The 59,861-nt window shown below is 33.6% G+C and overlaps 3 protein-coding genes and 2 pseudogenes across 4 annotated transcripts; all 5 read right to left on the bottom strand.

The window, feature by feature from the left end:
• Positions 1-4,926: 4,926 nt before the first annotated feature.
• Positions 4,927-24,584, bottom strand: LOC120173211 (agamous-like MADS-box protein AGL14). Its single transcript, XM_039180445.1, has 9 exons — positions 24,574-24,584; positions 10,681-10,717; positions 10,150-10,337; positions 6,018-6,102; positions 5,844-5,905; positions 5,634-5,733; positions 5,489-5,530; positions 5,335-5,376; positions 4,927-5,101 (listed from the first exon to the last, which is right to left on the bottom strand). The coding sequence occupies exons 3-9, from the start codon at positions 10,329-10,331 to the stop codon at positions 4,976-4,978; spliced, it is 639 nt and encodes a 212-aa protein (XP_039036376.1). The 5' UTR covers positions 10,332-10,337; positions 10,681-10,717; positions 24,574-24,584; the 3' UTR covers positions 4,927-4,975.
• Positions 24,585-25,648: 1,064 nt separating this feature from the next.
• LOC120173227 lies at positions 25,649-30,262 on the bottom strand (annotated as a pseudogene).
• Positions 30,263-30,753: 491 nt separating this feature from the next.
• LOC120173226 lies at positions 30,754-41,406 on the bottom strand (annotated as a pseudogene).
• Positions 41,407-46,947: 5,541 nt separating this feature from the next.
• LOC120173256 lies at positions 46,948-48,882 on the bottom strand. 2 transcript variants are annotated; one of them, XM_039180473.1, is made up of 3 exons: positions 47,838-48,882; positions 47,438-47,558; positions 46,948-47,364 (listed from the first exon to the last, which is right to left on the bottom strand). In XM_039180473.1, the coding sequence occupies exons 1-3, from the start codon at positions 47,880-47,882 to the stop codon at positions 46,997-46,999; spliced, it is 534 nt and encodes a 177-aa protein (XP_039036404.1). In that variant the 5' UTR covers positions 47,883-48,882; the 3' UTR covers positions 46,948-46,996. The 2 variants fall into 2 exon arrangements, 1 of the variants encoding a protein (XP_039036404.1); XR_005521042.1 differs by lacking the exon at positions 46,948-47,364 and having other exon boundaries at positions 47,378-47,558.
• Positions 48,883-54,811: 5,929 nt separating this feature from the next.
• LOC120173255 (dehydration-responsive element-binding protein 1B-like) lies at positions 54,812-55,573 on the bottom strand. The gene has a single exon (XM_039180472.1). It carries the CDS (start codon positions 55,556-55,558, stop codon positions 54,827-54,829), a length of 732 nt encoding a protein of 243 aa, XP_039036403.1. The 5' UTR covers positions 55,559-55,573; the 3' UTR covers positions 54,812-54,826.
• Positions 55,574-59,861: the final 4,288 nt, after the last annotated feature.

Here is a 59,861-nt window from a genome sequence, read left to right as displayed (position 1 = left end):
TATACCCCTGTAATCATATTACCCAACCCCACGTAGATGACTTTAATCAGCCAAAGATCCTTGAAAGTTGGGTTTTCTTAATTAAGAAATACTACAATTCAATAGAGAAACTGGCAATTATTACTTTCCCCGTGAATCAATAATCAGAAGGTGGCAGTAGGAGTGGGATATGCGGTTGACAGCTGTCCAATGTGGGGGGGGGGGGGGGAGACCTTATAAATTCAAGGCTGTCATATTTAACTCAACCTTCAACCATTCATTATAATTATTGCATCTTTTATAACTTCAATCAACCTTTTTCCTCTCCTCAATTAAATCTTCCATCATCTTTAGGGACAGAAATGGGATCCAAACAAAGATTTTAATCTAATAGGTCAAATTTTTTTAAAAAAAATTAGAGCCTAGTTATATCATATTCGGATTTAAGGTAAAAAATTAATCGATTCAAAAAAAATTATAATTTTACTTTATATATTTAGAGATATTATAATAATACCCATCTATATATTATTTTATTTTAATTAAATCTATATTTTTATTGAATAAAAATAATATTTTTTACTAAATATATTATTTCTAGTCGGGATGAACCCGTGTTCGGATTTTATCTGAAAAAATCATATCGGGTTCAGATCGGGTGGAAGATGTATATTTTTGGGTTTATGTTCAGATCAGGTGGAAGATTTATAATTTTCAAGTCGGGTCAGGTGGACCAAAAATCCGACCCAACCAGACCCATGAGCATCCCTAATTAATAGTCCAACGGGTTATATCAGTATTTCCTCATTAGGAGACGAATATGTCGACTTAATTTATTAATATAATTAATATATTCAACGTTATTTAAAGGTGCAATATTTTTTAATTTTTAACTTTGATTATTAATTATTTTATCTGCATAATTATATATAAATTTTAGTTACAATTTCCACATAAATATGATTAGTTTTGAAATAATTAAACTTTAAATTTGAAGGTTATTGGAAAAATAATAGTAGGAGAAAGAGAATGAGTGAAATGAGTTGGGCCACTTTCCAATCTGCTGGCCCAATTATTAGCAGACAGGTTCGAGTGTAACGGTTCAGATTCTGCTTTCGGCCGCACTTAATCCTTTCCTTCCTTTCAGTACTGATTGTTACCAAGAATTCCCGGGAAAGTAAAACGGATTAACCGAACCATGACACAATTCTCACTTGAGAAGAGGAATACATATTTTTTTTAAAAAAACTTATATTTTAAGTTATTATTATTAAATAAATAATATTTCTTAAACGTTTTATAAATTTAAAAAATAAATATATTTAACATTTTAGATTAAGAACATTTTTAAATATTTATTTTCACTTGATATTTGGAGGGTTTTTTTATCTAATATTGAAATAATTATGTATGTACATGAGTTGAATCAAGTTTTTAATTTGATATGGGTATTTTACTCCTCTTTCTATCACTTTATCTTAGATTTAGATTTAAGGAGGTTTCACTCGACTTGAGATTTTATCTTATTTTTTGAGTAAATATGCACTCGATCTCACCTAATACACACATATATATACTTTTTATTATGTAAAATAGAGATTTAGTTTTAAAAAAATACACAAAATGATATTATTGCAATTATTTCTAACTATATATAAGAGTTCATTTAGGGATGGACATGGGTCGGGTTGGGTCAGATTTTTGGTCCACCCGACCCAACCCGAGAACAAGGAATCCTCCACTCAAGATCTGACCCGACTCGACCAAAACAAGATTCCACCCGACCCAAACCGACCTGATATATAACTTAAAAACCTGACCTGACCCAACCCGAAATAATAAAAAAATATTATTTTTATTCAATAAAAACAGTGACTTAATTGAAAAAATCATTAGGGATGGAGTTGGGTCAGATTTTGGTCCACCCGACCCAACCCGAGAACAAGGAATCCTCCACTCAAGATCTGACCCGACTCGACCAAACAAGATTCCACCGACCCAAACCGACCTGATATATAACTTAAAAACCTGACCTGACCCAACCCGAAATAATAAAAAAATATTATTTTTATTCAATAAAAACAGTGACTTAATTGAAAAAATATATAGAGAGAGGGCATTATTGTAATTATTTTTAAATATATAAGGTAAAATTATATATTTTTTGGGTCGGGTCAGGTATTTTTCACCCTAAACCTAACCCGACCCCAACCCGATATATAACTTAAAAACCCGACCCGGCCCAACCCGAAATAATAAAAACTATTTTTATTCAATAAAAATAGTGCCTTAATTGAAAAAAATAATATATAGAGGGGTATTGTTGTAATTATTCCTAAATATATAATGTAAAATTATATATTTTTCGGGTTGGGTCAGGTATTTTTCACCCTAAACTTGATCCGACCCAAACCCCATTTTTAAAAAAAAAACCAACCCGATCTGGTCGGATCGGATCGAAACTCGTCGGATTCGAATTTCATGCCCATCCCTAAGTTCATTATGTTATTATCTATGATTGATAGTTTTTCGCCATAAATTCAAACCTAATTCAATCATATATTTGAAAAACTCAATCAACCTCAAAATTAAATTTTCAAAAAAAAAGTATTCATCTTATAAGATCGGATGGAAACCCGTTAAATCGAAGTATCATAACCTTCCCTCAAAATAATATTATATTAAAATAGAATGGATTATTATTACTCAAGATTAAATAATTATTTAAAATAGAACGGATTAACCGAACCATGTCACAATTCTCACTTGAGAAGAGGAATAAATTTTTTTAAACTTATATTTTAAGTTATTATTATTAAATATAAATAATTATTTAATATATTATTTATAAAAATAATTAGTAAGGTGATATTAAATGTTTTTTAAATAAATTAAAATATGAAAAATAACGAAATATATGATATAAATATGTTATTTATGCAACGTCAATCAATGATGGTGTATCAATTAATAATTTCTTAAACGTTTTATAAATTTAAAAAATAAATATATTTAACTTATTTTAGATTAAGAATATTTTTAAATATTTATTTTCACTTGATATTTGGAGGTTTTTTATCTAATAGTGAAATAATTAGGTATGTACATGAGTTGAATTAAGTTTTTAGTCGATTCTAATTTGATATGGGTATTTACTCCTCTTTCTATCACTTTATCTTAGATTTAAGGAGGTTTCACTCGACTTGAGATTTTACCTTATTTTTTAGCTTAATTTAAAATGTGCATTTTTGTCTTGTGACTGTTAGTGCCAAGGGATGGCAAGTTGGCTAGATAATGATGGTATGCGTAGACTCAAGACCTTTTAGGTGTGGTGTGTTAGGCTTGGTTGTTTTCTGATGTCCATAAGGGCTGTTAAGCTCTGTTTATTTGTTTGTTGGTGCGACAATTTACTGTCTTCCTTCCAGCTTGGTTGTTGGAACCTTGTGGAAATGGTGGGTAGTGTATTTATTACAATTGACTGTGAGCTAAGGTGATTGGATTCTTGTGTCTTGCGAGGACTTGTTGGTCAAAGAGGAGTCCCCCGAAGAGTTTATCCAATGTTTCATCCTGTAATTTGATAGGCTGTTTGGATGTTCTAAGTAGTGTTTGTTGTTACGTGCCTCGTGATCGTAATGGAATGGCTTTGCTTTGCGGTTGATGGGGGAGAAGTTTTGTGATGTTGCTAGTCGGTCTGCTCAACTACTATAGTGCTGGAATTTTCGTTTGCAGCTCTGATTGTAATATTAGATTTGTTTTGTTCTGCTCGGTTTGTCTGTGCTGGTTCTAGAGATGTTGTTTGTGGTAAGTCTTTATAGTGTTAATTGAAGGTACTGCTGTTGCAAAAAGGCTGTTGGTTGTTGTAATGTTGATATGTTCTTAGCCTTGTCTTTGGTAAAGGAGTTTCAAATTTGTAGGGGTAGAGTTGTGTGTTTTGTTTCGTTTGGAGTTGTATTTTGCTCCTAGTCAAGAGTACTCTTTTCCTTCGATTTAGGGAGGTTTTTAACGAGACTATTGATTCATGATTTATTTAATAAAATCTCTTTTGCCGAGAAAAAAAAAAAAACTATGGCCTTAACAAATTTTCTGGTCTTCTTTCTACTGCCCATTTAATCTGGGTATCGATCAAATTGCACTCTCGTAAGTCGCAACTTTATTTTTTGTTGGTGGGGATTGCGAGTTACTTCATAGGGAGCAAAGGGAATGAAGTAGCTTTGATTTTGTACTGTTGAATGACTGCTTTTAATTGAGAAGTAAATGCCTGAATATTATTCTGTGGCTTGCCTCTAATCACATCAAGTTCTTTCAAGATTTCTTCTTTGTGGCATCGATGCAACCATCTGCCATGCAATGGTCTATAGAAGCAAGCAACACATATGTTTGTGGCATGATCTCTAATGATAGCGAAATAGGAGCATCATCTTTGGGGAGAACCACAATTCGCTAAGTCGGAAGAAACGATGCTGTAAGCTCGGGGTTTATCAGATATTCATACTTGTGAGCGTCCTCATGCTCTGAAGTATCAAAATTCAAAGAATTTGCTGCTCTGGGGAAACAACTATTTTATTGTTAGTTTACTGATTTTGGATCCCAATTTTCATTTTGATTTGATGTAAAGAGGGAGTTGTTGCATCGATTGTTGGTAGCTGCTCCCTCCCTCCCTCTGTAAATTAAAAAGGTCGCGGAGTACAGGGAGAAGAAAATAGAAGAAAAACCTAAACAAATCATTTTCTGTATTTATAAAAACAAAAGATATAGTTATGACATAATTATCTAAACTATAAAAAAAGAGAATTTGAAAATTTTATTCTATTAAACGTTACATTTCACACCATAAAATCATCTTATCACACAAATTTAATGTCACATTTCCACAAGTCTCTTACATTCAAATTTAAATATTTGCAACCTCTTTAATGAAATGTGATCTCTTTAATAAGATGAAGGTAGAAGTCGAAGCTTCATTTAAATTGAATAATCACCCATAGAGCTTTTAATACTAGGGTTTTTGGATATTTCTTCTCTCCGGGAGTCCTATACACAATTCTGTCTCCACCTCCATGTTCTGATTTTGGAGCTCACCTGACAGGCCTGTTGACGATGATTCTCGTTGTCGCATCTCACACTGATTATTAGAATGTAATAATATGTTACATAATGACGTTAAAATATCGACGAATATTAAATAAATGAAGAGGTATAAGAAATTTACTAATATGTCACATTGTAAATTTTTAAAATCTTTTTATTATTATGTTAATCTAGATATTCATTTTCATTCGTTTAATATATATATGAATATGATTAGCGGGTCAAACAAAATCATGTTATCAGGGAGGATGATTAGAGATCAAATACCTTTTCACGCAGATTTGCATTTTCTTCCCCAAGGCGTCTCTCCTGAATCAATGTTTAACTTAATTAATTATTCATCCAAAATAACATACTCGAAATCTATGCTGTTAAGCACCGTATAATATATAACTTTAAGCAAGAATGCAAAATGGCTCACCTCTTCCTTTAACTTGTCAATCTGCTTCAGGAATACCTGATTCTGCAACACATTAAAATAATTTCTTTAAGATTTTATCGGTAATACTATATTCATACACACATGAAAATGAAAATTTGTAACTATATAATGGATTTGGATGTACCTTTCTTGCCCTAATTCTGCATAAGCTTCGTTCCAACTGGTTTTGTAACTGTTGCAGATCATCAACAGAACATGGTTCTAGTCCATGTCCCAACATTTTTCTGTTATGAAACATACAGTGGTTTACGCATGAAGATGAAGAGAAGGGATTCCAAATATGAACATGAACTCAACATTAAGAACAAGTTTGAAGCTCGAGGATTTATTTAACCTTTTAGAATCTTCCAGTAATTCAATCTTCCTTGCCATGCTTTGAGCGTCTTCCTTTACATTCTTCACGGCGCCCACGCAAATTCAATCATTAGATATCGACCGACATGACTCAATGCATGTATTATTGGCCTAGTTCAGTGTATGTGTGTGTATATATTTATATATATATTACCTGCATATTTTCGTCTACTGCTTTGCTGCTGATTCCATAGACAAACTTCTCAGTCTTTTGATATCGTTCTATGGTTTTGTTCACACTGAAAGCACCTCAAAACACACACTATAATCACTGCACTGTCCAATTTGATTCGAGACATCCTAGGTTTACAAAATAAACATGATACTAGTCGAGATGCGGGAGATGAAGCTCTCGCAGTACGAAATTTCTATGCTATATAATAAAGCATTGAAGCTTGTAGGTCAACTAAATCTTACCTAGTTTGAAACCAAATCAGGTATACAAGCCTGTGTTTAATTTAGTTACCTTCGACCACAATTTAATATTTCAAAGTTAAATTATTCGAATTTGGGTGTAAGCGTTAGATTCTGGCGTGTATTTACGGTGAAAGATGCACGCCTATGTTAGCACTCTGAAATCTAAATTGTCTTCTATTAGTGACAAATTTTACTCGCATTCATCTTGTAATTTTATTTATTTTCATACCATATAAAAATTATGTGGTAATATATTCGTCTATTCAAAAAAATATTCCTATATCCATCGTGCCTATCTTAAATAGGCATGGTTAATTTTTTGTTTAGAAGTTTTTCTATTTGGACATCATGTCCCTATATCCATGCGTTGGATATTTCAAGAAAAAAACGAAGATTACAACCAACACAATTCACAATCTCAAGCAGGGTTGGTTTCAATTAAACTATTCTCTTTAATCATTTACGATATACACATTTATTTATTTTTAATCATTTATAATATACACATATTTATTTATTTTTTCACATACGTAAATAAGATTTATGATGTTATTTAATAAATCATCCAAAATTATATAATATATTCACATGCCATTTTTAGAAGGGGTTTTTAATGATAAAATATTGATGGGAGTATAAAAGAATTAAGGCAAAAGGGTAACTTTTGCCCTTGTAGTAGTAGACCAAATTTATCACTCTCACCACTATCGTATTTTCGCATCAATTTAACCCTCAAAGTTGCTCAATTACATCATTCTATACCCTACCCTTAACTTAAAACCCTAAATTATAAATTCTAAACCCTAAACCCCAAGCCATAACCCCATAACCTCTAAAGCATAAACCATAAACTCTAAACCCTAACTTGGGTTTTGAGTTAGAGGTAGTATATAGAATGATATAATTAAACAACTTTGAGGGCTTAATTGGTGCGTAGATACGATAGGAGCGAAAATGATAAATTGAGTCTACTATAGGGACAAAGGTGACCCTTAAGCCAAGAATTAACAAAATGATAGGAAGAAATAATTTCAAAGAGATGCAGTTGAAGGACCAAATTAAACAAGATATATATCTGAGAGATTAAATTAAAAAGAGAGAAAAATTATTATCAAATAGTAGAATTGAAGTTATATAGATATTCTAAAGTGAACAAGGTGAATATGGTTTAAATTCGATCAAAATAAACTTAAAATGAATGAAGAATTAAAAAAATAAAATCAGGAACTAAATCATAAAACAATCAAATTACTTAATTAAAGACCAAAAATAACATAATTTAATACTAAATTTTTTCAATTATTCAAACTTTTAAATTTTGTGGTTGTTATGTAAAGAGATTTTTTTAAAAAGGGATTTAGGTCGATAAAGATTATTTTTTAACATAGTTCTATTGAGGGTTAGATGGTGGTATAAAAGTAAACGACCTGGTTCTTTTAAGTTCGTTAATAACATTTTATTGTGTTCATCATTTCATTCTTGTAACATCTATAATTAAGTTTTTATATTGTATAAAACATGATGACTCATTTTAACAGAATTTCATTTTTAAAGCATATATATCTATATCAAGGTGTGTCAAAACCCACAAGAAAGAACTACCTACCCCCATCGAAAGGCATTTCCTTCTCTACCATTCTTATCGTTTTCGTTTTCTTGTTTGGTTTTCACCATTGATGAGTGCTTGAAACATTAAGAAAGAGAAAGTTCAAATTAGCATTATTTGAGAGGCAAATTCTTAATTTGAAAGCTCATGTTGATTACCCATGGACTTAGCCATCTTTATATATCATTAGATTAGTGATTATTGTCTAGGAATCTTTGGTTCATGAACTCTAACTCCTCATCCTTGGTTCATGCAAGAATCCAAATATGAAATTTTAGATTAATTTTTAGTATATCATGCTTTGAATGTGTATATGATGTGTTGTGAAACTCAAATTGTGTAGGAGACTTTGGAGAGCAAAATAAAGGAGAGATTAATCATTGAAAGCCAAAGTGGAGTAGGTCTAAATTTGGATTTTTTTATCAACATAGTCAAATGTGTGTAAACAATAGTGTATGAATGTGGTAATGAGTTCAAAGTTTTACCGATGTAAAGTAGATATGTCTGAATTGATTTGGATTATGAAAATATGTCATAAGATGTGTTCATATGTGATATTGCAATTGAAATGTGTTATAAGTTATAAATACGCCATGGTTATCTTAGTACTATTACATATATAGTTGACATATTATAAAATTTTAAGTCAACTTCGAGTTATAAAATATGACACGTCAACTCTAATAACTCGAAATCATTTTACTTGACTCGATCGAAAGCTCACTCCTATATGAAATGATTAATAGTATGATATAGTAATTTAAGTGAGCTTGTCCCTTATGCATCAAACTATAAGTTTGATACTTTAGCATATGCGACAAACTGATCCTTTAGCATAAGTTTGATACTTGTTTTCAGGTGCAAGCATGTTTGAATAGTGTGAATGATTGAACGAGACATGTTATTAACTAATTTGAGTGTTATATGATAAATGATGGTTGAGGTTAGTTTAAAGTGTTATAAATTAGTTTTGGTGTGTCTTATAGGTTCAAGTTTTGATATTGTGAGAGGAAGTTTCTAGACTTTTTAAGCAAGTTTTGATACTTTCAGATTAGAGTCAGAGGGGTAATTCTGTCGTGCGATAGCATAATTTAAGGTTGTAACCAAAAAAGTTACACAACGGTGGATTTACAATAAAAAAAATTATACAATTTGTAATAATTTCAGTTACAACCGAAAATATTATTAAGAATGTTATATTTTTTATTTCAACCTAAAATGTTATCTTGTGCAACCTAAAATTTACTCTTTTAATAAGATTTTTTGGTTGCAACCCATTTATATCACTTTTAACCTTAGATTAATGAGTTGTGTTTTAGACTTTCCAATTTAAGAGTTTTGATACTTCATACCTATTTTCTAAACTACCATGTCTGCATTGATAAGTTGACATAATTAACCCCTACAATTATTATCAATTGTATTGGTGGTCTCTTGATTGATCTATTTTACAACTTAGTCCTCCTATTTAGTAAAGTTGTACTAGTTTTGTTGTGATCAAATGAGTGTTTTTGTCTTGATTTAAGACTAGCTGAATTTCGAGGTACCCAAGTACAACTCAGAGCCCCCAACAGTCAATAGGTTCCACTTCCAATTTCTAATTTCATTCTATTTTTTAGTCCATAAATGAGACTTTTTTAACCTTTCCATCACCTGTGAAGTTTATGTATACGAGATTTGAACATAAACCAAGATTTTATAGCTAGAAAGAAACAAGATTTTTTTTCTCATAAAATCATTGCATGTGGTACATATATATATATATATATATATATATATATATATATATATATATTGCAGCTCCATGCTTATTTTTCATTAATGTTTAAAACCCTTGTAATGCTAGTTAAGTAAAAGTAAGCCTTCTAAAAATGACTCAACTCCCAAGCTGTCGCGACTAATAATCTCACTATATCTTAACCCAAGACATTAAACCCTAATTAAGATCTCTCTTTTCTTTTGTCTGGGAATCTGCAACACATAAACAAGGAACCCCAACAGATCACGAAATCAAGTCCTAAGATTTGATTCTAAAGAGATCAGAAATCAGACCCCCCTTATGCTAAAGCCTGCGATCATCAACGACTCCTAGTACTTACCTGCTGCTATATACTGTACATGGTAGGACAGCGGGGGACTCTCTAGTTAAAATTCAAGTTCAATTACCGAAACTTGCTCATATCATCCAAGATTTAGTTAGCAAAAACAAATAAATATTAGAAACTTGCAGGATATATAGCAAGACGGTGAGAAAATTACGCACCCGGAGCTAGAAAACTCGTATAATTTCCCTCTGGGGGAGAAGATGATGAGTGCAACTTCAGCATCGCAGAGAACGGACAACTCAAAGGCCTTTTTAAGCAGTCCATTTCTTCGCTTTGAGAAGGTTACTTGCCTGCTTGCTGCATTTTCTATTCTCTTCATCTGGGTTTTCGTTCTCACCATTTTCTCCTACAAGCACAAACCCAGAAAAATAATTCGTCTCAACTCAAAGTGAATTTTGATGTTGACAACCAAAATACCCAGATTAGGGGAAAAAGATCTCTGAAAATAGTATGACAGAAAAATCTGCAGAAGTTGGATTGATATGAAGGGAAAAAAGAAGATTTTTTTATTTTCCAGGAATTTTCTCTTGAAAATGAAAAATCTAACAGAAACCCTAGATTTTGCAGTTGAGAAATGACTTGGCCAATCACTCACTCAAGCTTTTCTAACCCTATATTTTAGTAGTAAATAAGTAAGAAAAAACAGGAGGATATCATAATAATAGGCAAAGTCTATGGAAGTGAAGAACCTAATCCCTTTCTTCTTTTGGAAAAATTGAAGACGACCTCCCAAAAAAAGAACAACAGAGAATAAAATGACAAAACGTGTGATTCCACGACGGGCGAGACGGATGCACCTAAAATGTGTGCCCACCGCCTGAACGCGTGACACCTGTTGGTTTTTACCTTTCTTCTTTCGGTTGCATGAAAATGTTGAACACTCACCCGGACACCATTAAAAAGTCTCTCTCTCTCTACCTTGGTCCGTACAAGGTTGAAAACACGTCTGCATCCGTCCGTACGATAGAATAGGTAAGAACCAATGGGAGTTAGCCACGTAGTTCATCGGAGATCTGACTGGGTTTCACGTGGCCAATCCTTTTTTGGTGGTGGGTTTTGGGTCATTTTTGCTTTTTTTTTTTTTGTGTATTTGTAATTAAATAATATATAAGAGCAAGAATCGAATGACCAATTGTTGTTATTCTTCGAGGTTTTAAGTGAATGTTAAGGATATAAGTGATATTGTCAAATGATTGAGAGTTGTTTTTCAATAGATTATTTTTCAATAAATATTACCTTATACATATCCAAATTAATTAAAAAATAATATAAAATAATTTTTTGACCATAGAATCATTATATTTATAAAACGATCATTACAATTATTAAATTATCATAAAATGATATCTGCAACCCTATAATGTTATATAATATAATAAATTTTGATAAATTTAATAATAAATTTTAGATAATTTGATAAGGTTAATAACTATTTTTGTGGTATTTTAATAAATTTAATGATATTTTATAATTACTTACATATTTTCAAAGATCATTTTATAACAATTTAATAAGTTTAATGGTCATTTTCTAATGATTCAGAAAATTTAATGATCATTTCATAATAGTTTAATAACATTTTTTGTAATGATTTTTAAAAAATTAATAATTATTTGAGAAGCTTAATATTTTTTTGTAATAATTTGATAAATTTAATAATCATTTTATAACTATTTAGAAAGTTTAATGGTCATTTTTGCAATTGTTCAGTAACTTCAATAATCATTTTGTACTAGTTTAATGATCTTATAAAATTTTGAAAAAAATATAATTAGCTGAAAAAATATCTTTAACATAGTACAATGAGCATGTGAAATGTGTAACTGGGGGCGCACTATTGGATCCTCGATTCTTTAAAAAAATTAAAAGTATGCCTTTTAATGGCATTATTAATGAAAAACCCTCGTTAACTATTTTTTTAAAACAATCCCCATATTAGATTAGTTAAAAAGTAACTCCCAAATCGTTAACGTAGAATTATCTCGTATCTTATAAAACATATTTAATGGATCTTATATTTTATAGAATGCGAAACTCATAAATTTTTTCAGATGAAGTTATCTAATATTAGATAAAAATAATAATAAATACATGAAACTCATTTTTCTTAAAACAAAATATTTGATCTTATTTTTTACATAACGTGATATATCCTATGCGAATAATTTAGAGATTATTTTTCTATCTAATCTGTAAAATTTAAAAAAAAATTAGTGAATGCTTTTCATTTAATAATGTTTTGTTGGGGATGATAAAGGCAGGTCTTAACTCTCACTAACTCAGGGACCACATTTGGGACACGTGCCCTTCAACTTTTGAGGGTATAACGTGGACAACTAATTTATTGATAACAAAGAAGATTGGAGTCTACATTTCGAGATAAGTTGATATTATTTTACAATTATTTATTTATTCGTTAATAAATTAATTGTATTACTTCAAGGGTGGTTTTGCTAATAAGTTGCTATAGACTATACAGTCTATGATTTTGATAGAGCTTGAAGAAGCATGTAGAAAGCAAATCAAATGAAATAATTGGCTGTCAAATTTGAATTTTTAAGTTTATTTAAATTTAATTTAACTCGATCGAATATTCGTCTTTATTTTACACTAAAAATGTTTACATGGTGGTTGAACCGTGAGGGCCTTAATTGAGCTTGTTGAGAGGTGATAAGGCCAAATCCCAAAGGCATAATACGATCAAATAATCTTAACGTTTGATAGTATTGTTAAACTTATCCGTATTATTTTTTTTGGAACATTTGACTCGTAAACGTTTTATTTTGGGTCAAAAACACTTTTGTTGGATGGAAATTATTAGTCAATTGACGGTCAACGCATGGTGCTGACCAAGTAAGAACATGCGAACCCAGATGCTGATGCGACGTATCTAGATTATGATAGATGATAACATGACACTGTGATGTCAGATTTTTTAATAAAAATTAAAATATTATATATTTTTATTTAATATTTTTGGTCAATAAGATGATGACATATGTCAAAACCATATTTTTTAAATTTAAACCAAACTAAACAAACTTTTGTGAGGAGCTGAATATGGGTCAACATGCTTAATATCTTAATACCTAATCACCAAGTCAAATCTTTCATTTGTGTATCTTTTACAACACAAAATATTTAACATATATGTTATTTCTCTCACACATTTTATTAAACACATTCTTCATCCCTTATTGCCATTATATTACTACAACTTTCTCTTTTTATTCTTGGTAATTGTCCCAGCCACATGCTTGCTTTTCATCTTCAAAATCACCTTGTTAATTTGTAATCTTATTTCTAGAAAATGTGTAATCACATTGTGAAAATGAAGTTTTTTTTTCTGACATTTGCGGGTTCTTTTAAGAAGTTCACTGCATTTGGAAAGAAGTTCTTTGGTACAGACAATGAAGAGAGGGTCTCCGTCGGTGAGTTTTCTGCTATAATTGTGGTTCCAGTGGCCGAAATTATTTCTTTTACCATACAATCCACCAGCTAGTCCTATCTCAGATGGAAGTATCGCTGCCATGTTCCATACTTTCTTTATAGTTGTTGCTTCATGTAAAGCTGCATATGAAGGGGGGAAATCTCCAGTCAATTTCGAGTTTGGGTTTATTTTTGTTTAAAATGAGGGTCGGTCATTAGAAAGACATATTCTATTTACATGTAGTTGCGGCGACGGTGAGGGTGATAATGTCATCGTAGGAACGAACATGAACGACGGAGCTGACAACCGAAGCAAGTTAACAACATTCAGCTCTATTGAGATGTAGCAGTTTAGTTGAATACAAACATATTCATTGATCAAGATTATTGTGCAGGCAACACACTTATAGGTTCTTTATACACAGCTTGATAAGCAGTTACTGTCAATGTGTACAAGCTAACAACCACTAACAGCCTAACTAACAGCTAACTGCTAACTGCCTACTAATCGTTGATGACTCAGCTGACTAAAGGCTAACAACATGCATGTTGTAACATCTCGAAATCCGAGTCAGTGACTAAAAATGAGAATTGTTGAAATTTGGTGATAAAAGTAGAATATTTAAATAGTTTAATGACTTATTGTAAATATAGTTGAAGGTTGTCTAGTAATTGTTGAATGAATTAAAGGGTAAAATGGTCAATTGACAAGTAAGATTTTTATTTTCCTTTATAAGATAAGGGAACCATGTGAAAGCGAGAGATTTCTCCAGAGTTCTCTTCTTCTCTTTTTTTTTCTTCTTCACGTGGAAGCCAAGAACAAAGGTGAGTTTCTGGTTAATTGATTTCTTGTTGAATTTTAAGTTTGGTTTTGATTATCAAGTGACTCTTAAGCTTAAGGGAAGCTTAATTTGTCATAAAACAATAAGAGGAAAGATATAGAAAGGATCAAAGGAAGTAAGTGGAAGTAAGTGAATAAATGAAATCTTGGTAAAAAAAACATTTATGGGATTTCCAGACCAAATTTGACTTGCCAATGGTTTAATTAAGAAGTTAGAAACAATAGAATTGAATTTTGAACATGTTGAAAATTTAGTGTAATTCTTGAATTACATATGGAGAATAGGATTTTGATGTTAAAGAGGTGATTAATGAATAGAAATCAGTTTGTATATGTGTATGTGAGTTAAGAATATAAAAGGGGATGAAATATAAAGAGTTGAGCTAAAAAGAAAGTGAATGTCGTGCTCTAACTGGAATTTCTGGGTTGTGTGCATCGATGCACATTCATTGTGTACCGATGCACTCTCAAATAAATTAACATCGAATGCAATGAATGCATTGATGCATAGGGAGTGCATCGATACACCCCTTAAAATGGAAACATCAAATGTAAATTGTGTATCGATGCATGGGGTAGTGCATCGATGCACATATTAAGGGATACATCGATACACTGTAGAATGTACCGATGCACTTCAAGGGAAAATAGAATTAGGCCTTTCTTTTGGCCTAAGAAATGATATATTAGAATATATCAATTGGATACTGATATGTATCAATGTATGATTATATATATATTGAGCACGAACAAGTTCCAGAACGATTATCAAGTTAAGATTCGATTGAAAGAAATGATCATAAAATGGGATTGGAACTTAGTGAGGCCAAGGTGAGTGCATCTTATTTTATAGAATGATATGGAAATTGGACTTGTGATAAGTCTATTTCCGATAGTTAAAGTGCATGAAGTATTGATTATAAGTAGGTGAATGACATGAAATATATGTATGTTTGATTATATGAGTGGATATGTTTTTGTATGTGTTATGTGGCTTATGTGAACATATGGTTATGAGATAAAATAGGTAATCATAGGAGAATATGATGAAAGTAAATACATGAAAAGACATATCCATGTGACATGTGAATATACTTGAATAATACATGTTATGTGATATGAGATTATGTGACAATAAGTTATATGATATGAATAATATAATAAGAAGATAGGTGATAAAAACCGTGAGCCTATATGAATATGTGATATGAATGTGATATACTTGATGTATGAGAATCATATGAGAATAAGAGATGACAATGAGTTACATGCCATATGAACACAAGAGAAGTGTTATAAGCTAAGAGACATATGATTATGAAATCATATGAAAAGTGAAATGTACATGTAAAGTGATATAAATATAATGCCCATGTTATATGATACGAGAGCTATAGGTATAGTTGGTATGCCAAGAGTCGAGGGTATACGCGGTCCTTCGGGACAAACAGTGATCCTTTGGGATATTTCATAGTGGTCCTTCGGGACAAAATTTCATAGCCACTAGTGGGACCCCATACGAGCTGTGGTGAAAACATAGTGCACAACCTCAATAGACTCACATATCTATATTTCTCACAGGTGTACATGGGTTAATAAGAGATAACATTGAATATAATGTATGTGATGTATATATGTGTTTTGTGATATGAATTATATGATATGATAAATGTGTGTTAGTGATTATTGTATATGTTATAAGATATATGATATGAACATAATGGATCATATAAACAATAGAAATATAAATATGATAATATGATAATGATAGGAAAGAAGATAATTATATGCATGTGTGGATTTGATATATATATATATGAATGTATATATGTTTGGGTATGATGTGATAGCAGTAATTGTTCATGCATGATTACAAGTTATAGTTTACATTATATGTTTATTGCCTCACTAAGTCATAGACTTAGTGTGTAAGTGATTTACACGTAGGTTACAGAAACGAGAAGAAGAGTAAAGAGCAATGTGGAGCAAGACAGGTCAGTTCTCCTTACTGAAGGTCAGATCAGAAGAGAGGTGAATAATATGTATTTATATATATAAAGTTCTAGTTGACATGTACTCAAAAGTCGGTAAACATTTTGAATAAGTTATATGTTATAAAAGTTTTAAATTACTCACTATTTTATGCAAGTAAATGTTTTAAAAAGTAAATGTGACACCTCAGACTAGGATCCGGGTCGAATACGGGCTGAGGGTGTTATACATGTATGCATATATGTACATCGTATAAACCCCTAATATTCTCCCTGTATCTCCACCTTCCTTCCTTCATCGCAACACAACACATACTTTGTCTCGAAACTCCTTAAATGCTTCTTTTGATTACCGTTTAGTGAGGCCATCTGCCACTTGGTGTGCAGCAGATACATAGTTAATACAAATATGCCCAACAACAACCTTTTCCTTACAAAATGCACATCCAATTCAACATGCTTGGACTGTGTGTGGTAAATTGGATTGGCACTCATGGCCACTGCGCTCGTGTCCTCACTGTTTAGCTGTACCGAATACTGATCAGGTTGACTTGAATGTGAATAACTGTAGCCATTGTTACTAACATGTTGTTCAAGGATGTTTTGCACATGCATGTCAAGTTCACCATGAATATTGCTATTATCTTCATATGTTTGAGATTCACCACTCAACGATTTATGCAGGCTTTGATTATTGTCACCTTGTATGTTCACCAGTTGTTTGACATTCGACACAATTTCGAGTTCCTGAGGGTAGTATGAGTGTTGACCAGTAGAGTCCGAGTAATTGAGTCTTTCTTTAAAAGGAAAGTGCCATTCATTGAACACCACGTGCCTGGAGATATAAACTCACCCATCCCGAGCTAAGCACTTAAAGCCTTTATATTGTGGGCTAACACCCAAGTACGTACAAGAATGAGATCCAAAGTCTAGTTTATGCCTTTGAAACGGTTGAAGGTGGGGAAAGCAAAGACATCCAAAGACTTTGAGCAACTTGTAGTATGGTTGCTTGCCATAGAGTTTTTCAAAGGGAGAAATTCCCTGCAACACCTTTGTTAGGAGCTTGTTCGTGAGACCAACCGCCGTGATAATTGCATAAGACTATAATGTTACAGGCATCGAGGCTTGGGATAGTAGAACCAGTGCTAATTTGGGACACTCCGCTATGCCAGGGCATATAAGTGAATGAAAGTAGTCACGTGACTTTACCTGACTAGATTGGGGGTAAAAGGTATGCTCCCTTTCACCTAGAGTGTGTGATAGTAGAGTGATAGGCTGACTCCCTTTCACCTTGAGGACAAACAATAGCTTAAGTTTGGGGGTGTGATAACTCCGTAAAAGGCCACATTTTGGGACCTTTTAACTTAAGTTATTAAATGTCTAAAGGCTCATTTAGGACCATGTAGATGCATTTAGAAGCATTTAGTTGCATGTGGTGGATTTCGGTTTGCCGTGGCATTTTACTTTTAAAGCGGTGCTACTTTATTGGAAAGATGCTTGTTTGATGATGCGCAGGAATTGAAAGCAATGAGAAAAGGAAATAAAATGTTGTACATAAGGAGATTACTGAGCAAAATGAAATTGCCAAGTTCGACTGACATTTCGATAGCGCTTAAAGTGCGAGAAGATATTTTTGAAGCCAGCTGTCTCCGACTTTCCGAGAGTTCTGCCCGAGAAATCTGTCTTGAATATCCGCCTGGAGGGGTCGGTGCTGCTACAGTCGATCCTGCTGACCACGCCGTCTGCTTTGCAGATCCTATCTGTCCTTGGGCGTCTGCAACGGGATTATGTCGGGTACTCAGTCGGTAACCCAGACTGGATCACTGCTATACTCTGCCCGATACCCACGTTATTTAAGCATGGTTTGGGTTTCCTACGAATTTCAACACCAAGTCCTAGGGTTAATTTTCCCCTATAAATAGAGGATGAAGCCATATGGAATGAGACTTTGGTTCCACCCGATTTAGAGCTTAAAAAGTTAGAGAGAGAATACCTTATCTTTCTCCGCCAATCCTACTTGCCGTGGTATTTCTCCGTGACAAGCCTGCGGGAGTGGCGTTCTAGGCATCCGATAGGAGCTAGTTTGCTGGGGCAGTTTGTGGTGGTCGAGGGAAGCTCCGGCAGTGCACATCGAAGGCTTTTTCTCCTTCCCTTAGTTCTTTGTTTTTATATTTTGTTATTTGGGTTATAAGGAACGGATAATCTTACTTTGTGCTTGCTTATTTCGAACCCACCATGAACTAATCCTATTTGGTGGGAGTTCATTTGGATGTTTAATTTTTATTTCAATGAATGGTTGATTTTTCTATGCTATAATCTGTTTTGTTTATGGAGTTTAATGCCTTAAGGTTGTAAGAGCTACGAGAGTAGTCATTTCTTAGGAGATTCTTAGGGTTCGAGAGAATACCTAGGTAACATATCCTTAGTGTTCGAGAGAAACTAGGGAGGATCTGCATAAACAAGGGGTTCTAGGTAGTAACTAGGCCTAATCCACCTTAGAGATAATGCTAGGATTTCATTCGACTAAAAGGAGTTGTGCATGAACGATAGGTTATATTTTAATGTTGCTGCAAAAAAGGTATTGCCGAGACATATCCTGTTATCTGGACCAATAGGATCACTACAGGGGTTTACGCCAATCGGTTTTGCCAGGGCATCTTTAATCTGTCGAGTCCCTTACTAGAGATAGCATAGGGCATCTTAGTAGACTCTGTCGGGCAGACTAGGTATAGAAGAAAGACCATTCGGAGAAGTATACTTAGATTTTCCTTAGTGACTCCTATCACTCACTTCCATAGTTGTTTGTCGTGTGAGAAAGCCAAAGTCCTATTAATCAAATCATATATTTACATTTTATTTTGCCTTGACATTTTTATTTGTTTGCATTAAACACAATCTATTTTGCCACGACATATCTATTTGCTACCATATTACCATTGTTCCACTTCCACATCAGTCATTCCATTTTGCCCCTGCATTATTATTTGTATATACCATTACTAACTTTACTTAGGTGACAAAGTAAAGTGCCTTGACAAACTTATTTAATTTCCTCCAATCCCTGTGGAGACAATACTCACTTATCACTGTATTACTTGTTCGATTGTGTATACTTGCACATATATTCACACTCATTTATAGTACTCATATCGAGCGGACAAGTTTTTGGCGCCGTTGCCGGGGATTGACAACTGGAAGTTAATTAGTTTTGTCATAGTATTTTTATTTTACTTGTTCAATTTTTTTTGTATAGTTTTACTTGTTATTTTCCTTGTCTTTTTCAGGCTTGTATTTTACATACTCAACATGCTCAAGCAAAGATGTACCAAATTGGAAATCAAGAAATGACTCAAGTGGAAGATCAGAATACCGAGGCAATTCCAAATACTGGGAATGCATCTAGGCCTCATACTATTCGAGATCATTTAAACCTTATCATGGACGGCCTGCATCATGGAATTGTGGAACCCATGATTCAGGCAGCCCACGTCGAGCTCAAACCGGTTATGTCCGACATGTTGGACTTTATTGGACAGTTTGGTGGTGCTCCTCATGAGGATGCAAGGCAACATGTTCGGGTATTTTTAGAGGTTTATGACTGCTTTCGACAATAAGGAGTGTATGAAGATGTACTGAAATTGAAGTTATTTCCATATTCTTTGAAAAATAACGCCAGGGCATGGCTCAATGGATTACCTTCCGGCTCGATAAGGTCTTGGGCTGACTTGTGCAAAAAATATTTGTTATGACATAATCCACCGAATATGAACAACCATCTTAGGAATGCCATAGCATCTTTTCACCAAGGCGATGAAGAGTCTATGTATGAATGCTGGGATCAATACAAAAGTTTGCTTTACAAGTGCCCCAATCATGGATTCCACGACTGGACTCAAGTTGTGATGTTCTACAATGGAGTCAATGCACCCACGAGGATGATGCTAGATGCCTCGGAAAATGGGACATTACTTGACAAATCACTAACAGAGGCATTTGACATTATGGATAGGATTGCCACCAACAATTACCAATTTTCATCTACAAGGCTTGGCCTTGGGCGAAAATCACATGGAGCTTTCGAGCTAGATTCTAAGGATTCGGTGTACGCCCAACTTGATGCTATCACCAATATGTTGAAGAACTTACAAAGGCCAAGCGAGGTGAGAGAAGTGAAGGCAGCCAATTCAACATGTTTATTATGCAACGACAATCACAATGAGAGTGAGTGCCTGATCAATCAAGAATCCATCAACTATATGGGCAAATACAATCGAGGCAACAACAACCCCTATTCAAACACATATAATCCTGGATGACATCAACATCCAAACTTTTTATGGGGAAATCAATGAACCAACAACTCTAGCCATCCCGCTAGGCAGTAGAACTTCAGTGACTCCCAGGGTTTTCAAACGAATATGCCATGGTATAATTCTAATGAGGGAGTACCATCTTCATCTAACACAAGTTCTTTGGAGGCCACGATGCAAGATTTTATCGCAACAATAAAGACCATGCTGCATGACCATGCGACCTCTATAAAAAGCCAAGAAGCTTTGCTTCAAAGTCACAACTCGTCTTTACGGGCCTTGGAGGGTCAGGTTGGCCGAATTGCCACAACATTACATTTTTGCCCATATGACAGTCTACCTAGTGATACTGAAGTCACTAAGGCTCAAGACAGAGAGCAGTGTGGTATATTCACCTTAAGGAGTGATACCAAAATCTACAAATATGCTAAGTTTGGGGAGAGACACTCGGAGATCCCGATCATGAGATTGTGCACGAAGACCCGAAGGTGCAAGAAGATTTACATTTGCTGGAAAACAATGATGAGGGTTCGAAGAGTGTAACCAATGAAGAAAAGAAAAATTTTACCACGGCAAAAGAAAAACTCCCATCAATAGAAGATGATGACCAAAAAAACGCTACAGAATTTTGCCACAACAAATTTTTATGCATTGATAATCACTTGAAGGAGCTCGAGGATATTCCAAAGGAGATGAGTAAGTCTAGCTCACCCAAAGCTATACCGGGTATGAAATTTGAACCTTTGAATTCTATTGAATTTACTAATCCTAAACCCCAACTAGCTGCTTATTTTTCTAGGCTAGAAATTGTGAAAGAACTAAGGAATGAAATAGAGATTAAGAAAAAATTCCCTAATGAGAAATTATTATTTGCCGCAACAATTTTGTGGCATGCTAACATTGTTAATTTTCTCGTTAGTGTTGTTTTGCTTGCTTACTTGACTAACCTAGGAAAGAACAAGGTCATACACGATGGTGGCTACTGGCATAAGGATGGCCTCGACCTCTCCAACGAATTTGATGCCCAAATGATTTCAAGTTGCCACAACAAAAAGGAGCAAAAAGAGATCTCATTCTACTACCATTCAGCTTCAGGAAAAGAGCACTTTGAAGAAGAGAGGACTACTGCAAAGGTCCTACAAATCATATGTGAAAGACACGAAATGCCAGGGCAAACTATTTTGAAGGCAGAACTATTATATGTGTGGGGCATTTTGGTCTACATTGGTGCTCCAGTCGAGCGCGAAAAATCTACACTTCTCTTGCACGATATCAGAACTGGCTAAGCATCTTGAGGATGCCGTTACATTTGGGATTTACTCCTGTAACAGATCATTTAGTAATAGCGCACGAGAAGTAGAAGGAATAACAACTTTGCCAACCTTATCAATGTCAAGAGCTACTACATTACCTGGTCCAATGAAGTCAGTTTGGGTAACCATGTTGGATGCATCGGGGGTAACATGATGAGTGGCCCCCGAGTCCACTACCCATCGATCGGCAGTAACAATGACAACATTTGACTGTGGTTGCATGCTAGAAGAGGGTGCACCCAAGCATCATTTAGAACAACATTCACAGTTTAAATTAACTTTCCCTGAGGCATAACGTGCATTCCCTGAGCCTTCTTTTGTTGATCCATAACTGTTAGTTGTTACACAGGTAAACTCTTCATCATATCGATGCCAGCATCGATCGACTAAGTGGCCAAGTTTGCCACATAGTTGGCACTGCAACTTGGTTCGCCCACGCCCCCTGCCTTGATTTCTAATACCAGGTCCATTAGCAGGGCAATTTGGCCTGGATTCTTGATGATTAGCAGAATTGAATGACCCACGACTTATATTTCCCTGAGCTACATTCGCACTAATAGGAAGTAACTCAACTTGCTCATCAAACCTTGCCAATTGAGACTCGACATCCATTAACATAGTGTAGATGTTGTCAAGGGACAATGTTTCTTTCATGGTCATTATAATGGCCATGAATGACTGGTATTCACGTGGTAAACCTTTTAAGATCGTAACGATGTGCTCTAAATGAGAAATAGCACTCCCACAAGAATTAAGTGCATCACACACCTATTTGACTCGTGTAAGTGTTAGGATTTTCGGAAGCTCGAAACGACAACCGAAACGATTTGCAAAGAGGGGTCGGAACGGTTTTGTGTTTAGGAGTAAGGAGATTGAAAGATAGAGAATTGCACAGTGATTTATAGTGGTTCGACTTTCTCAATCAAAGTCTACGTCCACTACCTTAGCTCCTCACCAAGGATTTTCCAACAAATTCACTAATTTGTTCTTTCTTTTGAGGATAAAGAGTAACTTTACAAACTCCCTAGTTTTTCCGGGCTAAACTAGAACCTTTCCCTAGCTTTTACATGGGCTAAGCTATAACCTTTCCCCTTTACAAAAGGATAATAAATGTAAACATGAAAACCTCTCTAAGGTAGGTGTTTACAAGATTGAGCTTACAAGAACAAAATATTTACAAGAGAAAGATGAAATAAGATTGAAAAACTCTTCTCTTGTGTTTGATTGCTTGGATAGTTGTTCTCTTACTTCTTCAAGTGTCATTAGCTTGTATTTATAGCTTGGAATGAGTTTGAAGTCGTATCTAGTCGTTGGGGATGTTTTGGAGCCGTTTGGGAATGATTTTTCTACTCAAAAAGGCTACCCAGAATGGGGGGAATCGGTACCCCTTCATAGGGAATCGATACCCCTTCATAATATTCAAATATTATGACTGTTGGGCTGATGAACAATGAGGGAATCGGTACCCCCTTGGGGGGAATCGGTTCCCCTTTTACAAACTGGAATTTTTGAGCCTCGGGTTACTGTTCAAATAGTGATTTACTGTTCAAATAGTAATTTACTGTTCAAATAGTAAATTACTATTCATAAAAACATTTTTGTGCTCAATTTTAAATTAAAAGAACTTTGAATTATTTTTGTAAATTTTGAATAAATTCAATTAAGTCCAAAAACATTTTGTAAATTCAATTCAAGTCCAAAAACCATTTTGTAAATTCAATTCAAGTCCAAAAACCATTTTGCCTTAAATTGTTATATCGAAACATAGTTCAACAGTAAGGTATGTGCACATGTTGTCATCACCTTTCTTTAACGAGTGAAGTTTGTAATGGAGGTTCATTAACGTTGTTGTGGACCTATTTGTAAAAAACTGCAAAACAATCCGCCAAATTGTTGCAACAGTTTTTGCTCCTACGAATTGAGGAAGAAGATGAGGGCTGATGGTCGATAGGAGCCAAGAAGCAACAACACTGTCTTGTGCAACAAACTCTTCATAGCTTTCATTAACACGTTCCTCACCATCCTCACCAAGTACAGTTTTTGGTGGAGGCAGTAATACTCCAGTTAAGAGTCGTTCAAGACGATGGCTTCTGATGGTTAAGAGGATTTGCTGCTTCCATAGAAAGAAATTGGTCTCATCAAGAACGATGTTGACCTTCTTGTTCGAGAAGTTCTTAGCACAACCAAGCTGAAGATCCATATCATGAACGAGACACAAAGATATTCGCGAGTAGCGGAGAGAAAAATATTCCTCAAACTCACCTAGAACCGCCAGCAATTGATACCATATTGAGATGTAACAATTTAGTTGAATACAAGCATATTCATTGATCAATGTTATTGTGCATGTAACACACTTACAGGTTCTTTATACACAGCTTGATAAGCAGTTACTGCCAACGTGTACAAGCTAACAGCCACTAACAGTCTAATTAACAGCTAACAACTAACTGCATACTAACTATTGTTGAATCAGCTGACTAACGGCTAACAACATGCATGCATACATATACGTACATCGTATAAAGCCCTAATAAGCTCCCATAGCTTCAGCCTCCACGCATTGTACGGCTATTAACGTTGTCGCTGATGCGATTGTCATGTCTGTCTTAGCCGTTTGTTCGTTTTTTCCCCAGGTGGGGGATGAAGAATAAGTTGCGGTGGTCGCCGCAATGGCTGCTACGACGGAGGCAACCACAACAACAGAGAGAGGCTTGTAGTTGTGTATTGTGAGCTTTGGTTTCTTCTTTCTTTTTCTCTTTCATGTCCTTTAACCATCTCCACACAGTCTTGGTCCTGTTCGGGGTGTTAATTTCGGTACCGACGCATGCCCGACCTTCATTGAATAAAGGTTGAATGGAGTTGTGGGTGAAGAAATATTGCAATAACAATGAAGATTACTAAGCATGTTTTGTTGTTTGATTTAAATTTAAACCAATATGATGTTGACATGTATCATTATCTTATTCGACAAAAAATATTAAATAAAAATATATAAATATTAAGAATTATATTTTAATTTTTATTTAAAATTATGACGTGACGGTGCCATGTCATCATATATTATGACTTAGATACGTCACATCAATATCTCGATCTACGTGTTCTTACTTAATTAGTATTATACGTTGATCGTCAGTTGACTAACAATTTTCATCTAACAAAAGCATTTTTTGACTTAAAATAAAATGTTTAGGGTCAAATATTCCAAAAAAGAAAATACGAATAAATTTGACAATACTCTAAAACATTAAAATTATTTTATTGGATTATGTCAATCCGAAAAGCAAGGGACAATGACGGTTCTGCATCCGCCTCTTTACTATTTCAGAAGTCCATTCTCGTAAGTTTCTACAAGTAATTAAATCAAACTCTGATGAATGTTCATAGGACCACCCTCCCCATGTGGGAAAAGGGACACGTGGTGTTCAATCGTACCCTCAATGAACAGTGGAAATGACCGGACAACAGGTTCTCTAAGGCCCCGCTACGGATTTAATATTATCAGCTTGTGGTCCTTTCTTCATTGACCCGTTTGGTTAGTTATGTTGCTTTGAAGTTTTGTTTCATGGTAAAAATCTTCCCATGATTAGTATGATAATCTATGATAATCTTGATGATATCACTTTTAAGACAATGCTTGAATCAATAGGTAACATCAGTATGCTCTCCATTAAAATCGAATAGTTGCAAAACAACTCAACATGACGACGTTTACCAACGAGTTTTCAGCTGCCTGGAAAAGGGGGCCTAAAAAGGTTTTGGTAAAAAAAATACAGGGTGACTTATCATGTTCATTATCGCATCATCATCATCATTCCATTATTCCATGACCTGCATTTTTCAACATCAACTTCGCCCATCCCTGTGTCTTCCTCTTCTTCACTATCTTCATCACCACTTACCTCTTCATTATCATTTCGCAACTTAGCCATGTGTTCGGCAAGCAATTTATCATCTCGTTCGCTCACCTAAAAATCAATCCAACATGTGAGACACACCGGAGAAAGACTGAAAATTTCAGAACGCAACAAAGACTAATGGCAATAATGGATCTGTGCTAAGTATCTACGTAGCAAGAAGATTTAACACTGAATTAAAGTCGATAAATATGAGAGAATATGGATACCCACTGCCTTAGGTTGTTCCTTGACAACAAGTTTTCCCTTGTGATACTCTATTGCTTCGGCGCAAGATGTAATTGCTTTAGTAAGAATGGCTATGCCTTGGTCCTGTACAGCACACAATAAAGAATTACATGATTTAGAAAGGAAAGCAAAATGTTAGACAGACACGCATGCAAATGGCAACATGAGCAGATGAATTTGGCATGGAGAGGCGAAAATGGAAACTCCAACAGGGGAAAAAATGTCGGATGGGAATCAACAGGGTTAACAGAAGATAATTCAATGCAAATGCTTTCAGATTTCAGAACTAAAAGCTGCGGATTGGAATTTCAAAGACAAGTAAAATAATTCACTGCAGATGGATGAAAAGAGACATTGCTAACCTTGTCGAGGGTTTGAGTGGTAAGAACATAAAGTGGAGGAGCAACAAGCTTGATTTTAACAGGGCAGTCGTCATTCCCAGCAGCCTCAGCTTTACACATGGCCTCCTGCGATTCAAAAAAATAATATATGTTGTAGACATCAATTTTTTTCATTTAAATTTATTATTATTATTAAAATTATTATTATTAGTATTATAATTATAATTATAGTTATATATTATTTATTAAATATTACAAAGCCCAATTACAATAACCCAGGCCCAACCAGAATCGACCCATATCCCAAATGGAAACCCTAAACTGATTTAGGGTTTCATCTAGGGTTTTCAAACCCTAGCCCCCAGCTGTTTCCAAGATCCCAGAAGGCCAGCCGCCGTCAGTATCATCAGCCGTTGGATCTGGCAAGATCCAACGGCCCAAAAGGGTTCCAGATTGAAAACCCTAAGGTTTTCAAACCCTAGCTGCCGCCTTCAGGTGTTCCAACCCGCTGTAGCCACGACACCACCGCCTCTTCGAAGACTCCAGAAACACCATGCCGGCCGTCCACGTCGCAGCTATGGGGTGAGTCACCACATAGTTTGGTGACTCACCAGAACTCATCTCTGGAACCGGTCCAACGAGAGCCTCGGTGGTGGCTATAAAAGCCACCACTGAACCTACAAAAAAAAAAAAAGAAAAGCAAGGACAGACAGCAGAGAACAAAAAAAACAGAACAGAAAAGAAATAAAGAAAAAAAAACAGAGAGGAAAGAACCGAACAGAGACGAACCCACAACCAACATAAAACCAAAACAGAAAACAAAGAAAGAAGGAAGAAACTTACCCTTGGAGCCTTGACCACCATCGGAAGCACTAAACATTGCCGGAGAACAGAAAATACCGAAGGTATTTTCGTAGATTTACTCCGATTAGGAGTCTTTTAGGGAAAACAAAGACCGGAATCGGTCTTAGGGCGTTTAGATCTACGCTTTGGGGGTGTTTTTGGTGAATTCCGACCACCGTTACGGTGGCCGGCGGCGGTGACCGGCGGCGGAGTACGGTGGCCTATGGCTGCCGGTTTCCCTCCGGCGAGGGAAACTAGAGAGAAACCAGAGAGAACTCTGGTTCTCTCGTTTTGAGAGAGAAAGGAATGATGCAAATGAGAAGCTTGGCCCTTCGGGCCAGGCATTTAGGGTTTTTAAAACCCTCCCCGAACGACGTCGTTCTGGGGAGGGTATCTGTGTAATTTAAGAAAGGGTAAACCCTTTCCGCAACCCTTATAGTTCTGTAACTTTGCAATTTAGTCACTGAAATTAACTTTTAATCATTTTAATTTAGTGTTTAAATTTTATTTTATTATATTTTAACCATTAACTGTATTTATATATATTTAGGAAAATATCAAATTTAGTCCCTCATAGTTTATTAATTATTATTTTAATCACGTATTAATTAATTAGGTTAAATTACACTATTAATCATTATCTTTCATAATATTTCGAATTATTACCTTTATTTTTAATACTTTATATTTAGTTTTATAATTTTTGAATTTCTTTTATTTTGATCATTATTTAATTACAATATTATTTTGTTATTACTTTTATATTTTAATTATTACTTTAATTATTATTATTATCTTAGTCATATAAATATATATATATATTTTTATAATAATGTTTATTTATTTTCGATATCAAAGAAAAGGGCAGTCTTAATACAACTGGATGTCCTATTCTGGTATTTTAAATAATTAAATATTATAAAAATTATAATTTAGTTTTATTTAAAATATTAAAATTTTAATATATTTTTATTTATTAATATCAAAGAAGAGAGCTGTCTTAATATACCTAGAAGTCATTTTCTGATATTTTTGAATAAATAAATATCTTACTATATTAAAATAAATTTTTGTCATAAAAAATGTTTGTCCTTTATTTATTTTTTAATATTGAAGAAAAGAGCTGTCTTAAGGCACCTAGAAGTTCTTTTCTGATATTTTTAAATAAATAAATATTTTTTTTATATAATTTTGAAATAATAAGATTATAAATTAAATATATATTTTTGAATTTTTAAATTTCCAATAATAGAGACAATTTATAATTAAAAAGTACCTGTTGAGTTAATCGAATGACGAAATTGGCCAAGAGGGGGGTGAATTGGCAATAAAAATTTTGTGGAAGCTTTTGCAGAAAATTGAAAGTAATTGCACAGCGATTTACAGTGGTTCGACTTTCTCAAACAAAGTCTACGTCCACTACCTTAGCTATCCACACTAAGGATTTTCCAACAAATTCACTAATTTGTTCTTTCTTTTGAGGCCAAAGAGATAACCTTACAATTCCCTCAAGAGTATACCCCAACTCTTGAGAACACTCTTTTCTCAAAGAGAAGATTACAAATTTGCAAACTTACAAGAAAACCTCACAAGGTAAGATGTTTGCACAATTCTAGAACAAAGAAAAGAACACTCAAAGATGAATACAACTGAGCACAAAAAGTGTTCTTGAAAGCAAAATGAATATTGAATGAAAGTGGGCTTGAAATGCTCAAACTTGAGGTTTGATGCTTTCTCTTTGATTCTCTCTTGATTCTAGTTGCTTGATGTTTCTTATTTTTGATCAATGGCTTCTAAGCTTGCTTAAATACACCTTGGATCACTTCTGAACGTTGGGGATAATTAGAGAAGATATTATAGCCGTTTTAGTGTGAAAACATTTAATAAAACAGCTTGGACAGTGGGGGGAATCGGTTCCCTCTCATAGGGAATCGGTTCCCTAAGTGTAAAATTCAAATATTTCGACCGTTGAACAAGGGGGAATCGGTTCCCTCCGAGCATTCTTGAAATCTCGGAGCCAAACCATTCAGGGGGGAATCGGTTCCTCCTATGGGGGGGAATCGGTTCCCTCTGAGTATTCTGGAATTTTTAGCTTTGAATTGGTTCGAAATACTTTGTAAAATATTTTGAAATTGTTTTATGATTAAAACTTAATTTTACACTTAAGTAAGGATCAAAAATGATTTTTGAAATATTTGGAGTAATGTTTTGATATTCGAATAGTTATATCGAATATACTTAGAAAATCATTTGGAAAATCTTAAAATTCATTTAACTTAATTTGTTATATCGAAATATTAAAATGTTTCAACAGTACCAATTTTGGGCGTTGTAGGGGTGCTAATCCTTCCCTAAACGTAACCGACCACGAATCCCTTTTTATTATTAAAAAGAACGAATTTTTGGTTATAAACGCAGATCAGTTCATTTTTTTAATTGGTGTTTTCTTAAAACTCTTTTAAAAAAAAAATAATTTTTAGGTATTCGACCTACCTGACCCAAAAGGCCGATGGCGACTCCCAAATTATTTTCAAAACCATTTATTCACATCAATTTCCCCGCCAAATTTAATATTTCGTGCCCGGACGAAAACCGGTTACGACATATGTTACCAACAAACAAAGTAGAGAGGGAGCCAGAGATTCTGTGAATGATACCTAAATGTGAAGAACACCATCAAACTGGAAACATTTCATTTCAATGTCAGCCCGAATCTTGAGAGGTTGTGGAGTCATTCTTCTCCTAATATTTTTTATCAAAGCATCTTTGACTTCCTCAGTTACAGCAGGAACCACCTCAGTCACCTAAAGAAAGAAATGGTTAGAGACTCAAATCTGCTGAGGAAATAATGATCCATGAATCTTGCAAACGAAAAGTTTACCTCCTGTCCATCTGGGCCAGGTTTTTTGACTTCGCACGTAAGGGTGTTCAAGACCGAGTCAGGATCAGACAATGATTTTGAATGCCTGAATACATAAATATTAAGACCATGACAACAGTGTGTAAAATATAGAACACTTGAGAAACGGCAGACTCCTACCTCAAGCATGGCCATATTTCCGGTACAGAGGCCAACCAGTTTTAATGTACAACACCTGTCACAAATAATTAGCATCAGTCAGTTGTATGCTGATCAGCTGATGACAGAGATTACTTCCAATGCTGACTATATGTATAGATAATTAGCATGCCATCTTGTCCATATTTTTCAAAGAAAATGGGTAAAATGCAATCTAAAAGTGAGCAAAAATTCCGACATTATGTAGTAAAAGTAAAACTTTTACAAGGAAATAAGCAAATTTGCGTTTTGATTATCATATTTCGGTAACAAAAATCCGCATTCTCCTCATAAGCATTAAATCAGAAAACAATAGGAAAGTAACCTTATTCTCATTTAGCATCAGAAAGCTTTCGTTCTCTCTCAATAATGACCATCCTGCTAATAGCCGTATGGTATGTTGGTAGAATGTTAAGACTCTTAATAACCAGGGATCTCAAGCACCCCAAGAAAAACCAAAAACCCCAATGACCACGCCACCACAATCACTATAGGTACTGTAAGCTCCGATGAGGAGAAAAGAAGATAAAGAGGACAAAGACACAAAAAAGTCGACCCACTAGAAGAACTGTTAATGAGTTCAGATCATAAGCCAACGCATACAGGGTATTTCCCATAAAAAGGACAATACTGCTAAATATGAGAGGTCTGAAGTATGATATGTTAGACCACGCACTAAAGTACACTAAAGAAAACACCTGTGCAACAGCCATTGCCCCAATAACAATACCACAAACTGTTGCAACAGCTCCAAGGCTCATGGAGTAGTTATCTGCTGTAGGGACAATGATATATGTATTGACCATATAAAGGAATGTGTTTGCTAAGTTCTGGAGTGACATAAAATGATATTTCTCTTCATCAATGCGTTGCTCCATGGGAGCAGGTAGCTCTTCTTGCATAATCAGAGCATGTTGTGCCATAAAGTTTAGGGAGTTTGTTGAGTGAGTTAACCTATCGACACCCGCTTTTATTGAATCAACCACAGGATCCTGCAGATGATCCGAGTAAGTAAAATAGCGTAGCCACATATTTATTTGTAACATCCTCAATACCGGGTTAGTGACCAAATTGTAAAGTTTCAGAATTTGGTGACTAAAGTATAAGAATGAAATAGTTCAATGATTATTGAATATATATGATGAAGGTTATTTTGTAATTATTAAAAGAAGCTAAGGGTTAAATGGTCATTTGATCAGAAAGATTTTTATCTTTCTTTTAAAAGGTAATATAAACGTGGGAAATGAGAAACATCCAGAGTTCTCTTCTCCTTTCTTCTTCTTCATACGTGGGAGAGCCAAGCTAAAGGTGAGTTTTCTTGTGGATCAAATTCTTGATGAATTTAAGGTTGCTTATTGATCCTTAGATAATAACTAAGCTTAAGGAAAGCTTAGATTATCTTAAAACTATAAGATGAGGAGTAGATGAAGAATTAAAGAAAGGAAGTAGAAAAGTGAAATCTTGAAGTAGAGTTCATTTCTTAAATTGGAAGTTAAATTTGACTTGTCAATGGTTAAATTAAGAGATTTGGAGTGATAGAATTGGATTTAGAACATATAGAAAATTTGGTATGATTCTTGAATCTCATAAAGAAGATAGGATTTTAAGGTTAAAGATGATTTACATGGATATAAGTTGGTTCAAGTAATGGTAATTGAGTTTAATGTCAAAATAGGGGCTTAGAATAGAAGAATTAAGGGAAGAGTTGATGATTTACGTGCTAAAATGTCAGTTTTGGGCAATGTGCATCGATGCACATTCATTGTGCACCGATGCATCGATGATAAATACCAGAAATTGTTTAAGGTGCATCGATGCACATGCAGTGCATCGATGCATGAATTTAAATAGAAAACATCGAATAGGATTTATGCATCGATGCATAAGGAGTGCATCGATGCATCCCCATTAAATACAAACATCGAATAGGATTTATGCATCGATGCATGGTGTAGTGCATCGATGCATACCTTCATTAAAAGATGAAATTGGCTTTTTTTTAGACTAAGGAGTGATAGTTTCGAATATATCAATCATTATACTGATAAGTATTAATGTATTATTATGTAGATATAGAATGAAAGCTTGTTCCGGAACAAACTAAGGATTAGGATTGATTCAAACAACGAGGCCCAGGTGAGTGCATATTCAATAGTATATGATGTGCGATGGGAATAAGACTTGCGATGAGTCTATTTCCTGAAGTGTTACACATGAATGCATGATTAAAGGCATGAATTGAATATGCATGTATGTATGCTTGATTATATGGATTGATCTGTTCTTTTATGTGTTAGGTGAGAAAGTATAAGTGATTACATAAGAAAGGTTATGAATTATATGAGATATAAACTATGTGATCATAGTAAAATATAATTATATTATTATATGATAAGTGAAATAAGCTAGATAATATTGATCTATAGGATGATGTGAGAATAGTACACTAACTATGAGATTTGAACATAAATGATAATATGAACATATAAGATAAGCTAGATGGGAAAGATTCATATGTTTAAATAAAACTATAACACAGGGGTTGTATGATAGAAATTTATGAAGCTATATGAGAAGATTATAAGAGTTATATGAAATTGAATTAAGTAAACTGATTAGATTATATACATAAAGAAATAATAGAAGTGAGATGTGTTTATAAGTCTGACATAGATGAATATGAATATGAATTATAAGAGTGCTATATGATTTATATTAGGATAAATCTTGAGAATATATATATATAGGTAGATATGAAATGAAATGAGTTATATGAATACATAATTATGTGATGAAATGGTGGATTACCTGAACATGTGAATATATATATATATATATATATGTCTAAGAGAAGGTATAAGATTAAGTTATAAGAAATGTGACTATAAGTATATGTGCTCTAAGTGATATGACTTATAGGTATTTCTATTATAATGTTACATGATATGTTATGTATGTTAAATGAATTATGTGATGGAATAAGAAAAGATATGAAATATATATGTGAAAACAAGTATATGTTATGAGATAAGACCTATGACTATAAACTACGTGAAAGTGTTCTAGGTGTTTCTATATGTTATATGAAGTATATGATCTTATGTGAACAAGATATGATAAGTATGTTTACATGAATAAATGTGATTGGGTGAGAAATGATAGAAATTATACAAGAACATGAGATATGTGACATGTGAATTATATGGAAATGATCTACGTGTAAGTGAACTATGTGACTATGTGATAATATGAAAAGAAGCTATGTGATACGTGATATGTGAAAGTGAATTACATGTTTATGTGAATATTTGAAATGAAATAAATGATAATGCCCATGTTATGTGTCATGGGAGCTAGGGGTATAGTTGGCATGCCAAGAGTCGAGGGTCTACGCGGTCCTTCGGGACATATGTATATTCTTTGGAACATTTATGAGGTCTTTGAGGCACATACTTGGTCCTTAGTATATGTATATGATTCTTAAGGAATAATATGTGGTCCTTAGGGACATTATTATATGGCACTAAGGTGAAATTCTACGAGGTCCTTCGGGATATATATATATTCTGTGGAACATGTGTGAAGTCTTGTAAGACACATACTTGATCCCTAGTATATGTATATGATTCTTAAGGAATAATATGTGGTCCTTATGGACATTATTATATGGCACTACGGTGCAATTCTACGCGGCACTTCGGTGCAATTATACGAGCTGTGGTGACAGCATTAGTGCACAACCTCTATAGACTCACATATCGATAGTTCTCACATATGTACATGGGCTAATCCAGAGATATGAACAAATATATGTTAGTGGTATGATAAATGTTATAGAAATGTTATGATGTTGTGTGTGTATAGTGTTTGATTGAAAAGGTTAACCATAAAAGTATGTGATTACATGATAAACTGTTAATGATGAATTATGTGTATGTATGTATTTACTGTAATTAATTTGATATGATTTTATATGATACAAAGAATGCATGGAATTGGTATAACATGATAGAACAGAACATGCATGTATTGATATATGTTATAAAGTGCATTATAAGTTGTTATGCCTCACTAAGTCTTCGACTTAGCGTGTGATTGTTTCACACGTAGGTTTCGAGAAGAGTAAAGAGGAATGCGGAGCAAGACAGGTCAGTTCTCCTTACCAAATGTCAGATCAGAAAATATATGTACTGGTTATAGAGTGTAGTTGGCATGTAGTCTAAAGATATAAATTGTATGAACTCTGATATATTTTGTAAACGTTTTGAATAAGTTAAATGTTATCAAAGTTTTTAAATTACTCACTATTTTATACGAATAAATGTTTGAAAAGTAAATGTGACACTTCGGACTCGTATCCGGGTTGGATACGGGTTGGGGGTGTTACATTATTACCATATAACAATTTTACACAGAAAATAAGATGAAAAATTTATAAAAAGTATATATAGCAGAAACCCGGAGAGGAAGGGAGGGAGAATCATAAATTGATAAGTATCTTCCCTGACGGTCTTGAAGTTCATGAAGATTACGAAATACTGCCCCAACAACAGCACCTAAACCCTGCATATTATACATTTAGAAAATAATCTTATGGATACTGTTAAAACTACTTCTACATGCCAACCTGTTACACCTTCACAAACTCATCTAGAAAAGAGCTGGATTTTAAAGATAGAAATAGGAATGATTGAAAGGAAGGCAAAGCCGAGTTTGGCGCATTACCACATGCTTGAACACTTGCTGCAGCTGAGAGTAAGGATGATTAGCGCGGATGATTAGCGCGTGTTTTAACATAGTAATCGGTGAATCTATAGCGAAAGCGTTTATCAAACTTTTTCAATATCTTTCGCAGACTGATAGCATTCATTTCAACAAAATAGAGAATCTACAAAAGATTGTGATCCACTCCCTGTAAGCTTCTCTTAGTTCAGTTATTTTGGATATTTGTGGATGTTCCTCAAGAGCATCATTTTGTTCTCTAAGCATTTTAACTTGCTTGCGTATAGTCCTTGTTACTCCAATAGAAAAAGGGCAATCTTCTCAATCTTAAACTTTAGTTACAACAAAACAAGAAATACATCAGATTCAGCCTTGGGAAAGAAATTTTCCATAAAGCACATAAGGTGTATGGAAACCAACATTTTTTTTTTTGGATAAATAACTTATATGCATCCAAAGAAAGCAGCAAAAGCTGCAACAAAACAAGGGTAAACACTATATTAGTCCTCAACTCATATACAAGTGCCTATATACATCATCTCTTCTATGTGTAGAGTGTTTATACAATTTGTACTGAACAGTATCTTTAATCTTTGTAACAATCGCATCAACTGAACGCGAAAACCTCCTAAAAACCCTATGGTTACGCTCCTCCCAGATGTGAAACAAATAAACAGTCCATGCGAGCTTTAAAAACCTCACTCGAAGGGACTTACCCCTCAAGTTCTCAACCAGCCAGTCCATTCGTTCATCCCAGCTGTACAGACCAGAACGAATCCCACACATGACAAGAAAATCATCCAAACCTCCTTAGCAAAGGGACAATTAGAAAATAGGTGGCCACGTGTTTCCAGCCCATTGCCACACATAACACAGCCGTTGTCCATTTCCAGACCAAACCGAATCAACCTGTCCTTAGTGGGCAGTCTATTAAAGATGACCATCCATGAAATGAGAGAACATTTCGGAATATGGGCAGGGAACCAAATGATTTTGTGCCAGTTAACCTTCTCTCTGCTAGTTCTGATTTTTCCCCATATCCATTTGCTGCTAATTAAATGCCAATCAGTACTAGGAAGGAACAAAGATCTAGCCACCTCGCGGAGCTTCAGCAACTTTTTGATAATCCAACTGAAATGGCCTTTACAGATCACTTCCCAAAAACTCACATTTTTAAAACAATACTCTTTAATCCAAGCTATCCAAATAGAGCCTTCATTAGCCAGAATGTTTTTTATCAACAGCAAGCAACACGCTTTACTCCACAGAGATAGGTCTCTAAGTCCCAGACCACCCTCAGACTTCAATGAACAAATCTGATTCCATCCAACACGAGCTCCTCTGGCAGGAGAGTCACTGCCCTTCCAGAAAAACTGCATACATAGTCTCTCAATGTCCCTGACAATCCCCTTGGGGAGGATGAGTTGTCTGCTCTAATAATTGAAAATACTGTGCAGCACAGTCTTGATCAACTAAAGCCTACCCCCAAAGCTAAGCTTCTTACTAAACCATTGAGAGAGCTTGTCCTTGATTCTCACCAAAAAAGCAGCACAATCCTTACTGGAGAGTTTCCGAGTGACCAGAGGCACTCCAAGATATCTAACAGGTAATTGAGCCACTCTAAATCCAGTAATAGATTGTATCTAATCAAGGGAACTCCCACTTAAACCACAAGCAAACAGTTCCATCTTCAGAGCATTGAGCTTAAGTCCTGACAGAGAATAAAACCCCTTAAGGGTACATTGGACCCCAAGAACAGATTCAAGGGAACCATGACAGAACACAAGGAGATCATCAGCAAAACTAAGGTGAGTTAGGGAGATTCTTCTACATTTCGGATGGAATCTAAATATTCCATGCTTAACAGCTTTGTTCAGCATAGCAGAAAGAGCATTCATCACCAAGACAAAAAGATAAGGAGACAAGGGATCACCTTGTCTAATCCTCCTTGCCCCCTTGAAGTACCCCACCAAGCTACCATTTAAGAAAACATAATACATAGGGGTAGTAGTACACTCCCTAATCCAGTAACAGAAAAGCCCATAGCCTCAAAAACAGTCAGAAGAAAGTCCCAGTTAATGGAATCAAAAGCCTTCTGCAAATCAATTTTAATAGCACATCTAGGAGATAGTTCATTCCTAGAATATCCTTTCACAATTTCCTGGGCTAAAAGGGTGTTATCAACAATGCTCTTACCCTTTACAAAGGCTGACTGGTTATAGGAAATCATGCTAAGTAAGTTGTAAGCCTATTAACCAAGATTCTGGTGATGGTTTTGTAAACTACTGAACAACAAGAAATAGGCCTAAACTCCTTTGCCATACATGCATTCAAAGACTTTGGGACCATAACTAATATTGTAGCATTAAAAGCAGGCAACAAGCAGGAAGATTGGAAAAAATACCGTACAGCAGCAATAAAATCACTGCCAACAATGCTCCAGGCAGATTTGAAGAAACCAGAAGTATAACCATCAGGGCCAGGGCTTTTGTCCTTACCTTGCTTAAAGAGGGCATCTTTGATCTCCAAATCACTTACCTCTTTTGTAAGTAAGGTGTCTGCACCTTCAGGCAAAGAGTAGTTCAGGAGGTCCTTCAAAGCTTCAGCTGAACACCCTTTTACAAGAGAATCAGGGAAACCAATGAGGTTGGTGAAATAACCCACAAGCTCAGTAGACATTCCTTCAAAAGAGTCATAGTACTGCCCATCTTCACTCCTAATAACCCTAATAGTGTTCCTCTTCTTGTTGGAGAGGACCCTTTGATGAAAAAACTTTGTATTCAAGTCACCCTTCCTTATCCAATGGACCTTGGCTTTCTGTCTATAGAAAACAGCTTCAACAACTTCTAAATCAACTAAATCAGTATGGACATTCCTTTCTTCATCAATCCTCCTCTGGTTAATGTGAGCTAGATTGAAAATCTGAATCTGCTCCAATTCTGCCCTCTTGTTCTTGACTCTACCAGAGATATCAACAAAATAATCCAAATTAAACTGCTTAAGAACATGCTTAAGTCTTTTCAACTTGTTGAATAAGCAGCTCATAGCATCCCCAACACATTGGCCCTGCCAAGAATCCCTAACAATATCAAGGAATTTCTCATGCTCAGACCAAATATTAAAGAACTTGAATGGCCGAGGATTCTTTGCCATAATTCCCTTGTGAGTCCACAGTATACCCAGGCAATGGTCAGATACCCCCTGGGCCTTGAATTCAACAAATGAATCAGGGAAGTCCACCAGCCAATGGTCATTAACAAGGATTCTGTCCAACTTACGAGCCAAGAAATATCCTTCTTGCTTATTGGACCAAGTAAATAAGGGTCCAAGGAAAGGGTGGTCCATGAGCTCGAGATCTTCCATACAGTCTTGAAAGTCCTTCATATCAGGAGTACAATGAATCCCCATGATGTCAAAATCTGAACTCTCCTCAGCCTTTGCAATGATGTTAAAGTCCCCCCCAATTAGCCAAGAGGAGAGGCCAATAATCTTCTCAACTATGCCCAAGTGTTCCCAAAGGCTCCTCCTAGCAATACCACTATTACTGCCATAAACAGCAGTAATAGTAGTCACATGCCCATCAACAGACCCACTTACAGATATGGCCTGGTCACAGCAACTCAAAACTGAGAAAGAGAGGTGCTTCCTCCAAAAGACCCACAATCTACCTCCTTAAGTGTATTCGTAATTGTCAGCGAAATACCAATCTTCGGACAAAATAAAAGTAAGACTAGTAGAGTTCACACTACGAATGCGAGTCTCCATCAAACAGAAAATATCAACCTCACAAGCAACTAATCTCTTTAACACCTTCAGCTGCTTTAGGGGGTTATTAATCCCCCTAACGTTCCAGAAGCTGACAATCATCAAAAGAAAGCAAGCTGAGCACTAGCCCCTGTGCTCAGATTCACCACAGAACTTCTAAATTTCTCAATTTGATCTTTCTTTTCGGTCTTTATTTCATTAAGCAGCATGGCTACCCCAAAGAAGCCACTCGGGCTTTCCTGGTGCCCTCAGCTACAACTTCTACTTTACTTGAAGAGCCAGCAACCTCTTTTTTCCTACCCTTTTGCCTCTTCTTCAAGGAGTCCTGTAGGGTTGGGAAGTCACTAGATTGGGTAGTGCCCTGTGTGTGAATAACACCATCAGTAGGTGCCCTCTCATGTAAAATAGGCTCAGAAACTGACAGTTCCTGTGACCCAGTAGCATCTGATAACTTATGTGCCTCAGTAGCAGTTAGTGAAAGACTAATAGTATCCTTACTTACACCCATCAAATTAGGCTCACTGCTCTCTTGTAGGGCATACACTGTAGTCTCTACAGCATTACCCATAAGTAAAACTTTAGAGTTGCAGACAAGATCAGGAGGCAAAACTGAACTTTGAGTAATCTCAATAGGAGCATTAGCAGATCTAGTTGTTCCTGTGTCAGAAATAACAGTAACATGCAAGTTACCCTTGCTATCAGAATCTATAACCTTGCTATACTTCTTCCTCCAAACCTGCACCTCTTTTGATTTCTGATGGGGCTGCCTACCATCAGTACACGAATTGATATGGTTCCCAAATGTATTACACTTAGCACATAATTTGGGCAACCAAGGAACATGAACACTAACATTTACAGAGGAACCATCCTTTAAGACAACCTGAATGGATTCGAGAATGGTGACACCAGCTTTAATTTCCACGCACACCTTAGCATATTCGAGCCTCTCTCTTGAAGTTGTAATAGTGTCCATGTACAACGGGTTTCCTAAGGCACTAGCAAGATAACTAAGTCCCTTCTGAGGGTAGAGTTCTAATGGAACATTATAAAGTTGCACCCAGATTGGGACGAAGGAGGGTCAAAGCTGAGTTTCTGCATACCAGGTGACCAGCTCCTCAAGAACAATGGCTTATTTTGAACATGCCAAGGTCCATTATCCAGGACCCAATCCCTCAAATCAACATCAAAGAACGAAAAAACAAAGAGATTAGGGCCGGCGATACAAACCTTGACCTGAGAAGAATTTCCCCAAATCGATTCAATTATACGCTGCAAAGATCCAAAACTGGGAGCCGATTCAAAAAATTGACCTACTAGGGCATGATTCCAGTCCGCAATACCTTCATCAATCACCTCAGGCGGAGGTTTAACAGTAGCCACACCATCCTTTAACTCAGGGGGAAAGAACTCAAGAGTTTGATCTTTTGAAACCATGAACAAATTCTTCCAATCCAGACTCACAGAGCACGTTTCCATGACAACAACAGAACCAGAAAGTCCACAAAGAATGAGAAACGAACAAAGATTAGAAGAAAAGAAGAAAATCTGAGTGAGCATTAGGCCTGCTAACGTACGCCCAGAGAGCCTCCATTCTTCTTGGGCAGGACTTTCTCCAAATTTCTCTTTAGATTAAAATCTATACAAAGGCATTCTAATTCCACAGGGTCATGACACATCACATTTCTCACATGGAGCTTTTTAAATAATTCGTTACCAGCTAAAAGAGGCTTAAAATGTGATATAACAAAGAGGCAGAACAAGACATACAAAATAAAGGATAAATTACAGAAATTCCCATAAACATACGGATATCCTATCCTCTATACTCTCAAGCATACTCTTTTCTCCTTAACAATCCATAAATATTGAAAAAATGGGAAAAAAGGAGTGACACTAAAGAAAATCTAAATTTAGTAAAAGGAGAGAGTATATATATTGCAAAAGGAACAAAACATATTATCAGTATGTTCATAATGGAGTCCCTTCTATTCAAGCTTTTGGTCTCAGTTTTCCATGAATAAGCACATACAAATACTCTTGAAGTTCAGTTTGGACATACCTGATTATCCAACATTCTTGAGAAATCTTTGAGAACTTGTGGATGATCTAGTGCCCGACTTCAATTTGATGAGCATACTGTTTGACTTCCTTCTTAATTAACTTGTAGTTTATGTAATAATTGCAAGAGAAATGAAATATGATCACGTCAAATGATCTACGCCTCTCCTCTAACAACATTCAAATTTGTTAACATGCACAACAACCTATCTCTGTCTCCCTGTTTCACATCACATATATATGGTTTTTCTGTATTAGGAAGGATAATTTTTTAGATTATTGACTAAAGACAATAAAAAGGTTGCTAAATTATATATAAAGAAGCATGTAAACTCTTCATGCTCACATAAGATAGATAGTAGCAAATCAAGCGCCATATACTATTAAAGAAGTCAAGGGCAGTTATATTAAACAGCAACTAGCAGCATGTTGCACGAGCACAAAACACAGTATTGATGCAGTAGAAAAGTATATAACAAATGATACATGGGAAATGGTTTAAGAGCAACGCACACAGAAATGAGAATATATCAAACATACTCCTGCCATTCCTGAATTTGTCTTTCCTTCAACTTGTTCCCAAAGGCAACCATATCTCAATGCAAATAAACGAAATAAATATTAAAAGAATGCTGCAAGAAAAATTATAAACAGTATGCAACCTTTGCATTAAAAGGTAGAGAACAGGAGAAAAAGGTTTGAAACCAGACGCTGGATAGATCAAAACTGCGTTTACATATCATAGAACAGAATATAACTGAACTATCAATGTATCAAACACGAGAGGAAAAGCCACGCTAATTGAATTGGCCGGTGAAATCATGTGTTTCTGGTTCTTACTTATTGCTGAATTAATTACCTGAAGGCATCTCCATCTGTAATTTCTTTTAGCTTTATTTTCCACTTTACAATTCAATTTTTTTTTTAATAGAGCCAAAACTGAAGATGATAAGAATGAAGTTGGCAGCATAAGCTGCCATGAGCTTTACGTGAAAACATCAAAGCTTATCGGATTTGAATAAATTTTAATATTTAGAAATAGATCAAGAGCTATTAAGAGTAGGATCTCATTTGTACTTTTAAAGTAATTCTAGTGATTATTATGGAGATGTTGAATTAAAAATATTACGTATGGAGGTGTGTTATGATCACGTCCATTTAAATTTTAAATTTATGTAAAGTGTATATAACGTAATGATCTATTAAGTGGTTTTAATGGTAAAAAAAATATTATTTTCTTTAAAAGTTTTGGCTTCGATTAATTATTTAGAATAATATGATAATCAGTTATTGGATGCATATTTTATTTAGAATGTGCGTTCAAATTTGAATTTTCTTCGATTAATTATTTATTTCATCAAATGTGTTCATTTTAAAATATTATTTTAATTTGGTCGTTGTTATTTATATATTTAGCAGTTTGGTCTTAATTTTAATAAATTAAAATAAACTTAACCCTCAAATCAAATGATGCTTTGAATAATGACCTAAAATTCAACTTTTTATTTTAATTTATTTTAATTTTAATAGTTACTATAAATTTTATATTTATAACAAAACAAAATTTATAACAAAACATTTTTCTAAAAATTGAATAACTCAAGCAATAATTTATGATATTAAATTTAAAGCAAACTAAATTTATAGCCTTTTTAATATAGGTCAATCTCTTACTGCAAAATTTTTCATACTAAATCCACCGAGAATCTTATCAGTATAAACTTTTATTAAAGATGAAAATAGAATTTTATGGTAAAAAATTATTTTTTAAAATTATAAAGGAAGACTGTCAAACGTGAAAGAAATATATGTCACATTTTTCTATTAGAAATTTACTGGATAAAAAATTCTTAGTTTTACAGGTTAGATTATATCGCATTTTTCTAGTAAAATGACATTTACAAATAGTAGTATGATAAAAATTTTGTACTGCAAACTTTATATGCATGGTCTAATCGACTATATTTTACTTAAAATCAAAAGAGGCTATGGTACCATTGACGAGATGCTTTTGACAACCATAAATAAAATTTCTAGTAAAAATTTTGTTATGTTATAAATATAGAATATGTCGTAATTTTTAAAATCTTTTAAAATTAAAGATTTGTGGGTTAAGTTTATTTTAATTTATTAAAATTTGGACCAAATTGATAGAATATATACGTAACAGTGACCAAATGTATAATTATATCAAATATTTTAACTGTCACGTTAGCTTCTTCGTTAAATATTAATGGCAAGTGACTTAATTAAATGTGTTTAAATAGTTGAGTGACCTGATTGACAACATTTCAAAAATATTAGTCAAAATGAAAAGGGGTAATAGTTAGGTAGTCGCTGGTATAATTTATTTTTTATTTTAAATAATGTATCTTTAAATTTTTAAATAATTTATAATTATACGTTAAGTCCTTTAAAATTTAAATTTTTATAAGTTAAACTAATGTTGCTCGTAGTTATGCCGTAGAATTTTTCTAATTTGATGCAGTGATGAATGATTTATTAAAGGAGAAATCTGCAATATTACCCCTATAAAAATCAACCATAAACTTCATAACAACTTTAATATCCTTCCAAAATTTCTTAAAAATCCAAACTAAACCCATCCGGAACAGGAGCTCTTGTACCGTCCGAAGAATTAATTGTGAGCCAAATCTCCTCTTCCGAGAAAGGGCGTTCGATCCATCTTCTAGTAGCAGAACTGATCTTGTTAAACTGAATATCAAACCTCTTAATTTGTATAGTATTCACATCATTATAACAAGAGCGAAAGTGGTTGACGAAAGCTTGTTGAATCCCAACTTGATTTTTGAAAACTAAATTATGCACCTTCAGCTTCGAAATCTTATTCCTGCGACCTCTGAGCACAACAGTAAGATGAAAGAATTGGTATTCTCATGGTGGTCTAGGCTTGTTTGATGTTAAAGTTAGAAACCGAACATTGTTGAATAAATGGATTTGGCGTTTTAGCGAGGAAGTTGACAGTTTATGAAAAAAGATTATTGTTGCTAAGTATAATTATGATCCGTATGCGATTCTTCCTAAAAGTATTAGCGCTAGAAGGTATAATGGGTTGTGGCATGTCATCGTGAGTCCGGTATTGTCAAATGAGAATGATTTCCTTGAGGATGTTCGGTGTGTTATGGGGAACGGTGCAAGAATAGATTTCTGGTATGATCATTGGATAAAGTGTCATTCTTTGAAGGTTGTTTTCCCTATAATCTATAGGATGGATATTAAAAAGCATGACAAGAATATCGAATTCGGGAGTTGGGTGAATGGAATATGGATATGGAGGATTGAGTTGAGGCGTGGGTTGTTCTCTTGGAAAATACCGATTTGGGATCAATTTAATCAATTCTTTTCAGAGGTGTCTCAGTTATTCCTGGGATAGATAGGTTGAAGTGGTTAGGGGCTTCCAATGGCATATATAATTCAAGAGATTTCTGCATTAAGTCGGCTTCAGTCGGCTAGATCCTAGATCCTATTTGGAATAAGTTTGTTCCTCTTAAAGTGACTGCTTTTGTTTGGAAAGCGATTTATAATAGGCTACCGGTTGGGTCTGAATTGATTAAAAGAGGAGTTATTGGTAGCGTTCAGCCCCTATGCTTATTTTGTAAAGTTCATCCGGAAGATGTTATCCATGTCGTATGCCATTGCAACGTTGTATGGCAAGTGTGGCAAAGATGGTGTGTATTATTGAATGTTAGGATTATTTTCCCCTTGAATGTTAAACAGCTTTTAGAGATTTACTCGTCCCAATACATTAGAAGGAAAGTTAGGAATCTTTGGCATCTCGTCTTTTTCGGCCTAATTTGGCAGATTTGGTTGTACAGAAACAAATCTAGATTCAATGGCGAGTCATTCTCAGTCATAGGATTTTCAATATGGTGTTATTGCAGGTTGGGTTTTGGGCTAAGTTTTTATGGCCGTCACTGGTTTCACATGTGCTAGATTTTGTGCGTAGTCCGGATTCTATTATTTCTGGCCGAGATTATTGACTCTGCCTGTGGTGTGTTCTGGTTTCGATAGAATAGTGACTTCGTTCGCTTTTTCGCACTAATCTTAGCTGTTTTCTACTTGAATTTGCGTAGCACTCATCATGCAGCGTTTGTCGATTCTCACCGTTCTTGGTGAGTGAATTCCATCTGGATACTGGAAGCTCCATTCTCTGCAAGTGTAGGTTCTTGTGGTATTGGGCCAGCTGGTATGACTTCAGTAGTTCGTTCCATGGATTATGTTTCTGTTATTGCTCGAGGCTTGTGGATCCTTCTGCATTTTGGGTGCTGCTTCCTTTGGATGCTTTGCAAGATTCCGCTCCTTTCGATCTTTTTGATAGAATGTTAGCTCTCCTGATTGCTTTGCTTTTGTCATTCCTTCTTCTATGGTTCTGCTGCAGCATTTAAGCTTTTCCACTTCTGAGTGCCTGCCAGCGATTAAGTTCAGGAAGCTGTTCCTTATTCGTTTCGATGTTTAGTTTTTCCTTTGGTTGTGATGCCGGCGTTTGTTTATCTTTTAGTTCTCAATTCATTTTCTTGGTTAATCAAGCTGGCGTTCTATTGTGTTGGTTTGGAGTTTGTGGTAGGACGGAGGGATAGACTGTTTTTTTGTAAGAAACTTTTTGTGCGTATATTTATTACCAACCCATGTTATACTTTTTTTTCCGGGATGGGGAGGTTTTTAATGAGGTCGCGGAGGTGGTGTATTTTGTAATTTACCTTAATACAAAGTATCATTTTTAAAAAAAAAATTGATGCAGTGAACTTATTTTTGCCAAGATATTATGAGATTTCTACGGTAAAAATACTATTATATACTCAATCAAATGTTCATCGTAATTCTTTGGCAGTTAGCTCTAACAGTTGGACTGTTGTGTACCAAGTCCGTTAGACATGTTTGGGCTATAGAGAAAACTGTTGGTGGTTAGACATCTCTTTAGTTTTACTTCTCTAGATTGACGATTATTCTTTTGTTCTAATCCCTAAGAGAGGGAAATGGGATGCACGTGGTAGGGATTTGCAAGAAAATAATGGGTATAATATTTTTATTTTAATATAATAATAATAATAATAATATTTTATAATTAATTAATATAATTAATAAAATATTAATCGTATTTTAATAAATAATTAGTATAATTTATAATAATTTTATTTTAATAAAATATAATAAAATAAATATTTTTATTTATAAAATTATAGATATAATATTTTAATAATAATAATATTTCAAAAATAATATTATTATTTTTTAATAAATTATATTATTTATTGCATTTGATGTTTATAATAAATAATTCTAAAAAATTTATCAACCAACGTAAAATGAATGGCATAACATCATTTAAACACCGTAAAATAATTGTTAAAAAATATAATTCATTTTATATAATTTATTTTTCGTGAAACAAAAAGGACTGTAAATGAAGACCCCAAATGTATAGAAAACGTGATCAACTTTGGTCCACAAAATAAAATCCATTTAAACTTAAATATATAGTTTTAGAGATTTATATAATAAAGTGTCAATTCTCTTCTTTAACCTAATTCCCAAACTACTCAACTAAAAACTCTAACTAACACCGCTGACCATAAAATATAGTCATGTGTTGTGATAATTGGAGTCTCTTTTTGAAACGTTAAAGTCGTAATTATTTGTCGTTAATTTTTATGGTGACGGAACTAAAATTCATTTATTAAAGATTATTTAAAAGCTTCAATTTTAATAGAATCATTTAAAAAAAAACTTAAATTTATGGGGATTATATATACCAAAGAAACTTTTATATTTTATAGCAAAAAGCAAAAAACATAAGAGGTTTTTGTATTTAAAAAAATTAATGTTGTTCTCGTATTATTTTTTTTCTTAATATTACTCTTCAACTAAGAAAATAAATTTAATATGACTTTTTAATCAATATTTTTCATCGTTAATTATTATGATGCTGACGTGACAGTTTACATTAGTGAGATGATAGTTCACGATGATTGATAAGGTACTATATATTTTTTGAAATTAAATCAAAACTTTAATCCTTATATTTTTATTATTATTTTCGTTCTTATTATTTAGAAGGTGCCGAAGTTGTTGAAAACTAACCACTAATTTGACTTCCCAAAACACAAACTACCAGTTATCACAACACAACGATTGTACCCAAAATCGGTATCAAAAAGAGTGAAATTAATGTGAGATGAGATCAATTAACAAGTCATCCATCATCGAAGTGAAAAGCTCAAGTTGCAGCGCCGATCCAGCCTCCTCCTTTTCCACATTGAACTTGATCCAATTTACAGTATCCCCCATTTCTTTAGCATAAACTTGTTTCCGATCTTGAGCTTTCTCATTCCTCAATTTGTTCACCCCAAACTCTTCCATCAGTAATCTCTCCCTTGCGAACAAATCTGGGGTTTTGACTTTCTGATGGTTTGGTTCAGGTTCATCTTCAAGCTCTGCCTCTGCGGATGCAATCCGTTTATCCAATTCCAGTGGCTCCGGCTGAGCCAGCTTCTCAAACCTTATGATCTTTTGCATGAGCCTCTGTTTGGTTCCTGTTGGTCAAACCACAAACGTTAATCGCGGTTGTTATAGTAATGGAGATTGGTATGTAGGAAAGAGAGGGACCTTCCACCCGGGCCAACTGATCTTCGAAAACAGACCCATCGTCTTCTTCTTCTCCATCGAAAGGGCAATCTAGAACCGACACTGGACTCAACTGTTGCTTTGCTTCGTCGTTTGGCCAATCCTGTTCCAATTCCTTCGATTATCATTTTCTTTATTTTTCAGCTATCTCAAACAAGATTAATCATTACTGTGCCAATCATCTTTTCTAACCTAACTCCCAAGCTACTCACCAAAAAGCACAACTAACATTTTAAATATTTTTTTATAAATAATTTGTTGAAAACGCCATCAACAAATTATTAATTTTGAGACAAAAAAGGCGACAACAGATAAGAAAACGCCATCAACAGACAAAGAGACAAAAAAATTAATATTGAGAAACAAATATTGAATGAATCACCTTAATGCAGTTGACGGAATCCTCACCACCTGTTACGCCCACCATGTTGCTGACATTTTTCTCCTCCCGTAAATTTATTTTACTCGAAACAGCGTCGGCACCACCCAAGCCCTCGGAGTTACTGCTCGTAGTAACAACAGCGGAGGAGGTATCGGTGGTGGTATAACTGGCAACATTAATATGAACAGACGGTTGGTTTTTCTCTTCAAGAAATTCACGAAACAGTTTCCAGCTTTTGATCTCACCACGGCCATGATTATCTTCCTTGTCAGCTTTTCTCCATAATCTTCTTTTGAAGAGCTTCCTTGCAAAGCTCCTGGGTAAATCCCCTTTCCCTTTCCTCCAACTACTGTTTTTACCGACGACGACGATGACTTGGTGGATGGAAAAGGAAGCAGCTTGACGGCGTTAAGTACAGCATCCGAAGCTCTTTGCAGAGCAGAAATGGCGATGGAAGTGGAACCTGGCTTCGATCGACTTCTTTTCAAAGACCGTTTAGTAGAAGTTGAGTAATCATGATTAGATCTCTTCAAGTCAGTCTCGAGAAGAAACCGAACGGTGGTGCAACACTGGCGGCGTGGAAACGATCTGAAACCACTAGAAGAGCAAGAACTCAGATCTTCTCTGAGGTAATCTTTGAGCATCAATGGCTTTCTCTCAACTGAAAGTGTTGTTTTCCTAACCTGAACATGACCAGTGGGAATATTGATCAAAGCCATTTTCTTATGAAGAAGCTCAGAAAACAAAACTGGGTCAAACGAATTCAGGGCTTTGATGAAAGAAGAGTGTGCAGACTGTGGAGTTAGTTGTTACAGCTGGAAGCTGTGGTGAATATGGAAACCTGAAGGAGATAAGAAGGCATTTAAATAAGACTTTGAATCACCAGTAGATAAAGGCTTCAGCAGAAAGAGTAGCAGCTTTTTGCACAATGAAGAAACACATAAGAGAAAACAAGACAGGGGTTTATAGGGGAACGAAAGTGTTAAGGTAGTGATGAAGATTTCTAACAGTTAGAGAAGCTTGGATGACTCGTCTTAGCTCTGAATATTTTAGTGGGTGCATTTTTTTGAGTAAGGTAAGGCGATTATATAATATTTATTTGTTCTAAATACTCTTAATTATTTTGGATAAATTACATTATAGGTTACTAAACTATGCTCAAATGACCATTCTGACTATTAAACTTTTATAAACTGTAAAATAATTATTGAATTTATCAAATTGCTACAAATTGATCGATTTATTATTATAATAATTTTAAAATTTTAATAAATTTATTTTTTAACATTTTGATAAATTTAATGATTATTCTATAATAAATTGCTAAAATATAATGATCATTTTATAAAAGTTTGATAAGTTTAATGATGGTTTTGTAGCTAAATCTATAATTTAAGAATATTTCAGTGATCTATAGTGTATTTTACCCAACCTTTTATATTTATAATTAGTATACATTAAATGATGGGGATAGATAGACCATAGAGGGGAGGAGTTGGTGTGAGAATCTTACCCAACCAGTAGTTGACCATTGACAAATATGAAAATCTTCCAAGCATGCATGTAGGACTTTAAACGAGTAGAACGATAATGAACGATAATATATCTATGTTCGTTCGTTTAATTTTAATCTACTAAATGAACGAACACGAATAATTAAGTTAATGAAAATTTTTGTGTGTCCGTTCATTAAGAATTTTAGCTTGTTCATGTTCGTTCATGTTCGTTTGTTAAAATGATAAATGAACATAAATACAAACGTAAACGAACACAAACAAACTTAATCAAACGAATATAAAATTAATTGGGTTGATATTTGAGAATAGTTTTTTCTTTCTAAATAATTTAGGATTTATATTTTTTAATTGATTTGAGTGTTTTTATTTGGGTTTAAAATTAATTGGGTTTTAAAATATTAATGAATTTAATGTTAAAATTTATTAGGTCTTAATATTTTAAACAGGTCTAGAGATTAGGCTAAATATAAACGAACGAACATAAATTAACAAACATAAACGAGCGAATTACCGAACATTCACGAACAAAAATGAATGAACGAACTATTTGTTCGTGTTTATTCATTTAATTAATTAACGAATATAAAATTTTATTCATGTTCGTTCGTTGAATAAATAATAGAATATAAACAAATTTCTCCCTAAATAATTCGCTGAACATTTGGTTGGATCACATGCCTACACGCAGAGGAGAGTGGAGCAAGAAGGGAGGGAGAATCGGCTGCATGCCTGCCCATAGACGCGCTTAGCCACGTTTGCCTGTGGCTTTACAATTTCATTGCAAACAAATCTTACAATAATAATAGTATTAAACATTTTGGTCAAAAAGAAAATAGTAAGATTAACTATTGTATTTATTTATTTATACATATATTATATTATATATATATTTTTTTAATTTTCTGACTGTCGTAGGTCTTTCACGAAAGTTGTTCTCAACCTGACGTTGGGGACAACCTATTACTCAACCTCCTCTTATTTCATTCATTGCATATGAAAATAAGATTTTTTTATTATTGTTATTGTTGTAAGTATGGTTGGTGTAATTATTTGTGTCGGGGAATGAGTTCCCTCTCTCTCTCCCCTAGACTAGTTAGGGAAATCAATTAATTCCGTGCCCTTATCCAAGCTTTTTCAGGTGTTCAAACAGTGACCGATGAATCCCAACTTGCAAACTAAAGAGGAAACAATTTAAAAAATAGGCAAGGCTACAGATTTTGAAGTCGCCCAAAAAGAAAGCTGACATAAATGTAGAGCGAAATAAAGGGTTTAATTCAACAAAGAATGTACTGATTGCACGAAGAATGCGGAGTCATTCTAATTTTTTTAGATAATTACATATTTTAATAATTATATCCACACCAAAATTTTAATTGTATTTACTTTACATAAAAATTTTATGAATATTTTATAAAATATTTTTAGATCCATTATTATATAAGCACACGAGCCCCGCCAACTGCAAAAACACAATTTCTCCCGTTTTATTTAACTCGGGGCATTACCTCAAATTGAAGCATGTGCAACTGTTACTGGCCTTGCTACTGATGAGTACAGCCATTCATTTCTCGTCTTCACCTCGCATGAAAACATATATAATAAAATCAAAGCACGTTTATGATATTGGTGTTGGATGTGGAGGGTAGGCCGGCGACAGATAAAGAGATTTCAACGTCCGGCCACCCTTCATTTCATATCTAATTTTGTTTTGATTATGTTACGGGTACGAAAATTATTAGTCAATTAATTAATGGTTATTATTTCAAATGACGTGACAAACTTACATAATATCACGTATTGATATGATAATATCACATGCAGAGAGATGTTTACGTTACCTTTAATAATTTGATATTGAAGAATAATGTTATTCAAAAAGTCTATTAATGATTCAATAAAATATATTTTAAGATGATTATATACCCTACAACCAAACATCATAGTTTTATGTTTTTGTAATAGTTTAGGACGATTATAAGATAATTTATTTACAACTTTCTTAACCTATTGACAACGGACACCCTACATACGCAGTTGCTCGAACTTAGAACCTATAAAAAGAATGATATTTTCTTTTATTATTGAGACCATTTGATGAATTCTCGTAACTTTATATTTTGATAGAATGGATCGAACAATATCATATAACATTTAAAATGTATAATAAAAATTTTACATTTAGTAATCCTATCCTACGAATAAATATTACATACCATCATTCCTAAAAGTCTTCAAAAACACAAAATTTTGCCACTTAAAAAGCTAAAACAATGAAAGTGGAATGCATAAAATAAATGTACGATCGTCGGTTTTATAATGAATTGGGCCTGTCGTCGCACTCTGTTATATGAAAGGACAATGTCAATTGGGCCTCATCTTTGTCACGCGTGGACTTGGAGGAGTTTGTATGTACAAAACGCAGACACGTGGCTTGACCTGCTTTTTCTCGGTGCACACATCCTTGATAGAGCAACCGACAGGATAATTAACCTGCAGATACCTAGGGCGGTGTAAAAAGACCATATTTGGACACAGCGTTATTGTTCATTACCGGAAACAGGAGCGGAACCACAGCTTGATGAGGATAGATATTGAAATTCAGATTTTTTTATTAGTTATTTATTTTATTGATATTATCTAATTCGAGATTTTTTTTATTATCTTAAAATTTGAATTATTTTTTAATTAATTATTTTATTGACAATCTAAAAATTTTATTTGTTTTTTTGCTGTTAATATATATTCGCACATCCTTAAAAATACTTTTAGATTATCCGGAAACTACAACTAAAGGTGCGTTTGGTTCGCGGAATGTAAGATTATCAGTGTGAATAAAAGATTACTAGGGAACAAGATTACTGGGAATGTTGTATTTTGTGTTTGGTTGGTTTAACATGAATGTAAGATTACCGTGTTTGGTTAAAGGAATAAAAGATTATTGGAATGTATATTTGATCAAATTGTCCTTATTATATATTTGTATAATATTATAAATTATAAAATATTTATATATTTTCTTTAAAAATTAAATTCATAATATTTATATAATTTTTTTATAAAATTAAAAATATAAAAAAGGCTTAATGAAAGGGTAAAAAAATTTTAACCCCTGAACTTTATATAAAATTTTAATTATAGATTTTTTTTTGTAAATCTAAAATAATTTAAGGATAAATTTGTAATTTAACCTTCGTAGAATTTTTATTATTCAATGACAAAAAGAATGATATTTTTGAAAAAAAAATAAAAATTTAAGAGTATTTTAGTCCAAAATGCCGGTAATGTTACAATACCTAAGGGAATAGATGTAATGACATTCCTGGTAATATACCTAAAAAATATACTATTAGTAATAAAACATTACCGAGAATAAAATTCCCGACCAACCAAACATAAAAATATGAGATTCTCATCCCATAAAAATCTAACAATCTTTAAACCAAACACAGAAAAATACTTGGTACCGAGTCTTCATTCGGGAAACCCTCTGAAGTCATCTTTTTAGATTCCGTCGTTGGTAAGGAAAAAGTTCTTTTTAATAAACCACGCTGACTTTTACTAATTATTAAATCGATTTGATTTATCTAATTATCACAATAAAGTATATATTTTGAATCAATTTTTTTTTTTATTTTACATATCTTTACTTTTATATATAAGAATAAAAAATGATTATCTCTCTTAATTTTCTTTCTTGTCAAACCCATCCGCAATGTATTTATTTATTCATTTTCCCCTCTCATTGTTTCCTTTTTTTTTCAATCAACCAAGTAAAGCCCTAGATAATTATAAACTTGACGTCAATCCAAATAAGAAAAACACGAAAATATTTTTTAACTAATATAGGGTGATTACAAATAGTAGTATCTGTTTTAAAAGAATTTTAATCATTTGACAATTGGTTCTTTTAAATACCTATTTTTAAATAATAATAATAATAATAATAAGTATTATTATAATTATAATTTTAAATTTTCATAAATCAAAAGTTTAACTTATATTTGTAATATCTACCATTTAATTAACACTGAATTGAGATATATTATTTTTTCTCGTTCTCGACCTCCTCATTAAAGGTGTATAAATTAAACCGAAATTGTTAATCGCAACGGTTAACTAGTGTAATCATTATCTTTTATATGTTAATTAATTGAATCGTTAAGGTTACATGGTTTCGGTTAATCGAACTGTTAAAAGTGTTTGTTGACGGTTACGATTATGGCTACGAATTTTAATAGTTAACCATCGATTAACCGTTAATAAATTATAATTAATTATTTATACTTTATAGAAAAATATAAATAAAATCAAATTGTTCCTCCCTATTTTTTAATTATCATTTTATCTTAATTGAAGCACATTAAATCAAAATAAATAAATAAAATACTTGATAAACTGTAAAATATAAATATGCATATAAGATTTAAAATTGCAAAAGAAAAAATGAATATACCTCAAAATATATACTTATATAAAAATAAAATACATCTACAAATAAATCACATGTTTACAAATATATGTCTTGATCATCGTAAATTTTATAAAACTTTAAAATTTTCATGTTGTGTTATGCTTGGAAAGAAATTGTAAATTAACCAATATCTTCACTGTTAATAATGATTAATCGTTAACGATTAATTGTTTCTTAATGATTAGGTAATAATTAGTAAAATTTAGTAATTGTTAAATTGCTTCACTGTTAATAACGATTAATCGTTAACGATTAATCGTTTCTTAATGATTAGGTAATAATTAGTAAAATTTAGTAATTGTTAAACTGATTAACCGACTCTTTAGACTCAAGGATACGATTAACCGATCATGAGCACAAATACTCCTCACCCTTCGAAAAAAATACTTCATCATTAATAAATAAAAAGGAATCGAAAATTTTGAGCGTGAGATAAAAATTTAACTTTTTTTAGGTAAATTAATGAAAAAATTAAACATTATTAAATACCTAACAACCAAATAATTAAAATGAATAGAATTGTTTTTCTAATTGAGTGGTAAAAAATGCATTTACCCTGAAAAACTACTTTATTTATGTGAAAGGTTTTCTTCGGCTTAATAAAAGCCAGAAGTGATTAGTGATGTGATACCATTTACGATTGCCACGCGCTTCATACTTAAAATCAGATAAATCTCTACCATTAAGCAAAGACGGGGCCAGGAGACCGGTTCAGCGTGGTCTTACTCCAGCGTGATTCGATTCCATCCAATGTATGCAAAGTGCAAACATGTTGGTTGTTCTTCAGAATCAACTTTTGGATTCATAATTAAGTACCAATAATAATAAAAATCTCTTGATGACACCGTTGAGAACAGTGGAAAAAACTCGTACAAGTCGTACATATTTACATGCCCTTGGCTCCTTCAAATTCAACGTCAATACCATATCTAAAACCCTAAGAACACTATATATTACAAACACACTTTCACTACTTTGTACATTTGGTTCCAAAAAGGTGATCAGATTGAGTAACTCCATAAAGACACGTCGAAATCACTGTCGGCGTCATCGTGATTCCTCGGCGGAGAAAGTAGAAGCCCTTCGGCCATGCTGTCGAGCAGCTTCGGCATGTAGAACACTTCTTCCTCATCCACGAACTGAACTTTCTCCGTCGAAAGCTCACTTTCAGCCGCCCGTTTCTTCTTGTTAACGTCGCTGCTGGAAACTTCACTATCGGAGGCCTTGAGACTTCCCTGCCTGGCGTAGCTACCCGAGAGTTCTTGGAATTCTTGAGGCCTTAATGCTTCGGCCGCCTCAGCTGCTGCTCTCCGGATATCGGCGGCATCGTTTGAAGCCGGAACAGGTAATCTCCAAACAGAGTCGGCGAAATTCAGGCAGGCAGACTTGCCTCTGAATGCTAAGGCAGCTACATCATGTGCCCGAGCAGCCATTTCTGGGGTGGGATAAGTTCCGAGCCAAATGCGAGTCTTTGTATTAGGCTCCCGTAATTCACATACCCACTTATCATTGTTCCTTCTCCGAACACCTCTAAAAACCGGGTGGCGCGTCTCCTTGAATACTCTCCTCCCCGCACGTTTCTTAGGCCTGTTGGTTGCCAGCAAAAGAACTTCCTCATCGGAGTGAACAGCCCGGCTCCCAATGCCCGTTTCAGATGATGAATATGGCTCCACCCTTTCAGCTCGCATGGGATAAGATTTTAAGGTTTCAGAGGTTTGACTTGGATCATCCATGGGTGATAAAAGTTCTTGGTGCTTCGTGCCGGTCAAGCTTCTTAAGGTCAACTGTCTGGTGTTGCTGAACCTGGGTTCAGTTTGGATTTGGTGGTTGAATCTTTTTCCTAGGAAAGTTGTGATCTTGGATTTGGATTTTTTTTAAAGTGATGCGAGGAAGATATATAGTTTTTGCGAGGAAAGTGCGTGGGGGCAACATGAGTGCGATTTCGACACGAACACGCATATGATAGAGTGCCAGCTATGAAGTTCCAAAGGTCCCACATTGGAGCCGAGAAAGATAAGGTCTAGTACAGCTAAGACAATGTAGATACTCAGTGAGCTAAGGTGTTTAGCAAGTGGGATTTGCACATTCACACGTTATCTTTTGCTTGGTGTGGGATTTGGAGGCAGTGAGTAAGAGGGGCCGGAGAGGTAATTATTAATTAGGGCAAATTAAATTTTAACGATTGGATTTTGTTTATTTTGATGTAGTTTTATAATTCCATGTTAACATGCTTATTAATTTTTTATTATATTTTTGTTTTTAAATCTTTTATTATAATAAAAATCAGTCTTAACTTAATATTAGTGAAAAGTATATTCTAGTTTAGTTGTTTATAATTCATTGTTATTAATAACTTTTAAATTTAGAAAATAAAATTATCTATACAAAAATAATAGATGCTCTTAAAATTAATAAGAAACTTTTATACCGAAAAAAATAATAAGAAATTTAAAAATAAATTTTGATAGTGCAAATATTTTGTTTAAATTATACATAATTCAAAAATCTACAAATTATAAATACGTCATACATGTATATTTATATGTAATGACGATGGACATGAGATCTGGCTCAGATATGATATTATACAATCTGTTTTTATACATAAAAAAAAACTAAATTCATGTCAGTTTGAATTATGATGAAATCAGATTAAGTTAAAGTTTATTTTAAAATGAAACTATATAACACGAAATAATATTGTATTATTATTTTTATATATTTAAGGATAATTACTTTAATATCAGTCTCTAATTATTTTAATTAGAGGCAATATTATATTTCAACGTTAGCTCGGTGATGCAAAAATGAAAAAAAAAATTGTTTTTATGTTTGAATAGTACTGTATAAACTCTTATTCCTTTACGTTACACGTTGGTCACGTGACGTTAAAGAGGAATAACGGCCTACCTTAGCTTATAAGTTATAACCTCATTTATTGGGCCTTTTGGCAATTAGCCCAAATTTCCCAACATAATTTGTCAGCAAAATGTAGAACATTCGAAAATATCACATAATGGCAAAAGAATATGAAACCAACGGTTTTGTACTTTCCTGGTTAAATAAATGATGCAGATTTTTTTTTAAAAAAGAGTATCTTTAAAAATTATTTTAGAATTTATATTATTTATTGTAACACGTATGAAACTCGGTACGAGATAACGATGAATTTTATAAAATATAATAAAGGCTTAAGGGTCATATTTGTCTATGTAGTAGACTCAATTTATCATTTTTGTTCATATAATATTTTTATGTTAATTTAACCCTCAAAGTTATTTAATTGTATTATTCTATATCATCTCCTAACTTAAAATCCTAAATTATAAACCCTAAGTTAGGGTTAGGATTTAGGGTTTATATAATAGGGTTATAGTTTAGGGTTTATAGTTTATAATTTAGAGTTTTAAGTTAGGGTAGGGTATGTAATGATGCAATTGAGTAACTTCAATGGCTAAATTGGTGTGAAAATACGACGTGATGAAATTAATAAATTGAGTCTACTATAAGGGCAAAAGTTATCCTTTTGCCTATAATAAATAATTAGAACTCGTTATGAGAATATAATGAGTTTCTTACAAGTAAATTATAACAAATTATCTATATATCAAAATAATATATTTTTTAATCGATATGTATTGGTTCAAGTGGTAAGTAGTTTGATATCATTTGAGCAATGTCTTAAGTTCGAGTTATTGTGTGTGCAGAAAATCTCTGCTGGGAGACTCACCTACGAAAGTCAAGTATACAACGCGGGTCAGTCTGAATTAGTCAAGGTAAAGCTTTAAAACCGGGAGGACAACAAAAAAAAATTCAAAACCCGCATTTAAAAAAATCCCATCCTTTATATTTCCAATATTTATTGGATGATTTTACACATAATCCAATCGCGACCACGAAGTTCATACGTGGATGGATTTTTTGGAACTCAGCTTTTGAATTAATTTTTTATTGAAATCTTGTAGACTGGATCGATTTCAAGTTTATAAAATTTTCGTCTAATATCAATTTTTCAATTTTGTAATCAAATTTTTATTTTGAATTATATTTTTCTCATAAATTTCTACAACATATTTTTAATTAAATATAAATATATTTATTTATTATGAGTTTCACAATTTCAAAAAATTTTACAAATGCATTTGATTTAAAGTAAAATATTTCAAATATGATAAATTAAATTTATATTTTTTACTTTATTAATTTAAAATATAAATTCTCATTAAAATTTATTAATAATATTATTTATTGTAATTTTTACGATAAATGATTTTTTCATAGAAGATTTTAGTTTCATTAAAAATTAAAAATATTCAAATTACAATAAAGGTTTACAACTGCAATCGTAAACTAAACACATAATAAATATATTTTTCTAAATATGAGGAAACATGTTACTTAATATCACACGGACCATACAAGGAAAATGTTAAAAAACCTAATCAAATAAACTCAGATAAAAGGTAGATACAAACAAATCTAACTGCATTGGGAAACGAACCACAAAAGTGGATGAAGTTATTAAAAGGTCATCGACAAATCGCAAACAAAAATTCAACGACATTAAATACTATCCAGGAACGCATATTACGTATCCAAATTCAATCCGATGGTCCAAAGCATATATCAACATGAGAACAAGTAAATTGTCATTTTTATCAATCATAGTGATATTAAATCAAACCCTAAATAATTATAAACAAAAATAATAGTCAAACAATAAAAAAGCATAAAAGTAAAGTTAATAAAAAAATAAGAAAAAAATTAAAAACATCACAAAAAAAGTAAAGTAAAAATAATGAATATGAACATTCGGCTATTAATATCAATATCGATGTGAAGAAAAAAATATACTAATTATGATTAAGGAAAAAGAGAGAAAAACCTTATTTATTTGTATATCTACGAGAAATAGTTTTTAAACAATTATGAGAGGTAACTGATATGACATATATGATTATTTCTTGTTTTCTTTTCTACGTTATTTTACTTTTTACAGTTATCATTCATAATAATTTATATATAAAATTGATATTTTTAATATTTGTGTTAAATTAAATTAGCTGACCTTATTCTCATATGTAATAGGATAAGGGGGAGGTAGGGTAGTAGGTTGCCCTCAACGCTAGGTTGAGAACAACTTCCGTAGAAGACATCGACAATTATGAATTACCCACCGTGAGACTCGATCCCACGACCACCGTGAGACCATATTTGTGTTACATTTTCTTAATTTTATAACTAGTTCAATTAAGATGACGAATACAGACTACTAACCAAGTTTGGTTTAGTGGTTAAGCGCTTTTTTAGATAGTCATATTTAGGGTTATTAATGAGTTGTGCAATTCATGATAAGTTTGAATTCGACTCGGTCAGAATTTAATAAAGGCTCGACTCCAATCGAACTCGAGCTCAACTCGATATCTTAACGAGCTGAGTCAAGTAGTCCAACTTGACTCGATAAGTTCGCGATTAACTCATTAATTTGTTTTTCCTCATAATTGTTTACTACTTATCTTAAAAGATTATTTCATTAAAAAATTTACTAGTTTACTAATAGATGATAATGACAAATCTATTGATTTTCTAATAAAAATACTAAATTATTAATTATTATTTTACGACACCCAAAAATTAAACTTGAATTATTATTTTAATGTATTTATGGATTTTTATTTTGGAATTTAAACTTTAAATTTGTTTCATACACTATTTTGATTGTTTTGGGTTAAATTTATCAATTTACATTTATATTAAACTTTATATAGTATTTGTCGATTTTATCTATAATTAAAAAATAAGATAAAAAAAAGTGACGAGCTTAACGAGCAATGAGACAAGCAACGAGACTAGTAACAAGCTTAACGAGCATGAGTCGTGTAAAATTTTAAAGAACTTAACGAGCAACGAGTCAAGTCGAACAACCATTATTTTTAACAAGCACGAATAAAAAACTACCTAACTAACGATCGACTCGCTCGACAAGCACCCAAGTCATATTAAGTTCAATCCCATTCTTTAATTTTTATCCGTTGG

Source organism: Hibiscus syriacus, unplaced genomic scaffold (assembly GCF_006381635.1).
Source record: "Hibiscus syriacus cultivar Baekdansim isolate YM2019G1 unplaced genomic scaffold, ASM638163v2 tig00111942_pilon, whole genome shotgun sequence".
In the NCBI taxonomy this organism is placed as follows: Eukaryota; Viridiplantae; Streptophyta; class Magnoliopsida; order Malvales; family Malvaceae; genus Hibiscus; species Hibiscus syriacus.
Note: the sequence above shows the minus strand (reverse complement) of the source record. Positions and strands in the feature narration are given on the sequence as shown.

Excerpts from the sequence above, each read along its gene's own strand:
- LOC120173211 (XM_039180445.1), bottom strand. The coding sequence starts at position 10,331 with ATGGTGAGAACGAAAACCCAGATGAAGAGAATAGAAAATGCAGCAAGC. Across the intron at positions 6,103-10,149 it reads TACGAGTTTTCTAGCTCCGG|TGTGAACAAAACCATAGAAC; the intron begins GTGCGTAATTTT and ends AGGTGCTTTCAG. Across the intron at positions 5,531-5,633 it reads GCAGAATTAGGGCAAGAAAG|AATCAGGTATTCCTGAAGCA; the intron begins GTACATCCAAAT and ends AATGTGTTGCAG.
- LOC120173256 (XM_039180473.1), bottom strand. The coding sequence starts at position 47,882 with ATGGTGGGCGTAACAGGTGGTGAGGATTCCGTCAACTGCATTAAG. Across the intron at positions 47,559-47,837 it reads ATTCCGTCAACTGCATTAAG|GATTGGCCAAACGACGAAGC; the intron begins GTGATTCATTCA and ends GAATTGGAACAG. Across the intron at positions 47,365-47,437 it reads TCAGTTGGCCCGGGTGGAAG|GAACCAAACAGAGGCTCATG; the intron begins GTCCCTCTCTTT and ends TTTGACCAACAG.
- LOC120173255 (XM_039180472.1), bottom strand. The coding sequence starts at position 55,558 with ATGGATGATCCAAGTCAAACCTCTGAAACCTTAAAATCTTATCCCATG.